Source organism: Sphaerodactylus townsendi, linkage group LG09 (assembly GCF_021028975.2).
Source record: "Sphaerodactylus townsendi isolate TG3544 linkage group LG09, MPM_Stown_v2.3, whole genome shotgun sequence".
Taxonomy (NCBI): Eukaryota; Metazoa; Chordata; class Lepidosauria; order Squamata; family Sphaerodactylidae; genus Sphaerodactylus; species Sphaerodactylus townsendi.
The window spans coordinates 68,493,477-68,546,912 of record NC_059433.1 but is presented as its reverse complement, the minus strand read 5'-3'; the positions used below and the strand labels follow the sequence as shown (position 1 = coordinate 68,546,912).

General features: G+C 44.4%; 1 long non-coding RNA gene across 1 annotated transcript; it reads left to right on the top strand.

The window, feature by feature from the left end:
• The first annotated feature begins 19,834 nt into the window (after positions 1 to 19,834).
• Positions 19,835 to 35,588, top strand: LOC125438872. The gene is made up of 3 exons (XR_007245435.1): positions 19,835 to 19,868; positions 22,169 to 22,177; positions 35,477 to 35,588. It is a non-coding gene; the product is annotated as an uncharacterized LOC125438872 (long non-coding RNA).
• The last annotated feature ends 17,848 nt before the right edge of the window (positions 35,589 to 53,436 follow it).

Below are 53,436 nucleotides of genomic sequence, written 5' to 3'. Positions count from 1 at the left end.
CTGTGGCGCAGCACCAATGGGGCTGGGCGGGGCATGACGGGGGCGTGGGCAGTCATTCCTGGGGCGGGGCATTCCTGGGCAGGGCTGTGGCAAGGACGCAGCCACTGCACCGGTCCTTGGGTAGGAAACGAATGCACGCAGGTGCAGGCTGCCAAGCACGCCGGGGCACCTCCTGCTAGACTGCTTCAAGTTCTGCCCGCTACTGCTGAGAGGAGGGGCGTAACTAAGGCAAAAATCACGTGGCAAAATCACCAATTAGTAACCCCCTCTCGGCACACACAAATAATTAGTAACCTACTCTCGGGAACCTGTGAGAAACTGCTGGATCCCACCTCTGGTTGGAAGACCACAAAGGAAGTTCTGTGCAAATGAGGGTGGTGGTGGTGGTGTTTTAATCCAATGAATAAATAAAATCCAGGATTGCTATGCAGAAGCAGGTAATGGCAAATCAATTCTGTGTGTCTCTTGCCTTGGGAGCTTTTATGGGATCAAGGACCACCCTGCATGACCTTGAGACTCCCTTTTTAATTTTTTAATTACTGTACGTTCTTGTGGGTACACTGAGCCAGTCTAGAGAATGGACTCCCCATTCTGGGACTGCATTGCTAGGCATCCCGAGGGTTGGCGGAATGGGTAGAGGCATCACTGTCTTAAAACAGAACGCCCCCAAATCATGGATCTGTCTGATAACACTTCTTCGTCTGTACAACATTTAGCCTCCCTCTTCCCCTTTCTTGTTTGATTTTTGGCTTGACCTAACCTGAGTCTGACATCTTTTCTGAGTCTCCCTAATTGCTGCTAAGTTAATGTCTACTAAGATAAGGTGATTGTGGGTGTAAGTCAAATTGAATCAATAAAATAATGTTGCCATTGTGAAATAAAGCCTTCTGAACTTCCCTATAGGCAGAGGTGGGATCCAGCAGGTTCTCACAGGTTCCTAAGAGTAGGTTACTAATTATTTGTGTGTGCCGAGAGGGGGTTACTAATTGGTGATTTTGCCATGTGATTTTTGCCTTAGTTACGCCCTCCTCTCAGCAGTAGCGCGCAGAACTTGAAGCAGTCTAGCAGGAGGTGCACCGGCGTGCGTGGCAGCCTGCGCGTGTGTGCATTCGTTTCCCGTCCAAGGACTGACGCAGTGGCTGCGTCCTTGTCACAGCTCCACCCAGGAATGCCCCGCCCCCGGAATGCCCACCCCCGCCCCCGCTGTGCCCCGCCCAGCCCCATTGGCACTACGCCACAGTTTGAATCCCACCACCATGGGAACCTGTTACTAAAAGTTTTGGATCCCACCGCTCCCTATAGGCCTCAATACATGCCTCTACTACAAACATGGAAATTAAGGCACATGGGGGGGGGGGTGAGCACGTATATCGGCTTTATTTCACTGGCCACGTGCTGTGAGGACCACTCAAGTGTGCACTCTGTAATACAGGAAGTATAGGCATATATGCTTTTACCCTGTGATTGGAATCATGCTAAGAAGCATGAGTGAGCAGAAAGGTAAATTTATTTGTGCAAATACAAGCAGTAGTACGGGGGCTGCAACTACACAGAGAGACTTAATGTAATTTTTAACAAAGTTACCATGTGCATATAGAGCAGTGAAATGTACAACAGATGGTTCACATAATTCTGTTTAATTTGGTTTTGAAATGTATCAGAAGAGAATCCCGTGTGTGATGTCTTGCACATATAGCATAATGGGGATACATAATGGAAATACAACCACCCTCACACAAAGGAGCAATTTTAGTTGTTCTGCATGCACGAGCATTGATGTGACAATGGATATCTTCCATGGGATCCCACCCAGGGTTCCTCCAAACTTGTTCCTCCCCCCACCCCCAAAAAATGCTTAGCTCATAACCGTCCAGATATTTTTGTACCCCTATATTACAAAGTGTCCTGGCCTGGGTAGTCCAAGCTAGTTTGATCACATCACATCTCAGAAGCTAAACCTGGTTAGTACTTAGATGGGAGCAGAGGCATAGCTGGGCCAAACTGCGCCCAGTGTGCATTCTATATCCCCCCCCCCGTGGCACCTCTTCGGCTCTCTCTTCCTCATACTTATTTTAGTTCCTTTCCTTTTTCAGGGTCTTTTTTCAGGCTGCAAAAGGCCTGTTCTCAAAGTAAAAGCAGCCTGGATGGGGACTATAGCCCCAGGAGACCTTGTGATTCTGCTGTCTCCTGGGAACCGTGTAGCGTCTCAGGCTGTTTTTACTGCGAACAGGCCTTTTGCAGCCTGAAAAAAGTTCTGAAAAAGGAAAGGAACTAAAGTAAATGTGGGAAGGGGGGAAGGGGGAAGCGCTGTGGGGGGCGCCGCGGAGGGGGGCAGGAGAAAGGGGGAGGGGCCTGGGGTGATTTTCTGCTCCCTTGCAGGCGTGCGCCCGGTGCATGGCGCACCCCCGTCCCCTAGTAGCTTCGCCACTGGGTGGGAAACCACCAAAAAAGTAAGGTTTGCTATGCATAAGTGGGCATTAGCAACTCACTATGCCTTCCTTGAAAACCTACAGGGTCGTCGGGGGGCATGATGGAACACTCTTCCTCCAGCTGTCTGGGCCCTGCGGGACCTTGGTGAGTTCCGCAGGGCCTGTAAGACTGAGTTGTTCCGCCGGGCCTTTGGAGTGTCCAGTCACTGAAATGTGCGCTTCCCCCCTACATATTTGATTTACCATCTTATGCCACCCTCTTAGAGGGGAATCCGGCCGTTCCCTCGTTTTAGGGATGCCTCTAAATAAATTGGGTTTTGGGATGCCAATATTTTTGTACTGACGGCTGCTTTTAAATGGATTTTATTGGTTTTAGTAATTGCACTGATTATAATGTTAAATTGTACATATATGGACATACTTGTGCACCGCCCAGAGCCCTTTGGGGATGGGGCGGTCTACAAATCCAATCAATCAATCAATCAATCAATCAATCAATAAACAGACAGACAGACAGACAAACAAATAAACAAAAAAACAAATAAACAAATAAACAAATAAATAAGTTGGCTATGACTTGATGGCTGTAAGGAACCTCGAAGGACCAAAAATCAAGTAACTTTTATAGAGTTCTTTATTTCCTAAGCTTCATGATACACTACACACGGAATGCAGATTCTGACCTCCCCCCCTCCGTTCGTCGCTTATACGGACGATTCTATTCCCACCCACAGCTCCCAGATCCCAGCACAGGTTCCCACGACAGAGAAAGGCAAGCTTCAAACATATATGATAAGCGCAGAGAGCAAGGTTAACGATTGCAGCCAACCCGGGCACGCAGCCCAGTTCACGGAATGTTACCAAGGCCAGGCTGGCTGAGACAGAAAACAAAAATCAAACCACAACCTTACAATGGCACTTCTGGCCATTTTATGAAGGAGCAATTAAAAAAAAAAGGCCAGAGGAAAACAGTCTAGAGCAGACCAAAATCCCTCTGGTATTTTCCATCAATAAGTTTGGGAAGAAATATCAGAAGGTAGAACCGTAACATGGCAAATCTGGGCCATTTTTGTGTTCGAACATCAACGGTATATTTTTATTTCTCTCATGAGTGGTACAGCACAAATCCCAATCATTATCTTCAGGTATATAATTTGGCAATTGGAACTCTCTGAACTCAGTTAAGTGGCAACTTTGAAACAATTTCCCAGGAGGCATCACAGTTGCCACAGTGACTATTGATTGCATTTGGGATTTCTAGTGTGCTTAAAGATAGGCCTAAGTGTTTAGGTGGATTGAAGTCTAATGCCACTTTGCAGTCAGAGTGTGGGAAAGTAGCTTTGATTTCATTGAAGAAGAGGAAGTGCTAGAAAAGTAGGGCTAGGAAAGCCAGCAAGGAAAGGGAAACCTGCTGGTTGACTTCATATAAAGATATGAAGTAGTTTGTGACTGAATAATACCGTTAGTCTATCTCAGGACCTTTCCGCATAAGCACTTTAAAATGATTTGAGGCAGGAAATGAAAGGTTTCCTCCAAGGAGTTCTTCATTCTTTCCCCCCAAATGCTTTATTTTCAGCCTCTCAAAACATTTTAAATGCATCCTTTTTCTAGCAATTCTTTTGTTTTTTTTTAAAAAGGATTCATTTGCCTGAGTTGTCCCTTTAAGACATTTCCTTTTCTTGGTAATAATTTTTGGTTTTTTTCTTACATGAAAAAACACATACATCAACATGAACAACAACCGCTACAACATTTAAAAAGGAAAAGCAAAGCAAATTGAAACAAGTTAAAACATAACCAGTATCACCCATTTCCCACCCTACAGTGACTTCCATCTATCTCATCTTTCATTGAAAGTTACGCATCTAATTAAAGATTCTAATACATACTGCTGTTTTCGTTTAGATTTCAAATCCTGCTATTGTTTCTCTGTTTGAATAGGTTCTCTAAAGGTATTTTGTCAAAGTTTCCAGTTTCCTAAAGAGTTGTCCATATTATTGTCCCTTAACAGAGACATCCATTTTGCCATTTCTGAATATTCTATGGCTTTCAAAATCCAATCTTTTTTTGTTGGTAATTTATTGTCTCTCCAATTGTGTGCATATAGAGTCCTCGCTGCAGTAATCATATACAGTGGTCTGTATTGACATGGAATATCATCTCCCATGTCCCAACAAAACAGCCTCAGGTTTTTTTCTCGATTGTTGTCTTCAGAATCATTTGTTTTTTCTTTTAATATCATGTCCCAAAAACATTAAGCTTCTTTACATAACCACCACACATGTATATACATAAGCCTTTATTGGCACAGTCAGAAAGAGTTACACCACCACATATGAAAGAAATGTCAGAACATGTGTCAATGTTTAGACTAGCAAAATCTAAATGACAGCTGGACCCTCCCAACAGGTGCCTTGTGCAGATTAGTAGAGTCCACAGCTTGTACCATGTGCAAACCTGATAAGGTGAGGGCACCTGATTGGTACCACTTTTGTATATAGTTAGTACAGACAGCAGTGTAATGTGTGCCTAAAAACACCTGTGGTCTGGCGAAGCACTCTTGTTGTTGGCATTTCCAGCATCTGTTAGACACACCTTTATACATCTTTTCCCATTTTTTTGTGAACTTTTAAACTATCTTGCACAGTTCCTCCCGCTGTTCCATCTGTGTATTTCTACCAACATTTCTAGCTGATTTAATTGTTACAGAATTAACCATTCATTCTACGCAGCACAAATAAGATGTCCCGAGGATACAACCCCTCCCGCCCCAAAAAAAGCATTTTGGGGAGGTAGTCTGCACAACTCTTCCCCAAAGATGTCCACACAGGATGCCTTATTTCAGCTCAAGGCGTTTCTTTTTTGGAAACGCTAAAATGTGGACTTTTTTCCCCAGGAGGCATTTTTAAAATATCTCCTGCTGGATAAATAATATGGGATGAAAAGAGCCCATACTAATGGAGTCTCGTGTTTTCCAGATGTTCAGGAACTATACCATCTTGCCTCTCATCAGCATGGCCAATTGGCCATGCTGGCAGGGGCTGATGGGAATTGTAGTTCCTGAACATCTGGAGAGTCGCAGGTTCCCTACCCCTGGTCTATACTGTTGTGTATAGCAGCAGTGGCGTAGTGGTTAGGAGCAGGTGCATTCTGATCTGGAGGAACCGGGTTTGATTCCCAACTCTGCCGCTTGAGCTGTGGAGGCTTATCTGGGGAATTCAAATTAGCCTGGGCACTCCCACACATGCCAGCTGGGTGACCTTGGGCTAGTCACAGCTCTAAGGAGCTCTCTCAGCCCCACCCACTTCACAGGGTGTTTGTTGTGAGGGCCGGGGGAAGGGCAAGGAGATTCTAAACCCCTTTGAGTCTCCTATAGGAGAGAAAGGGGGGATATAAATCCAAACTCTTCTTCTTACTGTAGGATCCCATTAATTAATTTTTGTACAGCTGAATATTTCCTGTTAATACTTACACTATGCTTCAGTTCTTTCTGGTCAGTTCTATACCTCTTCAGTCTTAATGCATTAGTTATTGAATGTCCCATTTGGTTGACCAAACTGGCTCACTGTGCATAACGTTCCTTGAATCCCAATGAAAAAAGTGGACTAGAAATAACTGGTAAAAAAAAATGGGGGTGGGGAGGGAATGGCACAAATAATGGCCCTGAAAAAATGTACCCCAAAAGAAATGATAGTTCCAAAAATTCAGGATAATGTAAGTGGACACTCCCCCTTTTTCTGACTAAAAAAAAACTTCCCTGGGGAAATGCCGCCCCTCTGCAATTGAAGAGTTTTCTTAAGATATGACTGTGTGGAATTCATGTAGCTAAAGAGGAATGGTTTATTTGGAAAGGTTGCCATTTGCTGATTAAGATGTTCAGACTTGGGCATATGAGGGTCTTTCCTGTCATTTGGATTCCTTATTTGGCTGGATTTTAGCACAGTCACATGCTATTATCTCCCCTCTCTTCATTTATTCAGCCTTAGGCTGTACTTGGGAATTAGGTTACCATGGACTGTTAATGCAGGTGACACTTCAAATTCTCCTGTTCAAACTACTGGGGGAAAAATGGCTTCCTGCATCCTGGAGATGACTATATCTACCTGTGAACAATATTGGTGTCCAGTTGTCCATAACAGGCTATCTATATTAAACCCAACAAATGCTGTGATGCTATCTGTCATGGAGAAAATTCCTTTGAGGAATTAATGAGGTTTCAGAATTACTCATCCCTGCATTGTCAGAACAGTCATTTTTAGGGTCTTGTTTTAGTTAGTGATAACCTGGATTATGCAATATTTTATCCCACGTGTTGCAGAAATTTGATGTTCTTGATATTTAGGGCTCGCATTCCACATTTAAGGTTCAACTGAGCCATACTGTCACCCATACTTTCCCTCCCCACAACAGATACCTTGTGAGGTAGGTGGGGCTTAGAGAGTTCTGAGAGAACTGTGGCGAGCCCAAGGACACACAGCAGAATGACCAAAGTTTTTCAGGCTCAGAATTCAAAAAGTGTTGGAAATGATGGACACCATTCAAGAATGGTCAGACTTTCTAATATGTCACTCTAAATAAACAGTAGAAGAAGACATTTGAGGAAACCTCTCACCAAACATTGGACCCTGCTTATTCACAATTTCCTTCTTTCTTGATCTTCAATGATGGGATTCTTGAAGAAAGAAGAAGAAGAAGAAGAAGAAGAAGAAGAAGAAGAAGAAGAAGAAGAAGAAGAAGAAGAAGAGGAGGAGGAGGAGGAGGAGGAGGAGGAGGAGGAGGAGGAGGAGGAGGAGGAGGAAGAAGAGGAGGAGTTTGGATTTATATCCCCCATTCTCTCCTGCAAGGAAACTCAAAGGGGCTTACAAACTCCTTTCTCCTACCCCCCATACAACAAACACCTTGTGAGGTGGGTGAGGCTGAGAGCGCCTGATAAACTGTGACAGTAAGAAAGATAAATCAAAGTGTTCCTTTGTGTGGCAACCCTAACCAATCAGGGATCACATCACATGAACACATGAAGCTGACTTTTTTGACTCAACCCATTGGTTTATCAAGGTCAGCTCAAATTTGTCCACTCAGACTGGCAGTGTCTTCCCAGAATTTCATACATCACTTAATGGAGATGGGCTGTGGATCAGTGGAAGAGCCTGTACTTTATATACAGAAGATCTCTGGTGTAGTCCTCAGAATCCCCAGAGGGGAAAAATAATCCTGGGCAGTAGATGACAAAACATTGGAGAGCTGCTTCCAGTCTGAGTAGACAACGGCCTTTTCCACACAAATTGCCAAAAACATTTGGAAAATGTTTTCAATTTCCCCTTTACTATGATGTATGTCCTCACTCACCCGCTCAAAATAATTCACGGCCACCACTGCATGATTTCCTGCCTTTTTCGTGTTTGTTGGATGAATCGTGCTTCAATGCTGTGCAGTTCCATGCTGCAATTCTCCCTACCTCCTATAATTGATGCTTTCAAGTTTACCTCTTCCCAAATTAAAAAAAAAGTCAAATAAATTAGCAAATAAATGGACGAAGGGGGATGAAGAGTGAGCTGAGCAAATGGTGCCTTGAGGAAGTTCAGGTAAGGCAGAGAGGCATGGAAAATGTCTTAAAATGATCACACACAGCGAAGCTGTTTTGAAAACATTTCAGCCTCAAGGACAGATTTTCAAGGGGATTCACTGAAAACATTTTGAGGCTGGATAAAAACATTTTCAGAACCAAAGGGGAAAACAACAACGCGGAACTCCATGAAGAGAATTATTATTATTATTATTATTATTATTATTATTATTATTATTATTATTATTATTATTATTATTATTATTATTATTATTATTATTATTATTATTATTATTATTGTTGTTGTTGTTGTTGTTGTTGTTGTTGTTGTTGTTGTTGTTGTTGTTGTTGTTGTTGTTGTTTGTAGGCCGCCTCACCCCAAGGGGCTCGAGGCGGCTCACAATACAGCTGTTCCAATAACAGCACATAAAATACATAACTAAAACTTAACCCCATTAAAACAAATTTCCACAGCAGCAGTTTCTTAAAATTTAAATAACAAAGTTAAGAGCAAGCAAAATTAAAGACAGCCTGTACCATCAAAAAGACTGGATAGGAGAGGCAGGGCCCAAGATGGAATCAAGGCCCTGCCAAGATGGAAAACTGGCAACCTCAGTGGGGGGAGGTAGATCCACGGCCAGCCTCACCAAAGGCCCAGTGGAACAGCTCAGTCTTACAGGCCCTGCGGAACTCACCAAGGTCCTGCAGGGCCCGGACAGATGGAGGGAGAGCATTCCACCAGGCAGGGGCCAGAGCCATAAAGGCCCTGGCCCGGGTCGAGGCCAGCCGCATCGTCACAGGGCTAGGGGTTTCCAGCAGTTCCACCACTGCCGAATGTAGCGGTCTATGCGGGACATAAGGGACATATTATTTCCTGCCTCGAAACATTGTAAAAGGTTTGTGGAGAAAGGACCACTGATTACCTTGATGGACCAAATGGTCCGATTCTGTAGAAGACAGCTTCATATGTATCAAAGAACTTTCAGGGAATGAAGAACCTCTTCAGATCATGTTTGATCTGGGAAGCACTGTTTAAAACGTTGGAACATGTGTGAAAACATTCTTTCTTGGGTCAAGTACTGGCACTCGAAGATCCGGCTCTCTTCAAAGCTTTCATTGTAAGTCTACTGTACTGGATTTCTCAAATGATTCCTCTGGGAGTTCTCTGATACATGTCACCATTTCGGTGGAAAAGGCTGGAACTGCAGGTAGATGTTAATTTAGCTTTAAAAAAAACCACACAAACACACACAGACATATTTATCAAAGCCTCTTTGGGAATGTTCGCCATTGTTACAGTGCTAGAAATTGCCAGATGGTGTTTAACCAACTGTACGAGCAGCAGACATGCCTAGGAACTGGGAATTTCCTCTCCCAGGAATTGCAGCCATTTCAAAACGTGTTTCTATGCCAACTGGAAACTCAGAGTTCAAAGAGAAATAAAACAAAGCTATACAATGAGCAGTTTTCTAATGTCTTTTTTGGGGGCGGTTGTTGATAAACAGCAAACAGAAGTTGTATGAATTTTTAAAATGTAATTGCAGTGGGAAAAAAATCTATGTGCTAATATAAAATTCCTGGTGTGGGGGGCGTGCTGTGAGCACACATGCCAGTTCCCAGGGCAAAAGGCTGCTCTGAATGGTTTCTCCTTCTGATATGCTCTTAGAAAGTAACGCATTTGTGCAAATTTCCCAGATGAAATGACAAATAAGCAAAAAACAACCTCGTGCTTTACAGCAGAGTGTCCAATCTATGGCCCTCCAGATGTTCATAGACTCCGATTCCCATCAGCCCTTGCCAGCATGGCCAATTGGCAGAGCTTATGGGAATTATAGTTCATGAACATCTATGGGATAAACAAGCAATTGCATTGTGTACAATAATCACTACAAGACCCTTTCCCCCTAACATTGGTCAAGTGTTGTTGCTTACTTTTAAAGCTCTAAACTACGTTTTAAAATATATTTTAAGCACTGCTGTCTCCACTATGAATTGACTTGTGCACTAAGTTGGCGCCCCTTCTCTGTCCCCCCCCCCCTCACCATCCAAAGCACACAGAATAGGGCTCCTCCAGTAAATGAATCCTTCTCCCACAGGAAGTACAATTTGGCTTAATTTTTTAGCTAGCAATCAGCAAATTACGAAGCTTCTGTTACTGCAGAGATCTTTCAATTTTCCCTCTGCCGAGGGTTCCCGCCTCCCATATTTTATGTGTATTGGTTTTAAATGTATGAGGTCTTTTTTCACAATATGCTGTTAACTACTATGGATGCCCAAGCGGAAAAAAGGTAGGCATAAATAATTTCAGAGGGGACGCATGTTGGTCTGAAGTAGAGCAGCTAGATTTGAGTTTAGTAACACCTTAGAGACCAGCTTTACTTTCAGGGTATAAGTTTTTGAGAGACAGTAAATGCTCCCTTCGTCAGACTGGGTAGCTTTGGGTATAAATGTGAACAGTAACATAAAATAGAAACTGGGAGAACTCTTTTGCATTCCATTTCCCCTTGCTCGTTTGATCCCACAGAACTCAGTAGAAGCTATTAAGAAATGTACTATTTCCAACTTATACAGCCAAGCCTATAATTTTCAGTGTCTCACTGGTGCAAGTGTGAACAATCAGTCATATATATGTAAGTCATGTTTGAGGGGGGTGGGAAGTATCATAAATTTGCAGCCGAATTGAGAAGAAGAAGAGTTTGGATTTATACCCCGCCTTTCTCTCCTGTAGGGAGACTCAAAGGGGCTTACAATCTCCTTTCCCTTCCCCCCTCACAACAAACACCCTGTGAGGTGGGTGGGGCTGAGAGAGTTCTGAAGAACTGTGACTAGCCCAAGGTCATCCAGCAGGAATGTAGGAGTGCCGAAACACATCTGGTTCACCAGATAAGCCTCCGCCCTCTGGTGGAGGAGTAGGGAATCAAATCCAGTTCTCCAGATTCTTCTTCTTCTTCTTCTTCTTCTTCTTCTTCTTCTTCTTCTTCTTCTTCTTCTTCTTCTTCTTCTTCTTCTTCTTCTTCTTCTTCTTCTTCTTCTTCTTCTTCTTCCACTGTGGAGCAAAGAGCCTCAAGGTAAGAACTGCATGCATAAAGGGCCTCTGTCTCTCTAGTAGTCTACTTCTTTTCTATATCTCGGATTTCAAAATATTATTACTTGACCTATGTCCTTATGGCAGGTCGCACTAAATAAGGGGAGGAAACAGCCATGTCTAAACTTGCCTCTATATTTTGTTGCTCTTGTTGTTGACTTTCTTTTCTTTCTTACACAGAAGGGAACAGACTCACTCAACAAACATCATGCAACTACTTTTTGGGACTTGAATACATGTTGTCATAACAACATGATCCAGCGCCTGTAATCCTTTCAAGCTGGAAGGAATAAGTGCCACTTGTTCCAAACAATGCAGCTGTAGATCAGTCAAAGGAGGCTAAATTGGTGCTTTAATTATGCACAATAGTCACAATCCGGGTCTCAGTTACACATGTGCATATCTACAGGAGCTTCGCCACATTCGGCAAGGTGATTCAAATTCCATTTAAATTTAATGGCGGACCTCTCTTTTTTTTTGAGGGGAAGGAACAGACACTGGAAAGAAACTTAGAACACTAGTTCTCAAATAGGAAGAAGAGTTTGTGGCAGAGCGGAGAATCAAACCTGGTTCTCCAGATTAGAGTGCACTTGCTCTTAACCACTACACTACACTGGCTCTCTCTTCTGGAGAGGGTAATTGTAATAAAAATTATGGTACATGTTCAGGCACAAGAAGGCATTAAGGATAATGTGATCAAAGAAACAGCAAGGGCATTATAGCAAACAAAAGGCTGATCTAGAGGAACTGAGTTCCTCACTCAGTCAGGATGTTCAGAAGATTGTTTGGGGCCCATTGCTACCTCTCAACTTAGCCTACCTCAGAGGTTGTTGTAACAGTGGTTTGAACAACAGTTTGTAGTCTCTCCTAGAAGAAAGGCAAAGTACAAAAGCGATGAATGAAATAGAGAAATTTGGCTTGTCGGTGAGCTGATGGGACTGACATTGATCTAACTCATTCCCTAAATGCGAACATGTGGAAAATTGATTTCTATTTTCCGTTTCTTCCACATTTTCATGTTGAGGTAGAACTGTGGTGGCGAACCTTTGGCACTCCAGATGTTATGGACTACAATTCCCATCAGCCCCTTCCAGCATGGCCAGCATGGCCTGTGAATAGAGTAGCCTGGTATGTGAGTCACAAAGAAGTCTGTAGCCTGGGAGTAACAGATAGCAAGGTCAATAGGTGAATGCATCTGAATAGAAGTATCCTGGTCTTTGTTTCCTTTGATTGCTATTGTCTATAGTTGTCCTGTGTTTGTGTGGAGCTGATTAGTCACTGTCTTGATTCTACAGTTTTTCAACACTGGCAGCCAAATTCTGTTCATTCAGATCCTCTGAAGATGCCAGCCACAGATGCAGGTGAAACGTCAGGAGAGAATGCTGCTAGAACACGGCCATACAGCCCGGAAACCACACAACACCTCAGTGATTACGGCCGTGAAAGCCTTCGACAATACATTGTCAGAAATGGTTTGCCATTTCTTGCTTCTTTGTAATATTTCGGGCATTACTTGGAGGTCTCCCATCCGAATACTTTCCAGGGTCATTCCAGCTTAGCTTCTGAGATCTGACAAGATCAGGCCAGTGTGGGCAATAGTAATGATAAATTATTGATGAATTATTGATAGTAATGATAAATTATTATTAACAAAAGTGAGTGTAACAATAACAATGATAATAATAGCAGCCCCAGCAGCAGCAACAACAATAATACCATCTTGAATTACATCTTACAGCCAATCAGCAGCCAGAGTGAGTTGCTCATCATGAGAATGATACAAATCTTTCTCATTGCTGCCTGTTAACTAATGAGTAGTCACGTTGCCCCCGTGTTCTTTTCCCCAAGAGTGAAGCTGTAAATTCAACAAGAATATGAATCTCGAAAGCCACAACGTCTGAATATCTCATTCGTGTCTAGCATGCGTAAGGATTTCAGGAAAAGTCGTCTGTGTAAAGGATTCAGTGGTGTTGATGAGCGGGTCAGCCGCCTGGCCTTGACTACATTCCACAACCCGGGCGATGGGCCAGCTTCTGCGGCGGAGACCTTATCTCTGCGAGGGAGATGAGACCTCCGTTCCCATGGGAAGCCGGGAGGGGGATGGGATGGATGGAGTTATAACCTGTGCTTCTGGCGGGAAGTGTTATTCCTGCCACGGCGTGTACGTGAGCTTTCTAAGATGTCTGAATAAACGGTCTTTTACACCCAAAAAGCCTTTTATTTCTGCTTCTATGGAATTCCTTACATTGTGGCAGGAATCCATCGTTCATCTATCTTCCTAGTGCAGTGGACCTCTGGTGTCTCGGCATGGAGAGGTTGAATATTCCTGTGGAAGGTTCGGTAGCCCCCAAAGAGGGCTCCGAGCTCTCCCTTCTGGATTTGGAGGAACCGGTGGGAGAACGGGTCTTGCTGGTGACTCTTTCCCATCCTCGTATCAGCACGAGTCTTCCCTTACTCCGCTGGAACGAGGGACGTGAAGACGACCATGGGGACTTACATGAGTCGTTTGGGGCGCTGTCTATGGATCGAGCACCTGTGGATCGGATGTCTACCCGTTTTCGTATGGATTACAAACCTCAGATGCAACCTGTCACGGAGGAGACGGGCCTGACCACCTTTCATGCGGCAACACAGGAGTCCATTGAACGATTCCTGGACTCGTATTTTGGTGATGCTCCCAAAGATCCACCGTGGCATAGCACTGGGGCCCGTCCGAAGACCACCGTTGAAACTGGGACTATACCGGGGATTGGGAGGGGTATCCGCACCGTTTTCCGATCGGAACCCCCAGATCCCGGACCAGCGGCTGCATCTGAGATGCCCCGTGGAGCCACCGGTGGGCACGACGTCCTGCGTTCAGATGAAGAGGAGTCTGGTGAGAGCCTGCACTCCCATCCGGATCTATTCCCTCTCCCATCGAAAGAGAGCTGGGATGAGGAAGTGGGCCGACTGCGAGACGCCCAAGAAGCATGGGCCCGTGAACGGCAGCTATGGGAAGAGGAACGAGAACAGCTGCAGCAAGAGCGTGAAAACCTGCAAAGAGACCGGGAACAGCAGCGCAAAGAAATCCAACTCGAATTGGACCGTGCCAAAGACGCACTGCAACGGCAATATGCGCAGAATCAATCAGTCCATGATAAAGTTCTGGAACACTCCAAACTGGACTTACAGCGTCAACACGAAAGCGTTCAGGCCTTGTGCACGCAAAGTGAACTTACTGCAGCTATTCAACGAGACGAACTGGCTAAATTGGAACGAGAGAAAGCAGCGTTGCATGCGCACCAAGATGCATTGACTCGCAAGGAGAGAGAGCTGGCTGCCTTGGAGAGGAACTAAAAAACAGCAGAACAGGACAACCCAGAGTTGGAGTCTACGCTGTCACTGGTACAGCCGGCGCCAGAGGGGCGACGCTGCTGGGTCCTGCCACCTTCCAAGGACCGGTTCCCACCAGAACGCCAGCGGCACCGGCGTTGGTACCTCCACCGATTCCGCCCCCCCCCCTGCGCAACCGCTGCCTCAACCTGCTCAACCTGCGCAACCGCCGCCCCTGCGGGCGCCAAGGGCCGCGGAGGGGGGATACTACAGACCTCAATACCTGCCCGTTTCGATGGGACCGCTTCCAAACTTCCCTACTTCATCTTGCAACTCGATGCCCACATGGAGGACTATGACGCATTTATACCGGTCTGAGCTTGCCAAAAAATACGGGACATCGCTCAGTCCTGGATGGGGCGGCAGCCGACTGGTTTGTGACTCTTTTGAACCTGCAAGATGAAGATACTCGCACGGTGCCCACATTCCTCCAAGCCTTAAGGGCTCGCTTCCAAGATCCGGGTGCTGAAAATGAAGCTATCCGCACCATCAAATCTATCCAGCAAGGCAACCGCTCGTTTGCAGAATTTGCCCGTGAATTTCGTGCGGCGGCTGCTCGACTCCCTCCTGAGTGGCCTGAGCGCATGAAATGCGAATACTTCTCGGATGCTGTCGACGGCAAGTTGCGTGAAACGGTGTTTTTAATTCGGATCCCCCGCACTATCGCTGATTGGATCGAATTGGGATCCCAGGTGGCGTCTCGTTTGGAATACGCTCGTGCCGGGGGCCGCCCACGCCCAAAACCCGCCACTACGACCACCACTGCGACCACCAAGCCAAGCCCAGCCGCCCCTACCGAGACCACCTCCGAGCGCCGTCGCCGACTGGGATTGTGTCTTTACTGCGGAGGACCAGGTCATCTGGCCGCCAGCTGCCCAAAAAAACAGAAGCCAACCGCTCCGGCCGCGCGCACCCCATCTACCAAGCCACCACGCAAATCTGGGCCGCCCCCAACAGGCTCGTCCAAGGCAGTTATCGAAGGCGACCCAGAGGAGGGGGAAGCAGCTGTTTGCCTTTCTTCAGCCCCCATGGACATGGGTTCGACTCCTGACGCGGTGAGTGAAGGCAGCGCCCCCATTACAATCCAAGCGTTTCTGGCCAACCCCGCTAAGCATACTCGTATTATAGCCTCAGCCCTTGTAGATTCTGGCTGCTCCCATTGCTTAATGCGGCCCCAGGTGGCGGAGGAACTGGGTCTAGACCAAATCCCCCTGGCTAAGCCCATACCATTCACCCAAATGGACGGCAGTCCTCTCGGGAGCGAAGGACCGGCCCAGTTCAAAACGCAACCGGTTCTCCTCCGCTGCGCCGACCATTGGGAGAAAATTAGTTTTATCCTGGCGCCAGTGGCCAAACACTCCATAGTTCTGGGCATGCCATGGTTGTTGTTACATGAACCAAAATTCATTTGGAAAGAACGGATCTTAGAATTCACTGACCCTCCCTGCGGTGAACACATGAATTGGGGGGAAAACTCTGCTTCTCCTGACACACACCCCCCCCGGCTTCATCGGCGATGCACGCTATAATTGCTCCCGATTCTACCGGCATTCCACCGGCTTACCAAGACTTAGCCAGAGTATTTCAGGAGCAAGAATGCGATCAGTTGCCACCCCATAGAGACACTGACTGCAAAATCGTAATACAGCCAGGGGCGCAGCTGCCCAAAGGTAGAATCTACCGCATGAGTCCCTATGAGGAGAAGGAACTTCGTGCCTTCTTAGACAAGAACCTCGCTCGCGGGTTCATACGGCGGGCTACCAAACACACACATGCTGCTCCTGTATTGTTTGTTAAAAAGAAAGATGGCTCTTGTACGGCTCTGCACAGAGTACCTAGGTCTCAATGGAGTCTCTGTGTCCAATAAATACCCCTTGGCATTAATCAAGGACCTTTTGGACGCAGTGGGCAAGGGACGCATCTTTACTAAGTTGGACTTGAGAGAAGCTTACTACAGGGTCAGAATTGCAGAAGGCTATGAACACTTGACTGCATTTAACACGAAGTTTGGACAGTTTGAATACTTAATAATGCCATTCGGGTTAAGTGGGGCCCCCGGAGCTTTTATGGCCCTTATCAACGAAGTTCTCCATGATTTATTGTACAAGGGAGTAGTTGTGTACCAACAACTCCCTCTTTACCAAACTTTCGAAATGCTGTTTCCACCAAACCTCTATTGACTATTTGGGTTACCGGATCTCGCCCGAGGGCCTAAAAATGGATCCTGCTAAGATTGAAGCAGTCCTCCAATGGCCTGCCCCTACCAACCGAAAAGGAGCTCCAATCTTTTCTAGGTTTTGCTAATTTCTATCGTGACTTTATACCCCAATTCGCTGAACCGACTCTCCCACTCACAGACCTCTTACGCACTAAGGGTAAAGACCCATTGACTGCCAAACCCGGGCCCCCCCTTTCCTGGTCTAAAGAATGTCAGACAGCCTTTCAGCTTTTAAAATCTGCTTTTACTACCGAACCTATTCTGAAACACCCTGATCCAGATATCCCCGTTGTGGTCCACGTGGATGCCTCGGACAAAGCGCTTGGCGCAGCCCTGTTGCAGCGAAATAAAGATGGTAGGCTGGTTCCCTGTCCCTATTTATCCCAGAAATTCTCCCGTGCCGACCTCAACTGGCCTGTAGGGATAAAGAGACTGCGGCCATCAAAGTAGCACTTTCCACTTGGCGCCACTGGCTGGAAGGCGCTACACACCACTTTCAGGTTTGGTCAGATCACAAGAACTTGGCCGCCCTCTCCACCCCCCTCAAGATGTCCGCGAAGCAACTTCGTTGGGCCAATTTCTTTTCTCGTTTCTCTTTCCACGGTCCATTTTTTCCCCGGAAACACCAATAAACTGGCTGATGGCGCTCTCGCTTCTGCCCGGGGAGGGGGGTGGAGCTGCCTTACGGGACATTCCGCGACTGTTCTCCCCCTCCCAATTGGGGCTGGCTGTCACCCGATCTCAGATGTCCACCCCTCCTCCTCCGCCCATTCCCAGCCTGGTCTCTCCTTTCCTACGAGAACTCGAGGAGGCGGGGCTGCGCGAGCCTCCGGCGGAGGAAGGCGACTCCCAATTGCATTTGGAGGGAATGGTGTTTGGCGGCCGGGGATTGTTGGTGCGTGCCTCCCTCCGTAAGCAGGTTCTCGAGGCCTGTCATGATGCCCGCTCAGCTGGACATTTTGGCTTTCTCAAAACTCTGCATTTGGCCCGGTCAATTTTGGTGGCACGCTGATGCGCAAGGACATTGGAGACGTATATTAAAGGTTGCTCCGTTTGTGCGGAAGCCAAGAACGTTCCGGAAAACCCCATGGTCTGTTGAAACCTCTCCCGGTGGCCTCCTCGCCCCTGGGAAGTCATCTCCATGGATTTTATTACGGATTTGCCAGAAAGTCAGGGCAACACGGTCTTGTGGGTGGTGGTGGACTTATTTTCAAACAAGCCCATTTCATCCCATGTACTTCCATCCCTCCGCCTCCTAAATTAGCACGCCTGTTCATTCAGCATATTTACCGTCTTACACTCCGCCCCGTTAAGGTGGTCTCCGACTGCGCCCCCAATTCATTTCAAAGTTCGGGAAAGCGTGTCTGGGTTTGTTGGGGGCCGCCTCGGCGGGTGCCGACCCCTACCCCGTTCAAAGTGAAGGTGAGTCGGAGAGAACGAACCGAACCCTGGAGCAGGAGTTACGTTGTTACACCAACTACCACCAAGACAATTGGTGCGAAGCTAATTCCGTTTGCAGAATACTTATAATAATGCGGTTCATAGCAGTACAAAAAAGACCCCCTTCGAAATTGTGTCTGGTCACTCCTTCCCTCCGCTACCGCAACTACCTGCGGAAGCATTGGACCCACCGGAGTTTCAGCAATGGATTTCATCTCTGGCCGAGGGGTGGAAAATGGTCCAGACTGCTTTACAGCAGGCTAAAGACTCCCAAAAGCTTCAAGCGGACAAGCACCGCTCGGATTTCCCTCTGCGTGTGGGCGCCTGGGTGTATTTGTCTACCAAAAATCTCAGAGACGTGCATAAATCTTCTAAACTAGGCAAAAGATTCGTGGGACCTTTTCAGATTACTAAAGTGATTAATGATGTCACTGCCCGATTGGACTTGCCTAATTCTCTTAGTAATATCCATCCTGTCTTCCATTCCAGTTTACTCAAGGAGGCTCCCGTTTCCGATGCCTGGCAGAGACCCCCACCGACTATTATTGATGGCCACAAGCATTACGAAATTGACGCCATCCTGGACTCTCGCTTTAATCGCAAACGCTTACAATATTTAGTCTCTTGGGTGGGGTATTCCTCTGGGTATAATCAATGGGTCTATTCCGAAAATATTGACGCCCCCGCCCTCATTTCTGCTTTCCATCGCGCCTTTCCACACAAACCTGGGGGGGAGAAGTCTTTTTTAGGGGAGGCAGAGTGTAAAGGATTCAGTGGTGTTGATGAGCGGGTCAGCCGCCTGGCCTTGACTACATTCCACAACCCGGGCGATGGGCCAGCTTCTGCGGCGGAGACCTTATCTCTGCGAGGGAGATGAGACCTCCGTTCCCATGGGAAGCCGGGAGGGGGATGGGATGGATGGAGTTATAACCTGTGCTTCTGGCGGGAAGTGTTATTCCTGCCACGGCGTGTACGTGAGCTTTCTAAGATGTCTGAATAAACGGTCTTTTACACCCAAAAAGCCTTTTATTTCTGCTTCTATGGAATTCCTTACAGTCTGCCTTTTCTTAAGTGGATTTCGCTCACCTCTGGTTTATTTACGTACTTCATTTATATCGTACTTTTCTTCAAAGTGGGGATCTGAATAAGGACCCCCTCTTTTCCCATTGTATCATCACAACAACCCTGCGGGATCATCTAGGCTGATGGTGTGTGGCCCAACAAGTCTCCATGATACAATGGGGGTTCAAACTTCAGTCTCTCAGATACCAGTCTAACACATCATGTTGGCTAGATCGAACAAAGCTACCCATCACAGAGCTATTGGGGGCTTTCACACATGCCAAATAATGCACTTTCAATCTACTTTAATTGCACCTTGTGGCTGGATTTTACTGTGAAATGGCAAAATTCACTTGAAAACGATTGTTAAAGTGACTTGAAAATGGAATTAAAGTACATTATTCTCGAAGCACCAGACATGTAATTAAGGGAGGCTGGGGGGGCTAAACCCCAAGTGCTCTTTGGAGGAGGGACAGGAAATCCCCATCCTGATTGATCCAGCCTGGCCTTGCTACTTGGAAGTAAATTAATCCTAATTTTAAGTCACCACTGCCACCGCCTCCCAAAAAAGCCTCTGGTTGCTTTAAAATCCACTTACTTTCATAGAATTTAAAGAATTAAATAGCTGATTGTACAATAATTAATTCTGTCAATTTCCTGTTTTGCTTTAACTTTATTGTACCTATTTTTTAAAATTAGGTTGTATTATGTTTTTGATTGGCAAAAAGTCATTAATGATTATGATTGCATTCATTCATTCATTCATTCATTCATTCATTCATTCATTCATTCATTCATTCATTCATTCATTCATTCATTCATTGGGTTTATTAGCCGCCCTCCCTGGAGGGCTCAGAGCAGTATACAGCATACAAAAGTATAATATAACAAAAGTATAATAATGATGATGTTTGATATCACAGCAACGTGGCAATTCCATTTGTGCAGGGAAACCCAGCCTACTATATTGCAGCGCTTACCAACCCTATATATAGGAGAGCCTACATGCTGGCTAGATTTAACATTATGTCATCCCCGCTCCATAGAGGAAGACTCAAGGGTCTACCAAACGATAAGAGGCTTTGCCCCTGCAGCCCAGGGCAGTTGGATTCCATTGCGCACATTCTCCTCCACTGCCCACTTTACCAGAATCCAAGATCCAGCTTATTATTACAAATCATTGACTCTATGAAAACCCTGACGGAGCTTGATAAAGTAAATATGCTCTTAAACTGTAATGACCTTGACTGTTGTCTCGCAGTGGCAAAGTTTCTGGCTGAGGTTTGCGAACTGAACTTATGATCCAGTGTGAAGTTTTATCTAGTAATTTTAACTGTATTTATATTGTATGTTCTGTATGCCAATAAAGGCTTATTGAAATTGAAAAAAAATTGATATCACAGCTTCCAGTCCTATAGCTGTGGCCTTTTATTACAATTCAGACTTCACCCAGAGGCCTAGGACGTTGTAATGCATCGGCGTAGTATTCATGCGGATACCACCAGGACTTCCTTTTGAATCTGGCAGATGTTGATTTTGCCAATCTGAAGATGTTTCAAGCACACCACTAGTGTTTTCGGAATGACGCCCATCATCATCGTCATCATCCCTCATCACCGATGCCACAAATCATCAAATCTGAGCCAGTCCCTCCAAGTAAAACCTGAGGTCCCTAATCAGCCAGGTTGCTTATTCTCCATTTTGCATTCATAACCCAGCAAGGCAGAAAATGAATGGAAGAACAACTCTTGAGTTCAGAATTTCAAATCTATCATCTTGCCACTGAACCAGCCAGGCAAGGGATGCATCCCCGGAGTCGGCTGACAAGAGCTTTGCCTCTCGTCTGATATGCACGTGGTTACTGACAATTTACGGCTAATTTCTAGACGCTTTATTGAGAGTTAATCAACCAGTTCCTTTGCACAGTGCCGTGTGGCTCTGTGGCCCTTCACAGTTGTCATAATTCATTCAGGCTCTTGATTAATTTAGCCCTTTTCATGCAGAACCAGACATAATATTAGAAAAAAACCCAAAACAAACCTTTGGACCCATACGATCAAACAGCTCACAACGCTTTCCTCCCATGTGCCGTTTCTTTCCGCTTCTCTCTCGCCTTCCAGCCTCCCTTTCTTTCTGTTTCCCCAGTCTGGATTATGACAATTCCCCCACACTGTTGGACTTTGATTTAATGTCTTAACAGGCATTAACAAGGTTTCTAATAAAGTCTGCTCAAAGCGTAAAGATCTATGTAATCACGTTCCCTGAACGCTTCGAATTTGTCCGCGGTGCTCTTTGGGCCATAATCGCAGACAAAAGGAAGGATGAGAAATGATAATGGCGCCGCTGCCTCATTGCTAGTGTCAAGCAATGTTCCTTAAAGATTCGGGGAAAGAAAGTCCACTTTTTATCGAACGTTTGAAAATGCTGCGGGTTATATAAAAGTAAATGTTCTGCTCGAGCGCATTCCCATAATTTTACCTCACCCCAGATGCCCAGTGAGAGAAAAAGACAGCCTGGAGCCAGGGGGTTTGTAAGAGCAATCTGTCAGGCGGGAACAAAGCAGCGGCCTTGAGTGCAGGCCCTTCCATCTGAGGAAAGGGACTGACCATAAAGACCGTGCAAAAACTGCAGAGCTGATATGGTGTAGTGGTTACAGTGATAGCCAAGGATGACTTGGGGTCCAAACCCCATATGTCCCTACCCGGCCTCTGCGTTTGGCAGAGGCCAACCTACTGGAAGTCCCTGGCCCCTCGACGATGCGGCTGGCCTCCACTTGGGCCAGGGCCTTTATGGCTCCGGCCCTGGCCTGGTGGAACACTCTTCCTCCAACTGTCTGGGCCCTGTGGGACCTCAGCGATTTCCGCAGGGCCTTTAAGACTGAGTTGTTCCATGGGGCCTTTGGAGAAACCAGTCGCTGAATTGAGCCCCCTCTATTCTCCTGTTTGAGGGTCCCTTCACATCTTTGGGGCCCACCGTGCCTCCTTCCTCCTTGTTAGGAGGATTTTTAAGTAAGGGTTTTTGCCGGTTGCCAATTTAATGTAGCAATCGCTGTTTTAAATTAATATTTTAGAGTTTATGGGGATGAGTTCTTAATGTTAGGTATTATTTATTGGTTGTTATTTACTCGCTCCTCTTGTTATTTGTTTTTTATGCTGGTCATGTTGTACACCTCCCAGAGCCCTCTGGGGATGGGGCGGTATACCAAATTGAATTAATAATAATAATAATAATAATAATAATAATAATAATAATAATAATAATAATAATAATAATAATAACAACAACAACAACAACAACAACAACAACAACAACAACAACAACAACAACAACAACAACAATAACAACAACAACAACACCACAATTATTATTATTGTAGATTTCATAGCTGCCAGATCTTTAGCTGGTTGTTGGCCTTCATTACAATTCGAGCCTCACCCAGAGGCCTATGAAGTTGTAATTTATTATTATTATTATTATTATTATTATTATTATTATTATTATTATTATTATTATTATTATTATTATTATTATTATTATTATTATTATTATTATAATACACATAACAACACAGCACAAGTGTCTGGAATTCATCTCTGAATATCGAGTCCTTCCCAAGGACCTAGGATATTAGAGGTATTTGCGTAGAATGTGTGCAGTTCCTAGAAGTGCTGCTTTCTGCAGCATGTGGACTGATGTTCTGTCCAAGTTTAGGCTTTCCAGATGTTTTTCAAGATTTCTTGGGATTCCTCCTAGAGCACCGACTACTAGTGGGATTACTGTTGTTCTTTTCTGCCACAATCGTTCAACTTCAATTTGTAGGTCCTTGTATTTTGTGATCTTTTCCAGCTCTTTGTCCTCTACCCTGCTGTCAACTGGCACAGCAACATCTATGATCCAAACATGTTTTTTCTCTATCACTGTTATGTCTGGGGTGTTGTGTGCCAGGTCTGTTTGTATTCTAAAGTCCCAGAGTATTTTTGCTTCTTCATTTTCTGTGGTCTTCTCTGGCTTGTGCTCGTACCAGGTCTTGCTACAGGGCAGGCTGTACTTTTTGCAAAGGTTCCAGTGCACCATTGCTGCTAGCCTATTGTGACGTTCAAGATAGTCAGTTTGGGCTATTTTCTTACAACAGCAGATGATGTGCTCCACAGTTTCATCACCCTCTTTGCAGAGACGGCACTTTGGGTCATTGTAAGACTTTTCGATTCGTGTCTTTATTGCATTTGTCCGTAATGCTTGCTCCTGGGCAGCAAAAATCAGGCCTTCAGTTTCCTTCTTTAGAGTTCCCCTTCTGAGCCACTCCCATGTTTTCTTGCTGTCAACCTTCCCTTCAATGTTCTTAAAGTACTGCCCATGGAGTGGCTTGTTTAGCCACTGCTCCTTTCGTGTTTTAAACTGTTGGACTCTATACTCTTTTGATTCTTTGGCTTTCAGCATCTCAGCCTTGTGGACTTCTTTCAATGCTGGCTCTTGACTTTCTTGGATGTATTCTTTCAGGCCTCTTTTCTCTTCCTCTACTGATTGCTTGACGTGGAGCAGTCCTCTTCCTCCTTCTGACCTTGCTAGGTAGAGTCTGTCTACATCACTTCTTGGATGCAGTGCTCGATTGATGGTCATAATTTTCCTTGTTTTTTCTGTCCAGGATGTCCAATTCGGCTTGTGTCCAGTTAATTATGCCAGCAGTGTAGCGTACTACAGGCACCGGCCTGGGTATTAATTGCCTTTATTGTATTTCCTCCATTTAACTTTGATTTCAAAATTTTTCTTACCCTTCTAAGATATTCCTTCCTAATTGCGCCTTTGACTTCTGCATGCTTGATGTTCTCTGCTTGCAGTATCCCCAAGTATTTGTAGCTTTCATTCACTGGTAAGCTCTTTATTTCTATGTCATTTGGCATATTCACACCTTCGCATGTTGCAAGTTTACCTTTACTGAGTTCCAAAGTTGCACACTCTTGTCAAGTCCAAAATCCATTGCAATGTCAGTGCTAAAGACTCTCACTGTGTTCAGTAGTGACTCAATCTCTGCTTTTGATTTTCCATAGAGCTTTAGGTCATCCATGTATAGAAGGTGTGAAATTTTTGGTGAGTTTCTTGCTGTCTGATATCCTTGACCTGTTTTCTTCAGAATTATAGAGAGCGGAATCATAGCTTAATGATGAAGAGTAGTGGGGACAGGGAGTCTCCTTGGAATATTCCCCTTCGGATGTTGATTTCCCCTATTCCTGCTCCATTGACTATTAATTCTGTTTTCCAAGTGTGCATTGCATTCTTGACCAATTTCTTGATGTTTTCACTGACTCCAATTATCTCCAGGCAATGAAGTATCCAACTGTGTGGCAGTGAATCGAATGCTTTCCTGTAATCAATCCAAGCTACATGCAAGTTGGTTTTCCTTCTTTTGCAATTCTCAAGGATCATTTTATCTATGAGCAGTTGATCTTTTGTTCCCCTACTGTTTCGTTTGTTTCCTTTTTGTTCTGGGGGCAGCAAGTTCTTTCCTTCCAGGTGGTCTTGTATTACATCAGCTAATATGCCAGTAAAAAGCTTAAAGGTTGTTGGTAGGCAAGTGATTGGCCTGTAATTGCTAGGGATTGCTCCCTTTTCTTGGTCTTTCATTATCAGAAACGTTTTCCCTGTTGTCATCCTTTCTTCAATTTGGCCTGTTTGCAGCACCTGATTCAACTGTTGGGCAATTCTTTCATGCAAGTTGGTCAGTTTCTTCAGCCAGAATCCAGGTAGTTCATCACTGCCTGGGGCAGTCCAGTTCTTCACTTTTTTTGCTCGTTTTCCAACCATTTTAGTTGTTATTACCAGGTTGTCCATGTTGTTGCTGCTCAGTTCAGCCTCCACATCTTTGGCCCAACTTGCATTTTGGTTGTAGTTCTTTGGGCTGTCCCAAATGTTTCTCCAGAACTCAATCGTTTGTTCTCTGTCTGGCTCTCCTGTGTTTCGTTTCACATCTCCACTTATATTCTGGTAGAATCATTTCTGGTTGGAGTAGAAAAGTTGATTCTGCTTGAATTGAGCAACCCTTGCTTCGAATCTTGCAATCTTCTTTGAAACTGCCACTATCTGTTGTTTGACCACCTCTATTGCCTCATTGAGTTTCCTCTTGTCCAGGTGGTACCTCTTAACTAGGTCTGCTTTGATTTTGTCATTTTTCAGCTTCTTCTCCTTCATGCTTTTCAGTTTGCTGGCATCCGATCGTAGTTTGCTGATTTTTCTTCCCAGTCTGATTTTCCACTTTGGAGTATCTATTTTCGGCCTTCTTTCTGGGTGATGAATCTTTACCCCTAGCTCTTTAGTAATCACTACTGCAGTGCTGTACATAAGCTGGTTTGTTTCATGCAGTGACATTGTTTGGATTCCAGCAATGACCTTGTTTGCATCCTTCAGTGAATTGAGCAGATCCTTCCTTGGAACAATCTTCAATGGTGGCAATCTTGTAATGCCTCGCTTGTATTGCTCATGTGTTCTAAGATCTTCTGCATCAGTTCTTCTTGCTTTTTTTGTCAATTGGGAACTTTGGGTTGTTTGGGTTGGCTCCTTTGGAGGTGTGTGATGATTGTTGTTTCTTCCTTCTCTTCCTCCTCTGTCTCTTGCAATCCTTGAATTGTTGCCAATTTTGTTGAATTTCTTTGAGTGTTCCTTGGTATGTTTTCAATACCATTGTCTTGTGCTTTCTGCTGGATTTCTGCTAGCTCTAGTGCACTAAAAACTTTGTTCCTTTCAATATATCTTCTTTGATCAGCAAGTCTTTGCTCAGTAATTTCTGTGTCTGGGTGAAGTTCTTTCCAGACTTGGTACATTCGTTTGAGGTATCCTCTTTTTGATGGGTTTGATTTGTAGTAGCAAGCCACAATTTCTCTATTCTCTGCACACCTAATATTTTCACGTTTTGTTCGGTAATTTCCAGTAGGTCCTGCAGTCTTCAGCCCTGGTTGCTCAGCTGAAGATCCTGAGTCCTGTAGCCCATTTTCCTCGCCAAGTGCCCAGGTACTCCAGCACTAGACGCTGGGTCCTTGTTGACCCGGCTTAATGCGACCGATCCGGTATAAAGTTTCTTTTTCTTGTCTTCACCATGGTTTTGGGTTTTGGGCACATTTAGTCTGGCTTCTCATCAGAGGCCTCTCTGGTTTGGGTGGCCCTCCAGCACAGCCCTCTGACTCATTGGAGCACACAAGCCCCACCACCACACCAAGGTAGTGCCCTTTGGGGGGATTATTATTATTATTATTATTATTATTATTATTATTATTATTATTATTATTATTATTATTATTATTATTATTATTATTATTATTATTATTATTATTATTATTGATACAAAACAGTTATACACAGGAAACAAGATCAATATGCTGGATTTTGTATTACATCACACGTCGGACACTTCCCAAGCATCTAGGACTGTGTGATGTGTCAACGAATAATGTGAGCAGAGCCGAGTAGGGTGGCCTTTTGCAGCTGACATATGGTGATTTTGTCAGCGCCAATTGTTTTTAAGTGCCGTTCAAGATCTTTAGGCACTGCACCCAGTGTGCCGATCACCACTGGGACCACCTGTACTGGTTTGTGCCAGAGTCTTTGTAGTTCAATCCTTAAATCCTTGTATCATGTAAGTTTTTCCAGTTGCTTCTCATCAATCCTGCTGTCACCAGGAATTGCAACATCAACTATCCACACTTTCTTTTTTTCCACAATCGTGAGGTCAGGAGTATTGTGTTCCAAAACTTTGTCAGTCTGAATTCGGAAGTCCCAGAGTAGTTTTACGTGTTCATTTTCAGTGACCTTTTCAGGTTTGTGATTCCACCAGTTCTTTGTCACAGGCAGATGGTAGTTGTGGCACAAGTTCCAGTGAATCATCTGAGCAACAGTATTATGCCTCTGCTTGTAGTCCGTCTGCGCGATCTTCTTGCAGCAGCTAAGTATGTGATCTATTGTTTCGTCTGCTTCCTTGCAGAGTCTGCACTTGGGATCTGTAGTTGACTTTTCAATTCTGGCTTTGATGGCATTTGTTCGAATTGCTTGTTCTTGGGCTGCAAGAATCAAGCTCTCAGTCTCCTTTTTCAAAGTTCCATTTGTGAGCCACAACCAGGTTTTTTCCTTGTCAATTTTGTCCTCAATTTTTTCTAGGAACTGTCCATGGAGAGCCTTCTTTTGCCAGTTATTATTATTATTATTATTATTATTATTATTATTATTATTATTATTATTATTATTATTATTATTATTATTATTATTATTATTATTATTATTATTATTATTATACCATGGAAGCATGCTGAGTGATCTTGGAACTTCACAAATACTAAGTCTGGTCAACCTCACAGGCTTGTTGTTGTGAGAAAATGGAGAAGGGGAGGACAATATTCTAAAAAGCTTAGAGAACCAGTTGTAGTGTGTGTGTGGGGAGGGGCGTGGGATTTACATGAATCTATTAAATGCATATAATGCAAAAAATGCTTGGAACTTGTCTCCACCTGTATTTGATCTCGAATTCCTTGTGTTCTCAGACTTCTGCACAACTGATTTCCAACCCTCAAATGAGGAGCTTCTGGAGCAACTGGCTGGCCACTGTGTGAAACAGGATGCTGACCTCGATGGACTGCTGGTTTCAGAAGGGAGAACATCTCAGTGGTAGAGCATCTGCTTCACATCCAGGAGGTTGCAAGTTCAATCCCAGACATCTGCAGCTGAAAGGATCAGGTCTCAGATGATGTGAAGTACCTCAGCCTGAGACCCTGGAGAGTGGCTGCCAGTCTGAATAGAAAATACTAACTTTGATGGAGCAATTCAGTATGACAGCTGAATGTTCCCATGTGTGATCTAGCAGGGATCTTCTTATATTCCTGTGTTGGTATGATCTTGACAAACTTTCTGCTTAATCCCAAACAGCCCCTGATAGATCTTGATTTCACAGTTGACTCAGCAGTGGGCTTGACCCATACCACACCGTTTTGGGTTATATCTGCCAACTATATCTGATTCTTGGTTCACTTGATGTCTGGCCTGACTGGTACTCCTCTGCTCTGTCTCAATGGATTGATCTTGACCTTTGACACATAAGTGATTCAGTAGTATTCTTTGATGGAACTAAAATTTGTATACCACATATAAATCCTCTGATGTCCGCCAATTAGGTGGGGTATAAATCCAAACTCCTCCTCCTCCTCCTCCTCCTCCTCCTCCTCCTCCTCCTCCTCCTCCTCTTCTTCTTCTTCTTCTTCTTCTTCTTCTTCTTCTTCTTCTTCTTCTTCTTCTTCTTCTTCTTCTTCTTCTTCTTCTTCTTCTTCTTCTTCTTCTTCTTCTTCTTCTTCTTCTTCTTCTTCTTCTTCTTCTTCTTCTTCTTCTTCTTCTTCTTCTTCTTCTTCTTCAGGTATATTATCCCCAGGCTGCACAGGCCTTTAAATTTCAATATCAGCACCTTGAATTGAGCCCAGAAGCAAATCATTTCCCACCTGAAGAGTCAACCTTAAAGAATATTCCACACAACTCAATTTATAATCAAGTATCTCAGTTATTTGTTCTGTTTTTTTTTCAGACCAATGGATGGATTAGTTGAAAAGGGGATAAAAGGTCAGTGGGTGAAACGAGGTACAAATTTGGCCCATTAATTTCTACCAGGCAGATCTGTGTTTTGACAGTTCCCATTACTTCTGAGCTGTAAGGCAGAATTATGTGTTGCTCTGTCTTATTATAAGGTGGAAGATACTGGATGATAAACCGCCCAGCAGGACTCAGTATATTTAATACTCTTTGGAATTTGACAGATTTTTTTTATTCCTCCTATAGAGAACTGGCTCCTTCCCTCTGAGTCCCTGCAATTCATCCTTGCAGCCAGAATATTTAATTCAAATGATAAATTGACTGGTTTAATGTTATTGAGTGTAACAGGGATAAGATAAAAAGTCACCAATCAATCAACAGAAAATGCTTCTTTATTAGCTACAGAAACCCGAAGTGTCTAGACCTAGTACTTATTTTTTGCACATTTACTTAATTGTCAGTACTGATTTTCTCCTTCACGATTGTTGAAGGTTAAGATACTCAACATAGCTCTTTCCCCCCCGAATTTTACGTACTTTCCAGTGTTGAATTTATGGGATGTAGTAAATACAGGTGACAACTCTTCCATCTATTGGATTTCATTTCCGTTCTTTTTTTATAAAAAACTCAATTGCAAGGAGGAAATGGTAAGAAATGTAACCCTATTATGCTTAATAACTCCAAACAATCAAATACATCGTGCCGCCATTAACGATGAGCCAGCGATTGGCACACTTTATATTTTAAAGCACCGAAATATATCTCTCTGGCTAATATTTTTCTAACACATAGAAAGATACTTGGGCATCGTAAAGTGGATCTCCTCGGTTGATATGGCACTTCATTGGATGAACAGGCAATTGGAAGCGATATGCTAATGTGACCTTCAAGCAAGTTGAAGCGAGAGACAGAGAAAAAAGATAGCATCTGTCGAAAATATCGGGCAAACGCTGTTTATTTTTTTTTCTCCTTCCTAAATAAATGAGTTACTTTTATGCTTTCCAAATTCTAAGTTTAATCAGCAAAATAACCTTTTCTGCTACGCAGAATCCTCATTGGTATGTCGCATGGACTGGAAACACAGTATTTACTATTCTTAAGTGCACCAATCACAGCTGGATTAGCTTGAGGCAGCTGTACGTATTGTTGGAGGTCAACCCAGGACATGGGAAATGTAACTTGAGCAGGTGTTAAAGGGGTAAGACGAGAGGTGGGATCCAGCAGGTTCTCACCAGTTCCCGAGAGTGGGTTACTAATTATTTGGGTGTGCCGAGAGGGGGTTACTAATTGGGTCTGTTTTTCCATTAGAAATTCCATTAGGTCCAAAAATCATAAAGTCCTGTTGTTTCCTATGTGGCTGGTTAGTGAAGGTAGAGAACGGGATAATTCTCCCTTTTGGGCTGTTTTAAAAACATGTTTTAGAAATATGGTAAAGTTTCTTGTTTAAGGAAAGTATCCTTCTTTTGATTTCTAGACACAAAATTAAGTATTTGGAAGTATTAAATATTTGACAGGCAGTCAATTAGAGGAGAAGTAGTTGTTTCTGTTGGCAGTAGACGATAGGACTTGCTAGAATGAGTTTAAATTATGGACAGAAAGATAGCAGCTGGAAATTAGGAACATTTTTTACAGTAAGAGTTTTTTACTGTAACAGAGAAATTATTAATGGCCACGCCCCTGTCATGCCCCGCTCAGCCCCATTGGCGCTACGCCACTGTTTGACTCCCACCACCATGGGAACCTGTTACTAAAATTTTTGGATCCCACCGCTGGGTAAGACTTCTGGGGGAAGAGAGTTCCAAAGCACTGGGGTCATCGCATAGAAGGCCCTTTGGGAGGCCTTTGGGAGGCCCCTATCCCCCAAATCTCAAAAGGAAATGGAGCCACCAAGAAAGCCACCCCACTGACCTTTACACCCAGGCAGGCCTGTATAGGAGGAAGCATTCCTTCAGATATATAGGACCCAGGCTGTGTAGACTAGTGTACACTAGTATCAATACCTTGAATCGGGCCAGGTAGCTAATAGGGAGCCAGTGCAATTCCATCAGGACAGGTGTCAAGTGATGGCATTCTGAGATATCTGCTAGCAACCCGGCTAAGAGTTACGAGAGATTTTTTTAAGAGATCAAAATTTTAGAAGTAAAGAGAATTTTAAAGAGAAAATGTTAGGTCAAGAGATATTTAAACAAATTAACAGACAGCCTGTTGAAAACACCTCGGTGTCTGCACAATGGTTGGCATTTATTGCTGCAAAAGACGGAGAAAATCACTTTCCGCTGTTACTTAGTGTGCTCCTCCACCCCAGGAAATGAATTCAGTGTGATTAACATTCTTACTGAGGTTTGCAAAGGAAGCGGTAGAAGAGTGTTGCTTATTGTAAAGCACGACTGGGAAGAAGTAGAAATCCGGGGCGTCCGTATTCATACGGCACACCGCAGTTGCTGAATGGGTCCAAAAACGAACAATGGCAGAATCAGTTACTAAAGAGCTGGAATAAATTTCCATCACTGAGATGGCATTCTTGTGATGCACAGAAGAGCAACAGGGCTCCAAGCGATCGTCTTGCTGGATAAAAAAGAGCTGATGCAGGGAATATGAAAAGGGCAGTGTGGATAGCAAATGCAAGACAATGGAGGAATGGCAGAAATCTTTCCAAGGAAGAATTGGTTCAGAGATGATAGGACTGAGCTGACACCTTGAATGAACATTTGAGGCAAAGGTTAGAGAAGGTTAAAGAGAAACTGATCTTCCCATTGGTAATGTCAGGGGAAGAACCAATGCTTTGTAACAGGGGGTCGTTCTTTCCCTTCCACCTCTCTCTCTCTCTCTCTCTCTCTCTCTCTCTCTCTCTCTCTCTCTCTCTCTCTCTCTCTCTAATGATCTCAAGTGATAAGGTTTTGGAAGATCTCAGCCTCACAACTTACAGAGAAACTCAAAGCAAACAAAACCATCCCACATTGGCCCATTCCGCACAACACAAATCGAACATTTTCAGGTTGCAAAAGAAAGTATTTTTTGGTGTGGGATTCCACAGTTTTTTCCCCCAGTACGTTTGAAAAATACTTTGTTTTTCCTAAAAATTGATTTTTCAAAAAATAATGCTAATGTACACTCCCACACACACCAGCTGGGTGACCTTGGGCTAGTCACAGCTTCTCGGAGCTCTCTCAGCCCCGCCCACCTCACAGGGTGTTTGTTGTGAGGGGGGAAGGGCAAGGAGATTGTCAGCCCCTTTGAGTCTCCTGCAGGAGAGAAAGGGGGATATAAATCCAAACTCTTCTTCTTCTTCTTCTTCTTCTTCTTCTTCTTCTTCTTCTTCTTCTTCTTCTTCTTCTTCTTCTTCTTCTTCTTCTTCTTCTTCTTCTTCTTAACTAGCAACTTTTTTTCCTGAAGTCACTTTGAAAATATTTCCTCCTTGCTGTACAGAGCAGGAAATGTTTTGTTTTTCCTGCCAGACTTGTTAAAACTCTCACTGTTTTCTGAGCAGCTCGTGTCGGCCATTTTATGCTGCTTCAGGATTCTCTGTTCTGCCTGCCATTTGCAGAATGTTCCCATGGAGGTTTCCTCTGCTGTTTAGGGATGTTTAGTCTGGAGAAGCAAAGGTTAAGGGGGGACATGATAGCTATGTTTAAATATTTGAAGGGATGTCATGTTGGTGAGGGAGCACGCTTGTTTTCTGCTGCCTCAGAGACTAGGACACAGAGTAATGGATTCAAAGTGCAGGAAAAGAGATCCCACCTAAACATTAGGAAGAACTTCCTGACAGTCAGGGCTGTTGGACAGTGGAATTCACTGCCTCAGAGTGTGGTAGAGTCTCCTTCTTTGGAAGTTTCTAAAGAGATCATATACGTCAGGTGTGCTTTGATTGTGTGTTCCTGCATGGCAGGGAGTTGGACTTGATGGCCCTTGTGGTCTCTTCCAGTTCTATGATTCTATGATTTTATGCTTGCAGCACTTCTGCCTGTGATTTCATTGTTTAAAGTACATGAATAAAGTTAATTTTGACAACCAATTCCATTCATAGTTCATAGTTCATTTTTTCCTAGTTCATTTTTAAGGGTCACTCTGCATAAACCTTTTCCTTATAAGAAGCCCCCTCTCCCAGTAGCCCTTGTTCAATATCTCTAGATACCTTTCTGTGATATTGTCCTGCATGTGTTGTACTTCTACCAGAGCTAAGTGCAGGCTGCTTAGTTCTGTTCATCGAACCATTCTGCTGCAAGATCGTGACTATAATGCTTACTCCCCAATTTCCTCATCTATTCCAAACCTATCCACTCAACACAGCTTATTTCAGGACTTTATGTGTGTGTTAAACTTATTTGCTCTCCTGCAGAATTTCTTGCAAAAGCTGATTTTTGTAAACATAGACAACCAAGATCTTGAGCTTGCCCAGCCTTTTGCTAAGCCAAGAGTCTACTCTTGCTAATTCTCCACTCTGAAAAGTCAAGACTCTCACCACTTTGAGTAACGCTGGCAGTTTTCGCATGCCAAGGAGATGCTCTACCCTTAAGCCACAGCCCCTCCCCTAAGCCTCTCTCACAAGTCTTCTCAAACACTGTGATTTCTTACTAATGATATAAGTCTCCTGTGTGGTATTTCCATTGCTGACTCTGTTCTCAGATCACTTTGCTGCGTCATCTGTGTTTTCACTGCTACCCTTTCAGCATCTCAGCACATGATTCTAGCAGAAGTTGTCACCTCACATACCACAACTACAAAGCCAAGGAGAAGCAAGCAGGAGAGGAGACAGAGCAATATCTGAAGAAAAGGTCAACCAACGCTGTCAATTTCTGTTTTGGCCCGGAGCTTTGCTATAAAAAAAACACTATGTAGAACAAGACTCTACATCATGCCAGTTGAATTAACTACAGGAGCACTGCATTAGAGTATGCTCGGAAGAACCTCCAGAGACCTAAAGAGAAGGAAAGGAGGTTGGAGGAAATAAACACAGGCCCACAGAGAGAGCTTGGGAAGAAATTAGCTAGATGGTAGTGTTGTGATTTGCATGCACAATTGTTTCAGGGTGAAGAGGAGTGAGATTGTGATGTGCATGATGGAATGAACTGCCTTTGGGCCGCATCATGTTTGTCAACTGCTTTCATGGGAAGGCACTGAGTTGGCTCCTCTGAAATATGCAAGGAAAGAGTTCATGGAACAGAACTCTTATTTCTTTCCTCCTTAGCCCATTGAATCAGGCTGTTCTACCGGGTCTTGAGAATACATCAGGAGGCAGAGTGGGAGAAGGCTATAGAAAGAAGCAGAAATTGTTACAAATGGCTCTTTGCTTCTCATCTAAGCCCTCCAAAGAATTCTCCAAAGAATTATTGCAAGAGGATAGGGCCTGTTTTTTGGTGGGAGTTTGTTTTCAAGGTATGCTTCCTCTGCTATGGGCAGAGGAAAAGGGAAAGGGACTTAACCTTAACAAAAGGGAATTAACCTTTACCTTACCCATAGATACAAGGAAATTTCTCTGGATCACCCTGAATTTTCAATATAGGGTGGAATATAAACATAAATAATTTTTGTTTCTGGTATACTAGCAATGGAGGAACGCAGTTCAATGGATAACTTTTTCTCCCTCTCCAATATACTAGTCCTTGAAGGCATCTGAAGAAGGTAGTGGGCAGTAGATTCAGGATGGACAAGGAAATACTTCTTCACACAGCAAATGATTAAACTTGGAATTTGTTGCCAGAGGATGTAGTGGCGATGGCCACAGGCATAGACAGCTTTAAAGGGGCATTAGACAGATTAATTGAGGATAGGCCATGTCAGTGACTACTGGCCACGGTGACTAAATGGAACTTCCACATTCAGAGGCAGTAAACCTCTGAATACCAATGCAAGGAGGCAATATCAAAGGAACACCTTGGACTCTATGCTCTGTTGTTGAACACCCAGAGGAACTAGCTGGCCATGATGTAAGACATGTTGCTGGACTAGATAGACCACTGCTCTGGCCCAGCAGAGCTCTTCTTATGTTCTTAAATATAATTGTATATACAATATAACCAGTGGTGTAGCTACAATGGGGACATCTGGGGACACTTGTCCCAGGCACCACCATTATAGGTCACATGGGGGTGCAAAATGGCTCCCCTGCCAGGCTGGGCATGAGCACCTCAGACACTCAGGCTAAACACTTTTTTAAAATTATGACTTTTTAAAATTTTATTTATTTATTTATTTTTTCGATTTATAAACCGCCCCATCCCCTAGGGGCTCTGGGTGGTGCACAACATTAATATATACACAATTAAATAGGGTTCACAATAGTGACCACACAACAATCAGTATAATAACTAAAATCCATTAAAAACTATTAAAACAGCGGTTGACACATCAGTGACAGGCGTCCTATACCCTCTCTAGGAGGGTAACATAGATGGAACCAAAATTCAGATGGTAAATGAATGCATAAAGCATGAGGGGGGGCGCCACTCAGCGACTGGACACTCCAAAGGCCCGGCGGAACAGCTCAGTCTTACAGGTCCTGCGGAACTCACCAAGGTCCCGCAGGGCCTGGACAGCTGGAAGAAGAGTGTTCCACCAGGTCCATAAAGGTCCTGGCCCATGTGGAAGCCAGCCGCATCATTGAGGGGCCAGGAACCACCAGCAAATTTGCCTCTGCTGACCGCAGAGGCCGAGTAGGGGCATATGGGGTAATGCGGTCTCTCAGATACGAGGGTCCCAGGCCGTGTAAGGCCTTAAAGGTCAACACCCACACCTTAAAGGTCAACACCTACTTTTAGCTGTAATGTAGGTTTAGCATGTTGTTGCTGCCCTGAGCCCGTCTGGGATGGGCAGGATATAAAATTAAAACTAAAAATGAATTTAATTTTTTTAACAGCGTACCCATGAGCCTTTGCTAAATATGCAAATTATTAATTAAATCATAATTTCAAAAATGCTTGCCATAACTTTAAATATAGCCCAAAGCAGGACCATGCTTGCTAAAAGATTACCCTTTTAAATGCACAGAGCCAGTGGGCCTGGCATCTGAGGCACTCGTGCCCAGTCTGGCAGGGGGGATGGCCTCATGGGGTTGCAGCCTTGCAGGGGGACGTGGCAGACAGGTCCGGGTGCCATTTTGCCTCGGGCTCTGTTTCCCCTCTCTACGCCTCTGAATATAACCGAACAGTCTAACTCTTCTTCACTTTTGTTTTGTTGTATATCAGGTATATCAGGTTGCATCAAGGTCCTCTGAGGTTCCATAACCGATCCTGATAATGCATCTTAGCATGAAGCTCACTGGCGTATCCTTATTTTAACTGTGTTATAAAATTAACCCGCCAAACAAAACTTTAATTATTCAGATTAAGCCCCTCTACATATTTTGCACTCCTCGTGACTAACTTTATTGCACGCTAGAGATTCGCCATATCGGAAAACACCAAAATTACTTCTATCAATTTAACAATATTATTATACTTAAAGTCTTGATAAATTATTGAGAGAGGTTTGCTGCTACTCTGGGGAAAATGTAAATTAAAAAAGAGAATGGAATTGTCATCTATTGTGTTTTTCCCCCCCCCCCACTGGCTTTGATTACTGCAAAGGTTCTCTCTGGGGTAAACCACATATTTTACTTGCCTGAAACTAACTTTTCCTTCCCACCAGCTGTTAACTACTTTAGTTCAATATTTGATTGGCACAATGTCAGAAGGCTTTATCTGGGACTCTATGGCTCCTTCCGCACATGCAGAATAATGCACTTTCAAACTGCTTTCAGTGCTCTTTGAAGCTGTGCGGAACGGCAAAATCCACTTGCAAACAGTTGTGAAAGTGGTTTGAAAACGCATTATTTTGCGTGTGCGGAAGGGGCCTAAGTCTGAACTATGAGCTTCCTGAGATAAGGTGGGGTCTCAGCACCTTGACTTAGCTTGGATTGAGTGTGCTTAGTAGCAATGTTGCTGTTCTTATTGACACCATGTCCAAAAATGGAATTTTGTCTTATTCTCAGTGCCCACTATCTTTGGAGTCAGTCATGCCATGCGTTTGTATTTATCACTGCTGCGCCATTTTGAACAAGCATTTTGAATGTAAATGAGTGTCTGTAGTAGGAGGCATTGACCATCCCATACACAACTCCTCACTTGCCATGAAAGTCACTGAGTGGCATTGGGCCAATCGCCGTCACGTATCTTACCTCTCCGTTGAGCAAATCTGACTTTCTCCCCGCCCCAGTCTTCCAAGCAGTAATCAACAATAGTCAGTCCTGCTGGATCAGACCACTGGCTCAACTAATTCAGCAACCCGTTGCACATAGAAAGCAACCATGAAGGGCCACCAATGTCAACGTCTGAGGAAATTGCCTTCTGAGTTGGAGCCCCTGTGAAGTTCTCCAGGGGTTTTCTGTCAGCAGGTCCCAAGCATAGATAGGGGGAAAGATGCTGTTGTCATGAACACCCAGAGGAACTAGCTGGCCATGATGTAAGACATGTTTCTGGACTAGATAGACTCCTGGAGAATGGAGGTCAACTGAGATGGACTTGGGAGCCATCTGGTGGACCAACACTATAGTGATGCAGCAGGTCTATGGTAAATACGAAGACTGATTAAGAAGGATTCTGGAATCATCTGTTTATTTTTAGGAGTCACAGCTTTCTTGTGAACATTTCTAGACTTTTTTAGGGATGTTAGTTTTTTAAAAATATATATAAACATATGTATCATATTGTATAATAATACTAAAGTACTAATGTCAATATTTTTATTTTTTTAGTATTTTATTTTCCCTATAGAAATTAACCCATCTTTTTTTTAGTATTACCTTCCCCTCCATATATTGGTCTCGGTTATTTATATATTCTCTTTTACTTTCTCTTGCCCTCTTCCTATATTTCTTGTTTCTTTTCATACAATTGTTTTCTAGAAATTGATTACTATTGTGAATATATATACACCAAGAGATTGAGAAACATGGCTTATAAAAGATTTGGTGGACCGTCTGAACCATTTGAAGTGTTTGAATTGTGATGTTCTTGTGGGAATGGGTAAACTTTCAGAAACATTGATACAGCAAATCTAGAGAGTCACAAATCAAATTGAGAAATCAGGAGTAAGAACTCAAGAGAAAATGAGACAAGCAGAGGTGAATACACAAGGGAGGATTTTTAAAAGTGCAAACTGTGAGACAGGAAATAACAGGACTACTAAAATTTTATAACAGGATACAAGGAAATACTCAAGAAATTGGGGAAATTAAACTAGGGCCCCTTCCGCACACGCAAAATAATGCGTTTTCAAACCACTTTCACAACTGTTTGTAAGTGGATTTTGCTATTCCGCACAGCTTCAAAGAGCACTGAAAGCAATTTGAAAGTGCATTATTCTGCATATGCGGAATGAGCCAAAGATAGAAGGAAAATGAACTGTGCTTGGATGGGCAATACCTCTGTTTGGAAAGGACAAGATTGAAACTTCGGAAGTGCAGTGCACAGGCAATGATTTACAATTTAAAGGATTTTCAGAGGATTTTGGTAGGACAAATCTAGAAGACCATTTTTTTTCAGTCTATTTTAAGATTACCTGAAGATCCAAGGAGACGTTCCAGATGTTGACCAGATATTTAGAGTAAATTCAAGTTTTGCATTTGAGAACAAGTTACCATGAAATATACTGGTCAAGTCTGTGTATAAGAAAACACCAGATACTATACTGAATAAACAAAGAGAATCCCCATTCCAAGTGGCATGAGAAGTACACATATTCCAAGACTGACCTCTAAGTTCACTCAGGAAAAGGACGATTTTTACAAAGGAAAGAAATAAAGTACCACTGGACAGTTCCATTTGCTACAGAAGTTGCATTACCCAGAGGGAAAAGAATAATCACCTCAATAGAACAGGCTAAGCAACTGGCAGAAGAATTATCAACCGAGAACAAGCCCAAAGAATCTGAAACAGAACTCGATAGAAAATCTCCTGCTAGTTCAAAAGAAAACTCTCTGGACACAGGAAATAGAAGACAAAAACAAAGGAGCACTAGAAAAATAACATGACAAGCTAGACCAGGCTGCAGAAATAAAATAAAATGGACAAAATTAAGATTGTACCTATCCATATTAACGTTCTAAGTTCTCCTTCTAAATGAGGAAAAACATTTAATCAATTAAAGAAACAAAATGCAGATATAGTTTGCATTCAAAATACAGCCCTCGTTCACCAGCATGTTCACTGGATTATTTCGGCTGGATTATTTGTCCCTTACACCAACGAGGTGGCAAACATACTGGAGCTGGCCCATGTCACTTCCACAACTCCTTACACGCCACCCTATCCCCACTCTACACCCAAGAGAAGGAAGACACCTCCTTTTGAACACTGAGCTTCCAAACAGTAAGGCAGTTTCCGCACGGGCCAAAAACGGCGGCCTGGGGACGGTAAAAACGCCGTCTCCAGGCCGCCATTTGCACGGGGGGCACAGCTGCAATGCAGCCATGCCGCCCTCGTGCCGCCCGGCCGGCCTGAAGCCGGCGTTTCCCCAGAGCGCTTTCCAGCGCTCTTTTTGGGGAAATGCCGCCGTGAAGCCGCTGCCGAGCGAATGGCAGCAGCTTCACGGCGCCTCCCCCACCCGGCACTTACCTTGTCCCCGGGCCTCCGGCGCATCACCGAGGCCTGGGGACACGCCCCCCTGCCCTGTGCCGCTGGAGCAGGCGTGCAGGGCCAGGGGGCGTGTCCCCAGGCCTCAGCGACGCGCCGGAGGCCCGGGGACATGCCGAATCAGCCGGGTGCCGGCGCTCTGTGGCGCCGGCTGCCCAGCTGTTCCCAGGACCGTCCATGCGGACAGTCCCAGCGTCATCGGGTCGGCGTCGGAAATGCCGACCCGGCCGTTTCCGCCTTCGTGCGGAAACGGCCTAAGATTTATTTCTTTGCTCCTCTCACACCTGGGTCCCCTTTGTTTAATGGGGCCCACCGCCCCTCCCTCCTGGGGAGGATTTCAAATATGGGTTCTGTTGGATGCCTCTTATTGTTTTTATCGCTGTTTTAAAAGGTTTTTAGTAATTGTATGAAAACTGACTGAGTCAGTACAAACCGCAATTTATTTATCTGTAGTAAATCTGTGCTCTTTCATTTGATTGTACTGGGATCCTATGTTGTACCCCACCCACAGCCCCTTGGGGATAGGGCGGTATAAAAATCCAAATAAAACAAACAAACAAACAAACACACACACACACACACACACAAACAAGCAAATAGACAGACAGACAGACAGACAGACAGACAGACTAGCTATGATATGTGTCCCAAACAGTGCAACAGAAATATTTTATGATTTTTCCCCCAATCTATATTTGATTTCCAAGAAGGAGAGATTGTGATTTTTGGAGACATGAATGGGGTAACTGACCCCAAAAAAGATAGATCCCCCCCCCACAAAAGGAGGCAAACTTCTAAAAAAATGTCTTCAATTATATTGAAATGTTACAATTAGAAAATGCCTGAAGGATCAAAAATCCAAATATTAGAGACTATACTTTTTATGATAGATGCCACACTTAATGATAGACATGTGCTGGATATTTAAAAAAAACATTTATTTATTTTTCTATGGAGTGTAAAGATATAACTAAAGACTTTTGCAGATCGCAATCCATTAGCAGTTAGTTGGCAGCAAAATAAATGCAGAAGGTGGAAGGTGACAAATGATAATCTTCTGTTACAAGCAAACAGTAAATAAATGCAGAAAAGACAGAAGATCCTTTTTTTTGAGATTAAATAACACAGCTGATTTTCCCACCGCAACAATTTGGAAAACCAGCAAGGCTTATACAAGATTGAATCGAATAGCTGTCACTTTAAAACAAAAGAAAGAAAAAAAACTGGAGCAAACAATAAAATGGACAGGATTCAAATACTGGAGGAACACCATAAAATCTCCCTTAATAAAGGAATTTTAACTGAGATTAGGCAACTGAGAAACCAATGAGAGATGCTTGACATGGAAGAGATACAGAATTTAAGAACAAAGTAAAGCAGAAACATTTTGAACCAGTGAACCAACCTGGAAGATGCCTGGAATACTACCTGTGAAAAGAACTGAAAAAAAAGAACAACAGGAGTGAACAAAGATGACTGAATTACCCATGTAGACAAAGAGACATGGGAACAGGTTGTTCTTTTCTTTTTTGAACTGTATAAATAAACTGTTTCTGGTGGGTTTTCTGGGCTGTGTGGCCGCGGTCTGGTGGATCTTGTTCCTAATGTTTCGCCTGCATCCGTGGCTGGCATCTTCAGAGGTGTATCACAGAGGGAAGTCTGTTACACACTGCGGGTTTTCCGGGGTACACAGCCCGGAAAACCCACCAGAACCAGTTGAATCCGGCCATGAAAGTCTTCGACAATACGTTGTATAAATAGAATTCAGCACCGGAAGATGCATCGAATTCTATTGAAGGAATATTTACTGAAAAGTTCAGCTCTGAACAGAGGGACATACTGAATCAAACTATTACAATTCAAAAAATATCACAAGCCATAAAGAAACTAAAAAAAAAGATCAAGTGTCATGTCCAGATGGGCTGACAGCAATGTATTGTAAGAAAGCTTAATACGGCCACTACAGAAAGTGATGAATGAAATAAACCAACGTCAATGGGATGCAGCAGTAGAACTGAAACGGGCAACTCTAATTCAGAGTGCCGCTCCGTCACCCTGCTTCTACAAAGCGAGACCATCCATCAGACGTCATTTCTTTGATAAGATCCCTTTGAAACATTTATGCATGGGCATTTATTTATTTATATCCCGCTTTTCTCCCAGTAGGGGCTCACGGAAGCTTAGCGTATCGTTCTCCCTTACACCAGGCGCTTAACAACAACCCTGCCAAGTAGGTCATGCTGAGTGTTTGTGATGGGCCCAAGGTCACCCAAGAAGCTTCCAGGGTAGAAGCGGGGACTCGAACCAGGGGCTTCCCGGATCATGTTCCGCCATTCTCATTTCTAGTCTTTTCTCTCAAAGGATACGTATGTACGTATGTGTGGTAACAACATTTAGGAAGAGGAAAACACATTTGCAAAATGCCTGCAGTATGAGAGCTAGATCAGAATAAAACTATTGTCACTAACAGGAAACAGGCTCATAGCTGAGGGCACAACAGGAGTGACATATCCTCCTTTCTAGCCTTCCATCCCTTGGGCATGTTTTAGCCCCACAGGCTCATTGTTTCATACATTACAGATATCTTTTTTTTCTGACGTTTTATTATTTAAATGATATTTATTTGCCAGTTTCAATTATGTGTTTTGGAAGCTGCTCTGAGTCTGCTTTGATGGGGAGAGCAGGGTATCAAACTGAATTATTATTAACAACAAGGAAAATAATATTAAGTAATAATCGAAAGATCCAGTATAATAAGCAATGCAAAACCATGGCCTGAATCATTTACCTTCCATTCTTCCATCTTTTAAAATGCTGTAACATTCAGTCGGACAAAGTGTCTTGATGAGCTTGGAAGATTGTGCAAAGTTTTGGGTAAATTTGGTTGCTTAGTAAAATATCTATCTATCTATAAATCTATATATTTATATATCTATATATCTGTATATATCTATATCTATATCTATATCTATATCTATATCTATATCTATATCTATATCTATATCTATATATATATATATAAAGCTAACAGTGACTTTGTTAGTCATGCCCTAACGCTGAAACGGCTGGGCGGATCGCCCCCAAATTTTCACATGACATTCCTCCCTGTTGCGGGCAGGTAATCGGACCTTCAAATCGCCAAAAGTCCATACCTGAGCCAGGTAAAATGTCTTTTTCCTGGTGCACCAGGCCATGAAGCTGGCTGTGTTTAACTGGCACCCTTAGAATGTTCGTGCAGCATGTCTGTGGCCTGAGGGCTTGGTATGCCCTTAGAATGTTCGCGCAGATGGCCAGAGATGAGCAGTGAAAACAGTAAATAGGTAATACTGTTAGGTAATATGAGTGGAAGTGAAACACATACACACTTTGCCGTGTGAGATGTCAGGTGGGGTTCCCCCCCTCACACGCAGGTAACTTTCATTCTCTGTGCCTCACCCACTGCTACCGCACAACACACATACTCTCATACACATCCAGCTCATCCTCACACACCTCCGTTGTGGAATGGAAAGGGTTACCTTATACTAAAAAAACAAGACAGCACCATATAACAATGTGAATTGAAAAGGGAAAGAGGGATTCCATTTGACTACCCCAAAAGGCTATGCTGCGGATCATTGGACCTGCATGGACATCTGTGTGGGTTGTGGACTGTGATGAGAAGGACAATTGCCACATATGTGATGAGAAGGACAATTGCTAGTATATACATATATATAATGGATTTTGTCCTTGCTTTATAAAAGCAACAGCAATACAAGCAATAGACAGAAGAACTCCTGTTGGCAACCTGTGCTTCCCACTACCTCTTCTTTGATTTCTTAAATTGCCGTAGTCATGTGTGACATGATGTCACTTCCAGCAGAAACTTGATGTTCTAGGAACTCGTGGAAACTCTATGGAAATTTCACTGTAAACTTCCCAGCAATTTCTACAGTGGTGACATCACTTACTTCCCCTGGAACTGACATCATGCCACAAGCAACTATTACAATTCAAGAAACAGACAAGGGAAGGGTTTGGGGAAGAAATTTAATGGGGTACAATGCTATAGTCCAAAGCAGACATTTTCTCCCGCTGAAATAATCTTTCTCACCTGGAGATCAGTTGTAATAGCAAGAGATTTCCAGGCACCGCATGGAGATTGGCAACCCCATGTTTGGGTGGGAGGGGGTCTATGCTGAATCTCTTGCCAGTCAGTTTTACCTGTAAACCCAAACTCTACTGTTAAGAGATGGTAAAAAAAATCCTATTAGCTCATCCCCTGAGAACAGGCTATCATTTTATAAACCCAGTCAGCCATGGTCAAGCTGTACTCTTCAAACTTCCATGGCGTTAGAAAGGCATACTTCTGTTTAGGATTGCACTGTTGAGTCATTTTTAATGGCCCCATGAATGGCTCCATCGCCCGTTTCCCGTCAGGTGCCAGCCAAGGGACTCCTAATTACCCCCGGCCCACGGGAGGTCCATCTGGCCTCAACATGAGCCAGGACCTTCTCGGCCTTGGCCCCTTCCTGGCAAAACAGCCTCCCAGAGGAAATCAGGGCCCTGTGGGACTTCATGGAGTTCCACAGGGCCTGCAAAAAGGACTTGTTCCACCAGACATTCTGTTTAGGCTGGTCCTAGGACCGTGGTGGCGAACCTTTGGCACTCCAGATGTTACAGACTACAATTCCCATCTGCCCCTGCCAGCATGGTCAATTGGCCATGCTGGCAGGGGCTGATGGGAATTGTAGTCCGTAACATCTGGAGTGCCAAAGGTTCGCCACCACTGTCCTAAGACCACCGCCCTCCCCTGGGGCTATGTGTCATCTTAGCCCACAGATGGGTCTTATTTCTCCCGCTTGGTTTTCACAGACTCCAACGAAGCATCGTTTTACTGTTTATTCTTTTTTTTTAATGGGTTTTCTGGTTTTATCTAATTATTTTAGGTACTGTCTTTGACTTTTAAACTATGGGTATTTGTGACCGAGACAGTTTTTATGTAATGTAATTTTGTTTGTACATTGCCCTGAACCAGACCTGGGAGAGGTGACAGATAAACAAACAAACAAATAAGTAAATAATAAACAAGCCTGAGTCCTAGAAACCTTAGTGCTGTACCACCAGAATATCACCCTCCTGCTCCATGAATAGTGTTTGTCTGTATATCTTTGGTTCAAGTCCCCAAATTTTCTTGAATGTTTACTTGATAAAGAAATGAGAACAACTGGTCTCACTTTCCTGGCCTTTTAACTCCATTTCCAAATCGCAGCAACTAGAGTGCCTTCCAATTAATATTTTAATTGAATGTCACCATCCGCTGTCTCACATTCCTCTTTTTCCCTGCTCACTGGCAGTTTGTCACTGTGTTCCCCCAGCCTAATACAAATTAGAAGTGAAGAGGAGGCAAAACGCTTTAAAGCTTTATTTAGGAAATCTAAGGGGAAGCTATTCCCCTGTGATTACTCTTCACTCTGAGGGCCGTATGTCACCCAACCGGCTGGCCTGCCACGACACGTCGCGATGCAAGGTGACTGCGCGAGCACGTTTCCCTCCACGTATGTGGATTTGGTAATTCGCTTTGACATGTGTACTTAGTGGCTCCCACAGGAGTTCAGGTCAAATTCGGCAGTGTCTGGCACGTGGGTAATAGCAACGGAAGAAACAAGCGGTGACGGGAACGAGTTTGTGCCAGCGCGACAGAGCCCAGGGTGGGGGAACAGGCACGGCAGATAGAGAAAAGGGGTTGTTCAAAGGTTGACACCGAAAGAGCATAGAAGCAGAGATGATACAGAGTTGTGAGCCAGCATCAGAAAGCTGGCAGTCAGGGCCGGTTTCAGGATTTGATGGCCCTGGGCAGAGACTCCTGTCATACCCAATCTTATACCTGGCCTGACCATAATTCTCCTCCTAATGGGAGGTGGGTCCAGTCATCAGTGTCTCTCCACCCTGCCAAGACTGTCTTGGGAATCCACACCCTGTTGCTGCTGTTAGCCACCTAGGGTAGAGATAAGGAGGCCCAAGTGACATTCATTTCTAGCTTTCCACCTTGGTTTTTCTGGAAGGGTGCGTGTGGTTTGGAGTGGGGCAGTTAGTCATTCGCTTTCTACATTTGCAGAGGAGGTTTGCCAGGGATTTTCCAGTCTTGTCAATAAACATCTGATTATAGAGGCAACTCTAGATGGATACTAAGCATTATCATAACGACAACAATGTTGGTTACATCAACTATTTGATACTGGTATTCAGTGCCTACCTCTGCCAGTAACCTGTGGGTTCACGGTCATCCAAAGCCAAATAACCTGTGGGTGACTCATAGAGAAATGTCATAGTTTTGTTATCGATTGCCAGATGGTGTGACAATTGAAGGCTGTGGCAACCTATTGGAGTCAGATCAATTGTTCGCCCATTTCCCTGTCCCCCATCCCTTGTTCTGTGTTTGTCGCCACCCCAACAAACTCTGTGTTTTATAGTGGGGTGTTGATACTGTATGTTGTTGTGATGCCTGGGCTCTGTTGGTGGGTCTTCAGTCTGGTCTGTGGAGAGGTGTATGGGAATGGCACTTTTGATGAGTTCATTTGGACTACACTATTGATAAGACTCTGAATGTTTGTTGTATTTATCTGTCTTTTATGGACAATTGTTTTATTGTAATTTGGTATGCCAATAAAGGCTTGTCTACGTCTATTCAATAAACACCTGATGGCCTGTTTCACCTGAACTGCTGTTTCTGAATAAAGACTTTTGCTAAAACTGAAGTGCTTTCTCTAAACAGTCCAGGGGGATCCTGACACCTCCCACGGATCCTGTGCCTACAACCAGAGGCCCCGATCACACATCCGTTTCTGCCCAGGACCATGTTATCCATAAGGCTTACTAGGCTGAAGCCTAGGGGCCCCACAGAGACTAGGGACTTTGTTTAATGCTGTACGCTTCTCCATTTACCTGTGGAATGTTACAGAATCACTATGATCCCTTTTCATATGGTCATATGCTAAACAAGCTGTCATAATGTTAAAAAATCTGAGAAGCTGCAAGGCACTCTCGCAGTCCACTGAGATATGTTTTGAGTCAATAGCAAGCCAAAAGCAGGAGGAGACAGTGGACCAATAGTGCTCTAGTGTCAGAGTTGCGATGTCAGGCCCCCAACTCCCTTATAACTCCTCCATGAGCAATGATACACTCTAGTTGTGACCTTGATTGCATATGCTCGAAGGCAGAGGCGTAGCTGGGCCAAACTGTACCCGGTGCGCAGTGTATATTTTCTGCCCCCCATGGAACCCCCGCAGCACCCCCACGGTGCCCCCTTCCCTCTTCCCCCTTCCTCCTTCCCACACTTACTTTAGTTCCTTTCCTTTTCCTAGAACTTTTTCAGGCTGAAAAAAAGGCCTATTCACAGTTGAGGCTTAAAAACGGCCTGATGGGAACTATACTTCCCAGGAGACCTTGTGAGCCCCAAGGTCTCCTGGGAACTGTAGTTCCTCAGGCCATTTTTTACTGTGAACAGGCCTTTCTTCAGCATGAAAAAGTTCTAGGAAAAGGAAAGGAACTAAGGTAAGCGTGGGAAGGGGAATGGAGGGACGTCATGGGGGGGCACAGCGGGGGGCAGGGAAAAGGGGGAGGGTGTGGGGGCATGGGGGCGATTTTCATGCCCCCAGGTGTGCACCCGGTGCATGGCACACACACCCCTGCATCCCCTTGTAGCTCCGCCACTGCTCGAAGGTGCCCATGAGCAGTTGGGACCAGCCAGTTGTTATTTGCAAATTTTGAAAAAGAGCCAATGGCAGCCAATGTGTACAAGCTCAAGTCAGGATTGCAAAAGAGAAAAGAAAATGCAAGACGGTTGCACTGTGAGAACAGAAGTAGGCAGACTTTACTATTGCTTTTCTGTGTGTAGCGTGGCCTTTTATGCACAATCAAAATAAAATGTTTTGAGGCAGGAAATAGAATGTTTCCTTCGAGGAGTTCCACAACATTTTTAGCCCAAGACATTTTATTTCCAAGCTGAAAACTTTAAATGCATCATTGGTTTTAGCAACTCTTTTTCTGAAAACATTTTCAAAATGTTTTTATTTACTGTGCAGTCTCTAAAGCATTTCCCATGCCTCTCTGCAGTACCCTGGACTTCCTCCTCAGGGCCATTTTCTGAGCTCGCTCCGTCGTCTCGCCTGTTTATTTTTGTCAGTGTTTTTTTTAAATTAGGGGATGATATCTATGAAGAATTAGGGGATGATATCTATGAAGCATCAAAGCATCTGCTCCATGGAGAAGTTTAAAAAAAACAGAGCAAGCACAAAATGGTGGCTAGGAATCATTTCGAGGTGTTGAGTGCGAACAAACGATGGGGGATTGAAAACATTTTGCAAACGTTTTCATTGACTTGTGAGGAAAGGGACCAAGTTATACTTCCTTGGTGATCTCCCGTCCAAGTGCTAATCAGGGTTGACCCTGCTTACTAGCCAAGGTAGAATGAGACTGGCCTAGCCATCGAACCAGAGGTGGGATCCAGCAGGTTCTCACAGGTTCCCGAGAGTAGGTTACTAATTATTTGTGTGTGCCGAGAGGGGGTTACTAATTGGTGGTTTTGCCACCTGATTTTTGCCTTAGTTATGCCCCTCCTTTCAGCAGTAGCGCGCAGAACTTGAAGAAGTCTAGCAGGAGGTGCACCGGCGTGCGTGGCAGCCTGTACCTGCGTGCATTCGTTTCCCACCCAAAGACCGGCGCAGCAGCTGCGTCCTTGCCACAGCCCCGCCCAGGAATGCCCCGCCCCCAGAATGCCCAGCCACACCCCCGTCGTGCCCCACCCAGCCCCATTGGCACTACGTTACAGTTTGAATCCCACCACCATGGGAACCTGTTACTAAAATGTTTGGATCCCACCACTACATCGAACCCAAGACTTCCCTAAATGTACACCATGTTTTGCCTGAAGTAATTTTTTGTGGGGTACACATCATTTAATAATTGAACTGTTTAAGGAGTTCTGCCACATTGTTCATCTGTTTGTAATATTCAGCAATGCTCAGAAATCCAGTTTTGTCATTCTTTTCTCTTTTTTACCTACCAGTGCCTAGTGCATGGAGATAGCCTGGCCCTGTTACAAGGCTGAACATCTGTCCCAACTTTACCAGGTCTACTAACCAGCTGTTAGACTCCAATCTTAAAAGATGGTTTCCAGTCTCCAAACACTGGACATTTAGGAAACTTACAGTGTAAGATGTGTTTCTTCTGCCTGATGCAATTGTCCTACAGAATTCAGTAACAGTGGCAGCCATTTGGATTTTTGGTGAAGCAAAAGACATGCTGACAGGATTTGGAAGGGTTGGAATCTGAATCTCTGAAGGTCCTGGAGCAAAAACAACTGAAAGGGCAGCAGAGATACAGAAAGAAGGCATACGCTGCGGCTACACTGTGCTGGCAGGAAATGAAAGGAGGCCTTCTAAAATATTAATTTCTTCCCCAAATGCCTAATCTGCATTTCCCCCCATCCTCTGTGCTGTATTATTTACTGCAAGCCACTTTGAATACTTACATGATTTTTTTAAAGGAATTAGAACATGTGTTTTCTAAGGCCTGTTATGCACAAAGAGCTTACCATGATCAGAAGTAGAATTCACTGCACAGCTTTTGCTTTGGGGCATGTTTGCTGTTGTTACCCGTTGCTGGGTTTTCCCTGCACATCTCGCCCTGTCTGCAGTGGGACAGACCCTGTACCCTTGGGTTTGGCATTTGTTGTTGTGGGGCTGAGGAGCATAATGTTCATCAGGTTGGCAGCTCCTCCCTGTTCATCCCTGCCCAGCCACATCTGTGTTCCCACTGGATGCCCCGTCCTCCCTCCTCAGAAAAAAATCACTCATCTTACTAGTCCAATGGCTATAATAAATAATGGCCCTAGAATCATCTAGGCCATAATTGCCACGGGGGGCAGGGCACATGGTGAGCTCTGTGGGGTGAGCATGTGTAACCCAGGTCCAATAGGGGGGGCTCAAGAGCTCAGATTTTCCATATAAGGAAGAAAGAGCTCCAATTCCCTCAGATCTGTTAGAGGCCTGTAACTGGAGCCAGCCTACTTCACAGAGTTCTGTTGTTATGAACTATATTTGCATATTTCAGGTATGAAATGTTGTATTAAATGTTGAGAAGGGAATATTGTATTTATCCTGATTGACTATTAGTTTGTATTTTGGTTTCCTGTTATAAATGGGTGTTATATGAACCAATTCTCTCAGATCTGTTAGAGCCGTGGTGGCGAAACTTTGGCACTCCAGATGTTATGGACTACAATTTCCATCAGCCCCTGCCAACATGGCCAATTGTAGGGGCTGATGGGAATTGTAGTCCATAACATCTGGAGTGCCAAAGGTTCGCCACCACTGTGTTAGAGGCCTGTGACTGGAGCCAGCCTACTTCACAGAGTTCTGTTATTATGAACTATATTTGCATATTTCAGGGCTACCCTTGAAGGCTTGATAACCAAGAGAGAGGGCTCAGCAAAGAACAGCAAAGCTGTAAGTCCACCAACAGTGCCAAAGGACACAGCTAGAGAAAATTGCAAAGGACTGAGACCCTGCTAGCCTGCTTTGCACAACAGGCCAGAACTATTACATGTTGATTATTGTTCTGCATTGGTTTACCATGTTTCATTGTTGTATTGCACATTATTGTTATAATGAACAGAGCAAAGATTTAAAGTCTTCTTTTGTTGCAAGTCTGGTGAACGGTATGGGTCACAAGGTGGGATCACACTGTCAGAGACTTGAACTCCCTTTCCATCAATGATAATATCCCTCTTAAACCCTAAGTTGGGTTACACACGTGTGCCCTGGGGCAGCTGGTTGACTGTGATAGGCACAAGCTGGAAGGGTAAAGCATGCTCCCTATATATTAGGCAGCACGAGGTTGCTCCGGCCTCTTCGAAGCCTGGAGCAAAGTTGACCCGCCCACCCTCCCTATTTTAGGGTTGGGTTGGACTGATCTGTTCATCGCAGCCCTGGCAGTTTGGGCAGAGGAGCACATCCTTGTGGGGAGGCCAGGCTCTCGCCTGGACCTCCTCGTATTTGGGGGCCTCCTTAAAAGGTTTGGGATGAGGCAGGCTCATGGGCATGCCATGGAGTGAGGCAGGCTCATTGGCATGCCACAGAGGCTTCTGCAAATTTGAGCCTGACACCCCAGCAGTTAGGGGGTTACAAAGGGTGGGCGCCCCGCTGGCCCTGACCTTTCTGTCCTCCCCAATATGGATTGAAGTGGTCCTGGGGTCAGCCAGGGCCGCTGACCGGCCAGTGAACGGATGTGCTCCTCTTGCACGCCCAGCCTCCACCTTAATGATGTAAATAATAATAAAAGGGCTGCGGCCCAATTTATTCCAAGAACGTGTCCTCTGGTTATTCACCAGAAAGCATCAGATCAAAGATCCTCTTTGATCTGATACTGCAAATGCCTTAACAGTCCAGGTGCTCGGGAGCAACAGCCGCAGGAGGCCATTGCTTTCACATCCTGCACATGAGCTCCCAAAGGCACCTGGTGGGCCACTGCGAGTAGCAGAGAGCTGGACTAGATGGACTCTGGTCTGATCCAGCAGGCTCGTTCTTATGTTCTTATGTTCTTATCTGCACATCTGGGCACAGTTCAAATATCTTATGCAGCATATATCACAATGTAAATGGCTTGAAGATTTCAGGGTGAAGTGCTCTTTTCACTGGGGGTGGGGGTGGAATGCAAGTGTCATCCAACTGCAGCTGAATAAATCCCTTTGCAATCATGCTGGTGCTTTTTGGAGGGAGGGGGAAGGGGGGGAGACAAAAATGCACAAAAAAGCATCATTTTTAACAATGATTACCTTTTCATATTGATATATCGATATTACTGATATAATAAATAACAATAATTAAAATAATATAGCTGAAACGATTCCGTGCCCACTGCCTTCCCACAGTTTCCATTCTCTGGCAGGAAGGAATGGGGGAAGTAATGGTGGGGCGTAGACCACCTGGTAATAAGGGGACTTACCTATTAGAATGCTCCCTCTATCATTAACCATGGAGGTTTAAAAGAATCCTAGACCATCATGCCAATAAGTCAATGGGTGGTTCCCGATCTGAAGAAGATAAGAAGGTATTTGGGGTCTGCCATACATGTATATCAGTTAACAACCAAAAGTTGATTCCCACCCGCCCAGTTTCTTAGCTCTTGCAAACCTTTCATTCCCCATATTTTAATATAGGATGTGGTAAAGTGGGAAATTGTTTAATAAACCTATTTCTATGTTTTAATTTTTTTCTGTTTATAATTTTTGTGGATGAAAATATAAAACCTCTTTATTTAGAATTTTTGTTTTTCTTCCCAATTCCTGTCATATTTTTTTGTTGGTCCGGTTTTTGTAGGACCCAAAATTTTGAAGGCCCTAGGCACTAGTTCCTGAAGTGCCTCATGGATAAGGGGGCCCTGGGTCTCAGTGGAATAGAGTCTGCCATTTGTTTCAGAGGAACTAATCTCTGTTAGTTAGGAGATATCTTGTAATTCCGAGAGATCTCCTGGACCTATCTGAAGAAAGTCAATCTTAATGTGGTGCGTTAGACAAATTCCTATGGCTCATAAGAGCCAATTATGACTCAACTCACAAATTCGAACGCAACATTGGTCCACTGGTCCACTGAAAATGTGTGATTTTACGCCCCATATGACTAAATGGCTGCAACCTGGGGACATTTGACCCCATATGTTCCCTTGGGCAGTACTTCCCTGTGGGACACACAACTGATTGCTTGGCCTAATTCACGGGCTGGCATCCGATGCTGTGGTTTCCTTTCCATTCTGACTGCTTGAAACTCAAGACCCGTAGGTCACGCTGAAGACGTTCACCATTATGAATGTGCTTGATCAAGAGATGTTGTGGTTGATCAAAAAAATGTAGGCAGAAAGTTGGGAAGGGCCCTTCACCCTGAACGCACACTCCCGCGAAGGCAGACAACACCGACTTAGATGGACCAGCGATCTGGCTGGGTTCGTGACAGCTTCTTGCATCCTGATGGTATATTTATTGATTGCTTTGCAGAGATTTCAGCCGGACATGTAACCTCGGGGCCGAGAAGGGACAGCTCTGGAATAAGCAAAAGAGAAGGGCCAGAGGAGCCACAAAAGATGATCGCTAATTTATTGCTGGCAGTAAAGCTCATCTCCGTCTGTGTTTTCCTCCTCTGATCCATCTCCCCACGGTTCTGTCTTCAGGTGTGATGGATGAGAGTTCAGGCGGTGAAGCACACTGTCAGACTGAAACCATTTGTCAGAGGACGCTGGCACTCGTCTGTGCGCACATCCCGGGTCTGAGTCATGTCTTTCCTCCTGACAAAGATGTCAGGGCAATTTGTCAAAGCCTTGTTTATCTGCCAAATCGGGATGTCACTTTGCTACTGCGGGTCAATGCGAAAGGAAAGGTGGCTGACCTCCAGGAGGACTATCAAATTACTCCCAGCATAAAGGCAAACAGAGGGGAGGGGAAAGCCTTCGCTTATAGGTTGGAACCCTTGACTCTGACATCACAGAAGCATCAATCTGCTTTGCCAGGTAGCAGGACAACGGTCAAAGAAGGAAATTACCACTACTCGCCACATGTTCTGTGTAGCACATGCTTTGCTTACAAAGGGTTGGATTCGGTGGCGTACCGAGCCTAAATAATGCCCAGGGTCATGACCACCTCCCTGCACCACCCCCTGCCCAGCTCCCCTTGCCCCCCAGTGCCCCACTTACGGGAGCCAGCAAGGAGGCCAAGACAGAGGTGGGATCCAGCAGGTTCTCACAGGTTCCCGAGAGTAGGTTACTAATTATTTGTGTGTGCCGAGAGGGGGTTACTAATTGGTGATTTTGCCATGTGATTTTTGCCTTGGTTATGGCCCTCCTCTCAGCAGTAGCACGCAGAACTTGAAGCAGTTTAGCAGGAGGTGCACCGGCGTGTGTGGCAGCCTGCGCCTGCGTGCATTCGTTTCCTGCCCAAGGACCGGGGCAGCGGCTGCGTCCTTGCCACAGCTCCGCCCTGGAATGCCATGCCCCCGGAAGCTGTGACTAGCCCAAGGTCACCCAGCTGGCGTGTGTGGGAGTGTACAGGCTAATCTGAATTCCCCAGAGAAGCCTCC